Genomic DNA, 70944 nt, shown 5'->3' with positions numbered 1-70944 from the left:
CTCTAATTATATCTTACTCTCTACCCTTGCCTTAGGCTGTTTGAATATATGAGAAAGAGAAGCCTAAAATTGAGAGAGTAGCCTGAGAGTTCTCAACTATACTGCTCCCCCAAAAGGAACTGCATCAGTGGGTTTACCAGCATACACTCGTCTGTGTGTCTGTACACTCATCTCTGCATCTGTTCCCTCCTCGTCTTAGGAATGCATGCCTGCTGATGCATTTGGGGTTCTTTGAGGGGGCACAGAATTAAGTGAGCAGGAATCGGCTTTTCCTGCTGGCAAGAATGTTGACCTTTGATAGTTGTCTCCTTTCGTCACAGTGTCCAGCTTAGATGTCAAAGTTCCATGAAACCCTTTTTTTGGAACTCCAATATTAATGAAAAATTCATGAACTCACATATTGCATAAGTCCAGCGGAGAAGTGTTAGCAATGCCTTCTATTTATTCCCCCCATCTGCCTGCATGATTCATGATTCCCCTCTGCCCCTTCTTCCCTGGTGAAATCTATACCAAGACACACATGTGTTGATTATATAAGCCCTTCTCTACCTACTCATTGCAAAGTTAGATCCATAGATGTTGTGTGTAAGAAACCCTCCATCAATTAACCAGCAATGAAACTTAGTACCCATAGACCTCTAACCCAGGTTCTGTCCTGATAATTCTACCTGTGGAAGGGCTGAAGACAGTCTAGTGTCACAACTATGGATCTGTGCCGCCACCTACTGACTGGAGGTCAAAGTGCCTAAAAAAATCCAAACCAAAACAACATTCTAGAATACTCAGGACAGTCTTCCCAAAAGTTATTTAGGCACCACCAATAGTGATGAGATGGAGAAACTCTGGACTTAGCTCTCACATCATACCCTGCTCAGAAAGTCACTATGCTGAGTAAGGAATTAAACACTAATCTATCTAGGGATAGCGTTTAACTGTGGCGCAAACATAAGACCCTAAAAGTTGCACTTGAAACTGACAGCCAGGTCAGAGATTGTGGAATAAGTAGATATTGCCTATAACAAATGTGTGAGTGTAGTTTGAGTTACGCTTATACTCAAGAAGGAGTGAAGGGTCAGGAACTGTTCCTGGGTTCAGACTCCTAACTTAGCTATATTGAAGATGTTATGTTTCAATGTGTGAGTTTCTTCCTTTCTCAGGTGAGAGGAACAACAGGATATGTACATCTCCCGGTGTTGCTATGAGGACTATATCAGCTAATATTTGGAGAGTTACAGGCAGTGTGAGCCACCTAAACTAGGTGCTAGGAACTAAACTTTTTTTTTTTTTTTTTTTTTGGTGGTGGTGGGGGAGAGGGTAGTTTTGATTTGTTTTGGTTTTGTCTTGCTTTGCAAGAACAGCAAGCACTCTTAGCCACTGAGCCATCTCTCCAGTCACAGAGACTGTTCACCTTACATGACACTCTTCAAGATGATTCACTGGAAGGGGTGTGACAGGATTGAACTGCTGTGACCAGCTCCAGAGACTTGTCTGTCTTGCATTTGAATGAAATCGATTCCAGCCGTTAGCATATAATAGGTCCTTGGTAAATATTGTGTGTTGGGTTCCGTTCCTAGCCTGTGTCTCCCTGAAGTTCCGTTCCTAGCCTGTGTCTCCCTGAAGTTCCGTTCCTAGCCTGTGTCTCCCTGTTTCCTCTGATGTCTAGAATAGGGGAGTCTACCTTGGGAAACCAAGCCCGCTGGTTGGCTGGCATTCCCGAGACGGTGGAGGATGGTGTGTATCTTTCCAGAAGCTTCCTGAGCTGGTGTTTTCATTCCCAAGTCTCTTTGCTCAAACATTTGACTGTTCACATTCTCCCAGGAATAAAGTCAGGGCTGCTGTTTTCTGAATCCGGTGTTAACATTGCCAAGGGGATAATTCTCTTTGTGGCTATTGATAACTATTATGGTCCTGTTTACGCAACTGTAAATGAATGAGCTGCTGTGTAAGAAAACACGGCGAACTCCTCTAGCCCAGCATGGCCCTTACCTCTATCCCAGCACTGCCCTTACTGAGAGAGCTTGACATTTAAACTCTTGAGTGAGGGAAGAGCGCCACGGTGTGGTTCTAGAAAGTGATTCATAATCATAAATGTTGATTCACAGATAAAAGACCCTCCCAGGAAACATCCGGGTCCTCTGGCTCTTACCACCATCGCTCCTTCTCCTTTTCCATGATGAGGCCAGCAGCTCACACATACTAGGTAAATGCTCTACTACTGAGACACACCATCACCCCATGTCTGTGCAAGTAAGTGTGGAGGCCACCAGAGAGCAGCGGAAAGCATGAAGACGAAGACGATAGTTTCTTTTGGATGACTTGTGGGTCAAGCAATGTTATGGTCTGTTAGGTACTGGTTCTTACATGTATTTGAGCAAGCTTAATCTTTGCCTCCCTGTGACAGCCACGATGTCAGGTTGCAGGCCTACTTCCTGTGATCCACAAGTTTGGGAGGCAGACAAATGTAACCAGTCATTTGACAGTGTAACGGCACCCTCAGGAAATGCAGAGATCGTCGGAGGCAGCTGGGTCTGTTCTGAGAGCAAGGGACAATGAGTGAATGACCCAGTGGGTACCACTGAGAAAGGGGATCTCGGCAAAATTCAAGGTCCAGGCTAAGAAAGTTTTAGAAATTGGAAAGTGATTCTGTGTGATATGTTGGGCAGGCCACTCACTTCTTGGATCTGTTATATCTGTATTTAATTTCCATTTTTCTTCTATGTGTCTTCAAAATATCTCATTACTAGGAAAGAAACTGGCTCTTTTCAACCATGACATGTCATTTTTAGACAATAGCAATTTGACTTTCAAAAGCATACATCATATCATTGCAGTGTAAATAACATAATGTTATATTTTTATTCTCCAGCGTAAAATGTATTCTGAATTTTATTCCACTGGGAAAAGAGAGATGTGTTAAAAGGCAAACTCAAGAAGTAGGCACAGGTGCATAGAGAGGCAATAATTTGTCTGTTGATTTTGTGTCCTGCAACTTCATGGAAAGTCTTTATTAGATTTACATTTTTCTGATGGGATCTGTGTAGTCTTTAAATAAGCACTCATGATGTCAGCAAATAGTGGTATTGAGACTGCTTCCTTTCTAATTTTTATATTTTTCTTGCCTTATTTTCTTGAAGACGGAGTGCTAAATAGAGTACGAGCAGGGCAGGTGGTGTTGGGTCATCGTTCCAGATGTTATGTAAAATGCTTTCTGTTTTTCTCACATCATATAATCTTGGCTGTAGGTTTGTCATATTTAGCCTTTATTATGTGGAGGTAAATTCCATATAATCCCAGTTTATTTGAGTCTTCGATCATCGAGGTATGTTGAACTTTCTCAAATGCTTTTTCTACAACTATAGGCATGATCCTGTGATTTCTGATTTATTTACTGAATTGTATATATTGGACAACTTTGCTTTCCTAGGATGCATGTGCCCTCCCCCAGCACTGAGCAGACAGGCTCAGATCTTGTTTGCCACAGTTGCTAGCTCACCTAGAGTGGAGTCTTCCGACCTAGGTAAAGTCTATTGTCTGCCACATCTGCAGCTTCCTGCAAGAAGCCACCACCTGCTGAGCAGCCTGGGCTCATTTTCCTGAGGAGTTCCTGGCATAATGTGGGATGGATGGGTCTCCCCCCTTTAAATTCAGACCCTAGAATTAAAACATTGAGCCTTGATCAGAGAACTTTGTCTTGGCTCGTTATTTCTCTCGCCATCCTTCCCATCCATCCCCAGCTTTCCTTTCAGGAACCCAGGAAACCATGGCCCCTGGCAGCTACAAATGAAACCAACTTGTTCATAGCATTTGTCTTTCATGTGTTCTCCAATTTAGTTTGCAAGTATTTTATTGAGGATTTTTCTTTATTTGTTTGAGAATTTTTCTATATTTGTTAGAGAAGTCGGTCAAGTGTGTGTGTGTGTGTGTGTGTGTGTGTGTGTGTGTGTGTGTTTGTATGCCTTTGTATGACTTTATCTGATTTTGAAATCAGGGCAGTCCTGACTTTGTAAGAAGTTTGCTAATGTCCTGTGCCTTTCTCTTTTGTGGATCAGTTTACAAAATGCTGGCATTACATCTTCCTTTTCACTCTGGTAGAACTTACCCGTGAACAGCCATCCCTGAGCCTTTCTTTGTTAAGAAAAATTTAACTCCTATTTTGTTCTGTGGATTGTCTCAAGTCTTTTTAAATTGTTCATGTCTTATAACTTTACATTTGGTAGTCATAAGCATTTAAACCTTTATAACTTCTAGATTTTGTCCAGTATGTTGATTATATTCTGAAAGCATTACAAATGATGTTCTGGATCTCAATGAAATCTATATAACAGCTTCCCTCTGTGTACTATTTTATTTATATGGGTTCTTTTCTCTCTCTGGTCTGTCTGCTTAGTGTTCTGTTGCTCTGAAAAGATACCATGACCATGACAACTCTTCTAAAAGGAGGTTGTTTAGTCCATTTTCATCATGTCAGGAGCACAGCAGTGTGCAGACAGCGCAGTGCTGAAGCAGTAGTTGAGAGTTCTACTTCTAGATTCACGGGCATCAGGAAGAGAAGTAGCCACGAGGCTCAGAATGAGCTATTGGAAACCTCAGAGCCCACCACCAGCAACAGGCTTCCTCCAACAAAGTCACAGCCCCTAATCCTTTCAAATAGTACCACTCCCTGGTGACCAAGCCTTCAAGCCTATGAGCCTGTTGGGGCTCACTGTTATATGGACTATCACACCATCCATCCATCCATCCATCCATCCATCCATCCATCCATCCATTCATCTATCATATCTATCTGACTGTCTATCAATCAATCTATACCTATATCTATCTATCTATCTATCTATCTATCTATCTATCTATCTATCATCCATCTATCCATTTATCTTTCTATCAATCATCTATTCTCTATTTCTCTCTCTCTCTCTCTCTCTCTCTCTCTCTCTCTCTCTCTCTGCCTGCCCCCTCTCAGCTAGGGAGTTGGCAATCCGAAATTCTTTTAATCTTTCCAAAATCCAACTTCTCATTTGGTTGGTCTAGAAGCTCTACTTTCTCTTTCTGTTTTGTTTGGTCTAAATCATGATTGATGTCTACTGTTGGCTTGGGTTTGGCTTCATTTTTTTTTTCTGGAGCTTTGGGGTACTTATTTGAGCTCATTGGTTTATTTACATTTGAGCTCTCTAATATTTGAGAAAAGTGGTTATAGTTACAAACTTTGTTCTTGACTGCCTTGGCTGTGTCCCAGAGTTTCTGGTAGGCAGTGACCTCATTCCCACTTGATTCTAAGAATGTTTAATTGGTCTCTTTAATTTCTTCAATGACTCACCCAGTGTTCATTCAAAAATGCATTGACAATCTCCAAGTTCTTATGTATTTGTGCATGCGTATGTTGGGAGGGGGTGGTAATCCTTGCTAGTTTTATTCCATGAGGTTTGAAAAGTATATTCATGAGCCAACTTGGGCTCAGAGAGACAAAAACTGCATATTCTTTCTCGTATGTGGATCCTAGCATCTAAGCTAGAAAAAGGGAAAGGGACCCTTGTGATGAAATAGCAAAAGGGAGGGGCCTGGGATGGGTGGGGCACACATGGCACAGGCATGGGAGATGGTGCAGGGGTGAGGGAAGGAGTGAAAATGCCATCAAACTCTGCCCCTCTGTGGTAATTAAAAATCCAATATAATAAGTTAAAGGTAGATATAAAACAATTTTGAAAGAATGTTGCCATCTAGTGGCCAAGCTAAGGAATTCACTTAGACGATCATGTTTTCTAAAAATGTGGCTGTTTTATATTCACTAAGTAAATAGTGTCCTATTCACTAAAAGTTATACTTTCTTTTTGCGCTCAGTTTTCAGGCTTCCAAAAATTTATTCTCAGGTATGGCCTGCTTCCCAAAGAAGCAGTTTCTCCAGGTAAAAGCAAGATGTATATCTGTTAAGTATTTGGTATGTCTTAATCTCAGAGGACACTAATACTCTGGGCATGGCTCTCTTCCTTGCATGTGTACTTGTGTGCACCTGGATAGTTTGATGATGTCACAGGCCCATGAAGACTGAGCAGCCTGCATGAACAGTCGATCAGACTCTGGCATTGTCTTACGGTTGGGTGTGGTCTCTCCATCTGCCGCCTGGTTCCATGCTCTCACTTTTCCTCTCAGGGGGGCTTGGTCTGATTTTCCTCTCCCTCTCTGGGGGGTTTGGTCTAATTTTCCTCTCAGGGAATCGTTTTATTTCAGCTCTTTACCTTAAGGTTATATCTGAAGAACTCATGGGGCCAGATGTCCTCATAGCTCACCTCTTAGGTGCCATACCCTAGCCTTCCTCTGTTGACATCGAGTTTCTGTCCTCTGTTCTCATTGGCGATTCTTGCTTTCCCTCACTTTTGCTCTTTTAACCAACACTGGGCAACTTCCCATGGATCATCTCCCAATAATGTGTTGTTGCTGGTCATGCATGTAGCTTTGTTAGTGTCTGAAAATACCACCCTGTTCCTTGACCCTGTAACTTAGTCATCCTATTCTCTATCAGTGCCTTCTATTCACCCAAGGTAGGGACCCATGAGAGAACAAGGAAATTATTTATATAAGTCCAGCTTGGTGAACCCATGACATTTTTATTTTTGCTTACATACAGGAACATGTGTGAAAGGTTGCTTTCTAAAATGATTCTAAAACAGGTGCATCACCAAAGAGTCCCACCCAAGCAGGGGTCACAGTCTCCCAGTGTTGGGAGCCGCCCTCACATTCGCCGTTACAAGATGGCGCTGACATCCTGTGTTCTAAGTGGTAAACAAATAATCTGCGCATGTGCCAAGGGTAGTTCTCTACCCCATGTGCTCTGCCTTCCCCGTGACGACAACTCAGCCAATGGGCTGCAGCCAATCAGGGAGTGACACGTCCTAGGCGGAGGATAATTCTCCTTAAAAGGGACGGGGTTTTGCCATTCTCTCTCTTGCTCTCTTGCTCTCTTGCGCTCTGGCTCCTAAAGATGTAAGCAATAGAGCTCTTGCTCTCTCTCTTGCGCTCTTGCTCTCTTGCGCTCTGGCTCCTAAAGATGTAAGCAATAGAGCTCTTGCTCTTGCTCTCTTGCTCTCTGGCTCCTAAAGATGTAAGCAATAAAGCTTTTGCCGCAGAAGATTCCGGTTTGTTGCGTTCTTCCTGGCCGGTCTCGAGAACGCATGTAAGATCCCAGAAGCTGCATAAATGGATTCTTCCATTCAGTCAACACTTCCATACTCTAGCGCCTCCTGAGACTGCATGCAGCTGGGATGGATGCATGGAAGAACTTGTGTGACTGAGCAGTTGTGTCAAAAATTATAAGCTGCTGAGAGCACCTTATAATTATGGTTTTTTTTGCCATGGCTTTGCATGGCCTGGCTCCCAGAATCCTGACAATACGGCTACAAGAGAATGAAGAAATCACAGACATAGAGAAGTTGGGATCAAGTGGTTTGGGCTTTCTGATGGAGAAGCCACACTTCCTGCTTTATTGTATGCAATGGAACAGGAAGCTGGAGCTATTATAAATGCTAAACAAGGAGGCAGGCTTGTCTAATCTGGGTAGGAGCTGTCTCTATAGGGGAGCAGTCTTCAGGCTGTAACATCTGAGGTGAGAAAGCTGTGGTGGAGATTTTCTGCATACACTATCAACACTCATACTCACCCCTGAGGAAGGCTCTGCCACTCCATGAGTCTGAGGCACCCGTCCTTTGACATAGCCATGTTCACAGGTCTGAGGCACCTGTCCCTTGACATGTCCTTGCTCATGGGTCTGAGGCACCTGTCTTATGACATGTCCTTGCTCATGGGTCTTAGGTGCTTATCTCTTGAAATGGCCATGCTCACGGGTCCGAGGCACGTCCCCCTTGACATAGCAATACATTTGATCAGGGCTTCACCTACACCCTGTAGTTTTAAAATTACATTATACAATTGACATTTATTTTTCTGTAATTTGCTAATGGTTAGTTTTTTCTGTCTGCCTTCATCACCAAGTTGTACATTCACAGGCTCAAGACTTTATCTTTACCGTGACTTTGCCCAACACGGTCCACCTGGTCCATTCATGGTGCTTTGTAAACAGGTGTACACGCAAAGGACTAACAACCCAGGGACAGATGCTGAGGGACGCTTGCGCTTTCCCAGAGGGATAAGGATCACGGGAGTGCGGAATGTTTATGGCAGAGGTGTGTGCCCCTCGAGCATTTAACACACAAAGGAAGTGTGTGTGGCAAGTTCACAGTGGCGAGTCAGGAAAGTCTGGGAGGACACAGAGTGCAGAGAAAGACAGAGTCAGTCAGGTAAGAAGACCAGAAGAAAACAGAGACAGTGAATACTGGGTAGCTTTCAAATTTATTTAGATAGAATTTTATATATTGAAGATTAGCGTTGGTCTTGAAGGAAGGCTCGGCCTCAGGGATCAGCAGAGGTCAACCTCCAGGAGGCTCTGAGAGCTGAGGGATTGTGGATCTCACAACAATGGTCACGACATGCAGGGTTTGTATACCTTTCTTTTTTGTTTGTTTAATTTTTAATAGCTTTATTCTGATGCATTTTATGAGTTTTATGTGACATATTTGTTTCCCTCCTCTTCCTCAGCTCTTCCCATCATCAGCCTTTTCCTCCCATCCCACACCACTTTGATATTTCTTCTCCCCAAAACATCCAACAAGGCCAGTTTCTGTTGCTCAGCTAATCTCAGGAGTGAGACCAGCCGTGGTATGTGATTGGCCCACAAGAACTTACGTCATTAGAGAAAATTGACTCTTCTGATCCTACAAGCATCTTATCAGGCTCTGGTTAATCGTGGGGGGTTTGCTCATCTTTTCCATTCTACGCTGGGATTTTGTCTGACTGGGGCTTACACGGGTCTTGTGCATTCTGTCACGATTGCCGTGTTCAATTGTCCTATTGTGTTTGGAAAACCCTGTTTCTCTGATGCTATCCAACACCTCTTGTACTTACGATACTTCCATCCCCTCTTTCTGAAAGCTTTACTGGGAGGGATGTGTTTATATGTCCCATTTGGGACTAAACTCTCCACGGTTTCTTATTGTCTACACAATGGCCACTTGGGAGTCTTGCATCTCCTACCATCTCCTGTGAGCAGCTCCTCTGATGATGGTTAAGGGATGCTCTGACCTATGGGTGTAACAATAAATCAGGAGTTGTTTTCAATGAGATACACCCACTGGTCCAATAGTGGCAGAAATGCTTTAGGAATAACCACTCTGTCTCTGTTGGATCAGGAAAGGCCTGTTTAGACGGAACCCATATCTGGCACTGTAAAAGGGGGCAGTAACCTGTAGCTAGCTATGTCATAGGCCCTAGGGGAAAAGCCAACACTGCTAAGTGGATCCATAGATCACAAAGGAGTCCTGACCTAGAGTGGTAATAGGGAAATAGAAGAAGACGACCGAACTATAAACTTCATCATACCAGAACAAATAATACAAAAATACAACAACGTGGACTCCCGCACTTGTGTTTTACAACAGGCAATAGTGTTTGAATCTCCCACCCCACTCCTTGAATGATCCCGCAGAGGCTTCTAGGCACTTTTGGAATATTAATGAGGTAGCATAACCACGGTTGGATCTGTGGTTTAATAAAGGCAAAAACAAAAGAACTAGAGCAAATTTCGCTCAATAGATGTCATCACTTTCACGTAGCAAAAGCTACATTACAGCTCCTCAGGTGTGCAATGTCTCCAGCTGTTTCTTGTCATCTCTCTGTTTCTGAGGCGTTCCCAACCTCTCATTGTCATCTGTCTGTCCCCTGTCTGCCCAGTCCAACCTCTATCCCTCCCACTCTCTTTCGTCTGAATCCTTTTTACTTATGTGGTTCGAATCCCATGTTCTAGAGAGCAGTGACTGACTAGAACATTGAGATAACTGCCTTCAGGAGGCACAGAGATCCTGGGGCTCCCATCGAAGCACTCAGGGAACCAGGAATGTTAGACATGCAGAGTTGTCTCTTCAAAGGGAGAGATGTGTAACTGGTTTTCTACCCAGAAAACTTGGAGTAGAGGCAGCTAATAGCCTGGTGACCTTTGTGCTATCTGTGTGGCAGAGACCACATCAGATCCTATCTCACACCCTTATCATGCGTCTGTTTTTCTTAGCCAATCCATTGAACCCACCTTTGTGCAAAGATGTCACGTGTAGTTCACAAAAAAGTTTCCACGTAGTCATAGCTTAAGTTTCATTGTTCACACAGGGTTGAGTTAACTTTCACTGGGAAATTTTTTTTTTCACCAAGTAGTGCTGTGCTTAAATATTCCTAAAATAAAACTACTCAGCATCCAGACTCTTGAAGTTCGAACCAACAGCAGCTACTAAGCCATGCTGAACTGAACTTCCTTCTTGACTCTTGCAGATTGACATGCTGCTGGCTATGGTATTTCCAGAGATAGTCATAACTGCCCTTTTAATATATAACCCGAGCTTCAGGATAGCCTAAACTAATATTGAAGTCACCTCCCCAAACCCACACCTATAAAATTCTAGCAAATGAGTGGATGTTCACTGGAGGTTTCTTGGGAGATATGGTATTCATAAAGAAACTACTCCAGAATAAAGTGTGTCTACCAACTGTGTACATCTGAACACACACGTGTGTACACACGTGCACACGCATGCTCATACAAACACACATGTGCATGCACACTCTCTCGGGTGGTGTCTGCATTCCCCACAGAAAGAGCCAAGTTAAAATATTGATGATATATTTCTTCCAGGTTGATTCCCTTAGATTGTGCCCTCATCCTTTTTTTACCTCATGTAACTGCCTCCTAGTGAGACACTCCCCTTCCTTCCTCTTACCTGCCTTTGCTAAGCCCCAAGCTTCCCACCATATGAATAATAGTCTTGCCATTCCTACATTTACAGAGACACTGATAATTACCAGCACCTATATTAAGTCACAGTGTCAGATTGGCAGATAAGGCCCTATGCTCTATGCCTCCTGCCTTTCTGTTTCTCTCTGCTCTTTATTCTCAGCTCACTCTTCCAGCTAGAGTGATAGTCATCCTTGCTTCTCAGTTCCCCAACCACACCATGGCCTTTCCCAGGCATTTAATTTTATACCCCAAGCAACCTCTTTGGCAAAGCACGTCTTCCTTATTCATTCTTAAGAAGTTGAACTTAGAAATCCCCAGCCAACATCACAGGTCTTCTGTATTCCCATGTCACTCTGTCCATGCTAATTCACTTATATAACAGTAGCAATTTATGCACTAGCAAAGTGTGGATCCCTTGGGCAGAATGCCCTTCTGTTCCCTTGGCAGAGTATCCCTTCCTACCTTCAGACTTCTAAGCTCGGCTTCTGAAACTGAACTTCATGACCCTATCTGGGGCCATGAAATCGAAGCTAGAAGTCATGAACACTCTGGCAACATGAGGTTTCTGAATGTGTAGTACTTGAGATTCTATTCAAAGTAAAAATGCATAACATGCTGGGGTGACAGTGCTCATGTGTGTTGCTCTGTGTGACTTAACTATAGCCTGGGTTCTGAACACACAGACACATGCTTTGCACTGTGCATGCAATTGTGTGACACAGCAGTAAGGAATGCTGCCTGAAACGCATTGGCTCAGATTTGACACTCATATGTCGTGAATTGTGTTTTTCTGGTGCCTCCTGCAAAGTCTTCTCTCACAGAAACACAATGGTTTGACTTACAGAAAACATAGACTCGCTATTTCCCTATTGTTTCTCGGTCTGTATCAGACCAGTATGCCTCGGCTTTCGATTGCCCTGCAGTATTACATCTTAAACAGTAGTTTGCGTTGCTTTCTTGGGATTCATGAAAGACCATGAAAATGGATGTTGGCTTGAGGATACAGCACTGTTTCTCATGGTTTCTTAAATGGCCCTAGATATACTTGTATAGTGTATATATGCACAGCAGCCTACTCAGTATAGAGCGATGCAAAACCAAAACACAGAACAACTCTGAAAAATACCAGAGAAGCCCCATAGTATCAAACAGTCAACTAATATTTAGTTATTTATGTAGAAGTCAGCAAAGACATCCCTCTCATTTGCCTTTGCAAAAGGCAAAGTTATATTTACTAAGTAAATGCTTTATAATAAACTTCTAACAAGATCTTTGAAACTTTTACAGATTATTATTAATATTATTACTATTATTATAGTTGGGATATAACAATGTGGTGGACAGAGAGTAGTTGAAGGAACTGGTTCTCTTTCCACCTTTACCTGGGCTCTAGGGCTCAAACTCAGGCCACAAGGCTTATATAGCAAGCGCCTCAACCCATTGAGCCATGTCCCTCATCCTCCTTATGAATTATCATTGGTAAATACTTTTACTCGCATATTACTTCATATATGTATATGCCCTAGGTTTTGAATTTTTATCTTGGACTAAAAGATCAGGTCAAGAATGAAAGATGTTTAAGAAGCCCTGCCTCTGTGTGCTTGACGGATGGCATGTGTTTTGTCAGTCCAGGTTGGCAGGGACTTGGATTTGGCCTCTAGGGTAATGCGATGCATAAAGGAAAGACGTGCCTGCCTGTAGTAAGGATTTGCCTCAAGACTAAAGTTCTGGGTTGGAGCTCCAATCTGCTTCCTTTTGCCCTTCTGCTTTGGTTCTCTTGTTTCTGTGCTTCTCTCGGCTTTGGATTCTGGACTTTTAAACATTTCTTTCTCCTGGTTAGTTCTTCTGAATGTCCTTCCATTTGCTCATGTGCGAGGAGCAGGTGTGGCAGCAGTCCCAAGATGGTGCCCGGGACTGCAGCTAAGTCTTATGACTTGCACCTGACTTCCTCATACACCTGAAAATAAGCCATGGCCATTGTGAGAGCTGCGCAGGTGCACCATGATGCTGGCGGTGTAAACAAGTCCATATTTGGTGGAGACATGCCCCTGACGCCCTGATTGGCTGAAGCTGTGTGCCTGGTGAGGTAGCATGGCCTGCCATGAGTGGATGGGGGCTGAGAGTATATAAGCAGACCTCCCTGGGTGTCTGGGGTCTCCGTAGCAGCATAGAGCCGTTCCTGCAATAAAGGCTGTTGAGAAGAATCCGACCGTGTTGTGTCTTCCTTGCCGGCCGAGGTGGGCACGACACTCATGCTTCACTATTACTCTGCTGTCTGATTCCAGTGAGTGGCCGGCACCGTGTGGGACTTAGATGGCCAGGGTCAGTGCACTGGTCTCTGACCAGTGCAGATGGACTTCCTTCACCCCAGGACCCATGGACTGATGGGAGGAAATGGTTTCCTTCATCCATTCCAGTCACATAGAGTGACCTAGAGAAGTTACAAGAAAGAAGTAAATGAAGGAATGGGGGGGGAGGGGTCACACTTTTCCTGCTTCCTGATGTCATGGCCACCTCAGAAGCTTACTTACCTCAGTAGAAGAGAGGAAGTCTGCCTTTCTGTGCCCCCACTGAGAAAGAAAACAACTTGGCTGCAGTCATCTCTGTCAACCATGTGGCACAGAAAGGACACAGTGGGGAGAAAGACAGAGGAGATGAGAGAACCTGACCCTGTGTGACCTCCCTTTGGTCTAAAGCAGGAAAGGCTGCTTCCCAGTTCTGCCCTGATCTTTCAAAAAGAAACATCTCCGCTGCAGAACACAGGACAATGTGGACAGTGTGAGGGCAAGGGTGGCATTGTTTGTGTATCCAGTGGGACACAGAGAGACTTTGTTGAGTGTTCTGCCTCTCAGAACTCCTAATCAATGCTCACTGTCTCATCCCTATGACTAGTTTGGTCCATGGCAGGAGAGCGTTCTTCTCTTTGAATAGAAAATTCTCACATTGCCAACTTGCTATTTTTCCCCTGTAAAAGTGAAAACTTTAACTTGTTTCTAACCTAGTGTCTAACCTAGATTGTCCAAAGTGGGCTCCATCATCCACCACAGACCTGACACCCTGATGATGGTGAAAGATGCTAAAGATCAGAAAGATGCCCAGGAGATGCAGACTGTAACCGTGGGGGTTTTAACCCAAACATTTTAGCTCTGCTTTCACAGAAGACATAAGGGCCCTAAGATGATAATGCTTCCATCCTAATGGGGAAAAGGGAAAATAATTGTTACGCCCCAATTCCGCAGGAACCGAGGCGAGCTCAGGAAGAGCCGAGTCCGCTGCAAGTGGGCATGAAAGTCTTTTAATTGAGTCTTGACTCGGATCGCAAGCCCCCTACAGAGAGCACGACCCCCAGCTCGGGTATTTTGGCACTTATATACAGAGCAGTTAGAAATTCTTTGAATGCTTAGGATGAAGGGGAGGGAAGGCGGGTTAGGTAAGTCATAACTCAGACAGGATACCATTTGGTAGGGCAGAATTGTGAGGCTGGGTGGGGGATTAAAGATTGTCTTTTGTGGGTCTATAGGGAACTAGTTTTATGGCCAGTCATACCTGTCTGTGAGCTCTGATTACCTCTTTTCTATGATTTAATCGTGGAACCCTGATCTCCTTTCTTCAAGGCTAGGCACCAGCTGCACCTGGCTATCTGGGAGAGTGCTGGCCTCTGTACCACCGAAGCAGAGGAGTTTATGTCATTTGTCTTACTCGGGCTGGCACCCTAGGCTCCTTGAGTCCTCTCGGAGTGGCCAGGGAGGTGGAGCAGAGCTTCTGAGGGCAATGCAGAGGCGAGCCATGGAAGCAATTCTTACAGCGCTTGCTGTGGGAGAGAGCCTAAGAGGAAGGGGGACTTCTGCAGGAGAGTGCAGAAGCAAGCAGCTCATAGTTATCTCATTTTTGAAAGAAAATTTTAAATTATGCATATGTGTCTGAATCTGAGTATATGTGCTCATGGAAACCAGGAAAGGGCCTTGGATCTCCTGGCACTGGAGTTACAAGACCTTTTTTTCCAGCCCCTAACAGTTACCCATGAGTCCACAAGAGCCACGGCTACTGAGAAAACAGGAAAGCCAACTGCAGGAATGGTAGCTCCTCCGCAGGGAGGCTGACCCATGCAGGGTTTCACCTTTGGTAGCACAAAGGGTGGACCCTCAAAAAAGCAGCCATGAAGAAAGCAGTTGAGGTGCAAACCAAGGCTGAGCATGGGCAAAGAGGACAACTCATAATTATGGGGAACACAAGAGGTGAGAGTTCTCACCAGCCACAAGTCCTTTCCCCGTGAGCCTCTAAATGATAGTTCATCTTGGCTGTCAGCTTGACTGGACCTGGAATCAGCTAAAATTCGAGGCACCGTAAATGGATTTTAATAAGCTCTATTAGTTATTAATAAGACCTGCCAGCTCCCCAGTAATCGAGGCAGAGTCCTCCAGATTTTTAAAATCAGCTTCAGCACAATTACCGGGTGAAATACCCCTACTCTATTTTTCTATACACTAGACTGTTAATTCCCCAGCTGCATTTCTCAAGTACTTGCTGTATGAGCCTTGCACGGTTTAGTTTTGCTACATCAGCCTGTTCTCAGGGTCCACTTCTCCTGGCCACGTGGTCATGCCCCTCTCTCTTCCCCCTCCTCCATCCTCTCCTCTCTCCTGCCGCCTCCCCTCACCAATAAACCTGGTAACTGAAGCCCCACCTACCTCTATTCTCTCCAGTAACTGTCTGTAGCCTCTATTTAACCAATAGCTTTAATTTGGGAGCTCGGTTTACACAACAAAGACTCCACTGGACACCCCTGTAAAGAGCCTTCTGGAGCAAATCATTCACAGTAGGAAGGCCCATCTAGTTTGCGAACGGCGCCTTCTGGTGCCAGCCCAGGTAAAAAGGCACAGGCAGAGGAAAGAGTTTGTTTTCCTGCCTGTTCCTTGACACTGCTGGCGCGAGGTCAGAGATCCTGTTGCTGTTGCAACATTCCTGCACTGATGTGTTTGGGTTACTAACACAGACGGAGACTCCAGGAATCCTGTAGGACTCCAAGCCAAGGGTCTGATGAGACATTCAACCTTGTAGGCTAAGCACCTCCTGGATGCCGGACCTCTACAGTATAAGCAGCCACTGCTGGACTATCTAAATCATATTGTGTAAGCCAACATACGTCTTTTGCTAGCCAGCTGCTTTTGGTCGTGGTATTTTATCTCAGCAGTAGGAAAAAAAAATAATACGTGGAGCAAAATAGAAGACAGAGCAGCATCTTGACTGGAAAGGATCCAGAACCCGCCCTCCCCTTGCTTCCAGCCCCGCCCCCCGGGGTGTGGCAAAAGACTATAGATTCCAGGGGAGGCAAATAACTTTTGCCCTTCGGAGGGCAGAGACAGCTGGAGGGAAGGGCTCCGGAGGCTGGGCTGCCCTAAGTTTTTCATGGTGTGTTTGTTTTTATCTACACATTCCATTTTCCCTCTGCAAATCAGGCTCATAACTTGCTCCTGAAGGCAAGCCATCGGAAACAGCATTTCTCTTCCCCAAAGCAGATCACAGCCTTCCTGCCTGAAAGCTGTCTGTCTGTCAGGAGCTCCCTCACCTGCTTACCTAAGTAAGACCTTCCATGTTCCAGAAAGTTTCTGCTCCACACCCTGGAGGAAAGCATGTTCTATAAAGAAACTAAGAGGAATCTGAAACACCCCGCCTGTTAGCCTTGCATGACACCTTTTAATTCAATCTCACTCAAACATTGTTGGCCATGTTTGAGCAGTGTGTATGCAATAAAATCCTCATACAGCCCAGTGGACCATGTTCAGAGGACTTCCCGATAGTTGAGCACAGAGAGACGCTTGGGAGGCATTAGAAGCCCTCTTGGAGGACATGGGAATGCCACATCTCTTCCTCTGCTTGATGTACCATTTCCTTGGCATCCTTGGTAACCATATTACCCTAAACTGAGAGCCACTTGTGTCAATCAGCTTTCTGTTGCTATAACAAATACATGTGATAGTTGACTTGTAAAGAGAAAGGTTGATTTTCACTTAGAGTCTGCAGGGTTTCATTTCCTGTCTGAAACTATTCACCTCATAACCAGGAATCAAAGAAAAGGAGGGGGCTTAGGGTCCACCAGCCCTCAAGTATATTCTGCCAGTGACTTTAAATATCTACCATTGGACTCTACCTTTTAAATTTACACCACATATCTGTATTGTGAAGCTTGAAACCAAGCCTTTAATTTATGGGGCTAAAAGAGATATTCAAGAGCAAACCTACAGTACCATAGTCAGTACAGTCAAGTCCAAGGAAGCAGCATTTGTGGGGACCCCCTTCATAGCTCATTAGTCACTCTGTTGATTAGTTTTTGCATCATTGTAACCTAGATAGTTGACGGAAACAAGTGAAGGGAGACGAGGCTTGTTTGGGCTCATACTTTCAGGGGATTTTAGTCCATCACCGTGGAGAAAGCATGATGAAATGTTTCCATGGTGACAGGAGTATAGTGTGGAAGCTCTTCACATTATGGTCAGCCAAGAGGTAGAGAGCAAGAACCAAGGCCCGGTGTAATATTAAAAGCCCTATACCTAGTGACCTACTTTTGCTATTAGGCTGGAACTTCCCAGATAGCACCATCAGCTGGGGACAGAGCATCAGAAAAGGAGCTTATGAGAGACGTGTCACATTCGTGCATAATGACACCTGTGAGTTGATGTTTATCCGTCCTTTACCACTGAATGTGCAATGTGGTTCTGTCTGCAAGCCAGGAGTAACTCAGGAGGCACTGAACCATGGTGGCTTTTAGTTATCACTTGAGTGAGTAAGGTGCTTGATAGAAGAAAGGTCATCTTTACTGAGAAAGGATAGAATGTATGTGATTTTAACATGTCTGGTGCATCAATCATTGCCTTAATCTTTGTCACAACCAAGTGCTAAATGATGAGTTCTTACTGCACCAGGAAGAAAATACCATGCAGATTAAATCCATTGTATGTTTGGGGGGGTGGGATTTTTATTCTAAGTTATCTGTTAAGTGAATCTTCACTTTTAGAAATATCAAATGGAAAACAAGGGGTGTGTGTGTGTGTGGATGGTTAGAGAGATAATTTAGCATTCCAGAGCACTCATTGCTCTTGCAGAGGACCCAGATTCAATTCCAAGGTCCATATGGTGACTCGCAACAGATTGTAACTCTAGTTCTGCTGGCCTCTGTAGACACTAGCACTGTACACATATAGTGCACATATAACATGTAGCCAATTCACCCATACACATAAGATACAGCCCACAAATAGTGCAAATATATATGTAGGCAATACACCTATACACATAAGATAATGCACACATATGTGGACATATACACATGCAGGCAATGTGCTGACTTGTGCTGATTCGGCTGAGGTCTGGCTGTTCCTGCTAGGTTGTACCACCGCTGCTGCTATCATGGCATTACTGAACCAGATTGCTGATGTATCTGTGTTTGTGAGTAGATCAAGCTGCTGCTGCTGACCTGTGTGTGAACTGAACTGTTGATTTCCTAACAGCATAAATGGAATTTGCTCCAATGAACCATTTCTAAACAGGTCCACTTTCCTCATTTCCTAATAACCTTTCTTTCCCACTACCTCTGGTGGGTGGTGGGCCGGAAGGGAGGTTAAAACATTTAAGAACCATCGTTAAAAGTAGGCTTGGAAAATTAAAGCTTATAGACTGCTATTTATTTCCAGTAGGAGATTAACCCAAAATATGTCAATACCCTCATCTGATCCTTCCTTTCTGACAATTTCTGGCTCCGAGTAATGAAAGCTATCTCTCCATATGGATATTCCTTCCTATATTTCTTCAATTGAAGGCACTGTCCAGGCTGGTTTTATGTCAACTTGACACTAGTTACAGTGATCTGAGAGGAGGAACTCTCAACTGAAAAAACAAAACAAAACAAAACCAAACATGTCTCTATAAGGTCAGGCTTTAAGTAGTCCTACAGAGCATTTTCTTAATTAGTGATTGATGGGGTGAGGGGCAGCCCATTGTGGGTGGTACCACCCCTGGGCTGGTGGTCCTGAGTTCTGTGAGAAAGCAGGATGAGCAAGCCAGGAAGCAGAACTCCTCTGTGGCCTCTGCGTCAGCTCCTGCCTCCAGGTTCCTGTCCTGATTTCCTTCAGTGGTGAACTGTGCTATGGAAGTGTAACCCAAACAAGCCCTTTCCTCCCCAACTTGCTTTTGGTCATTGTGTTTCATCACAGCAAGAGAAACACAGACTACAAGAGGCAGCTTTCTTTTCCACGGGCTTTCTACCATGGGAAGGTGGATAAGCTACACACACACACACACACACACACACACACACACACACACATAAACACACATACACATATACACACACATACACACACACAAACACACATACACACACATACACACACACACACACACACACACACACATACACACACACACAAACACACATACACATATACACACACATATAAACACACAAACACACACACACACAAACACACACACACAAACACACACACATACACACACATACACACACACATATATACACACACACATATACACACACACAAACACACACACATATACACACACATACACACACACACACACTCGTATTCCTAGTAGCTTAGCCTGCCCTTCCATATCCACTCTAGAGCACTGTCCCTCTTCAGAAGCACAGCATTTATTTGGCTCGTTGTGAATTTCACACCTGGACACAGTGAAATCTGATCAGACCCATTCTCCCTTTTCTCTAGCCTGTGATGTAATTTTGACTAAGTTTTGGGGGTGATTATCACCCTCAACCTTCTATTTTTTGAAGAGAGTGGTAGAGTGTTCTTCATGGGTAAAGTTCTGGGTTCAATCCCCAGTACCTATCTCCAGTAAAGCATTAAAAAGCTCACAATGAACCAGAGTTGAGCTGTTTTCCATCTTATTACCATTAGCTAGGGGAAATAATCTCTCCCTCCCTCTCTCTCTCAAGATTTATTTATTTATTTTATGTATATGAGTACACTGTAGCTGTATAAATACTTGTGAGCCTTCATGTGGTTGCTGGGGATTAGATTTTTTAGGACCTCTGCTCGCTCCTGTCAGCCTAAAGATTTATTTATTATTATACCTAAGTACACTGCTGCAGTCTTCAGACCTGCCAGAAGAGGGTGTCAGATCTCATTATGGGTGGTTGTGAGCCACCATGTGATTACTGGGATTTGAACTCAGGACCTTCGTAAGAGTAGTCAGTGCTCTTACCCACTGAGCCATCTCACCAGCCCCAGAAATAATCTCTCTGTCTGTCTCTGTCTCTCTCTCCCCTCCTTCCCTCTCTTACCCTCACACTCTCCCTCTCTCCCTCCCTCCCTCCCTCCCACCTTCTTTTCCTCCCCTTTCTCTTTTTGAGACAGGGTCTCTGTATCTCAGGCTGACCTCAAATTCTATGTAGTTGAGGAGGCCTCTAGTCCCTTCCTTATTCTTTTTCCTTGGTTCCCCCTACCCCCACAGTGCTGAGGTTACAGGATAGCACATCTGGTGTGGCTGTCCTTTATAAAAATCAATTCTGGAGCCAGGCGGAGGCAGAGGTAGGCAGATTTCTGAGTTCGAGGCCAGCCTGGTCTACAAAGTGAGTTCCAGGACAGCCAGGGCTATACAGAGAAACCCTGTCTCAAAAAAAAAAAAAAAAAAAAAAATCATCAATTCTGGAGAAAGTGTATCATCTCAGTGGCATATTTGGCAGCAAAATTAAGCAATGTTTAATGAGGATAAGATGTTTTCTATCCTCTTATAGTTCATCAGTTTTAAATTTTATGAGAAAACTATTAGACATTTAATGCTTACAGTTTAGCTTGTTGAATTAGATATCTTTGAAATATAGTGTGCTGTCTCCATTAGCTGACCTACATCCCATTGCCATAGTACTCTTTAAAAGTATGATTTAGAGGTTGGACATTTAGGTCAGTGATGCCTAGCAAGCACAAGGCCTCATCATATTCCATCCCCAGGAGGACACACTCACACACACACACACACACACACACACACACACACACACACACACGAAATCGCTAAGGTTTGGTGCTCCAATGCATAATGCTGAGAGAGAGAGAAACAAAAATCAATCAGTAAAGAAAATAAAAGTGCGTGTATGTACAATCTAGAAACATGTTGCTGGATACCGCTCACTCCAGCAGGGTTTTTGCTTTCTCCTGCCCTGAGGAGTGGTGGCATGGAAACTATGCAGTTTGCAGGTAATGCGCTGTATGGTGTTCAATATCTTTTCATCGAGTGTACTTAGATCAGTCTGAATAACTGCGAAAGTTTCTTTTTTACCTAAATCTTGTGCTGGTGAAGAGGCAAGGGGCAAATCTTTCCTAGGCCATCGGTGGCAGAAGACCCTTCGTCCAGCCCCGCCCATCGCCAGGAGCTCCTCCCTCTCACCAGCCCCGCCCACTCCTTCTTCGTAAGCGTGAAGCGCCGGCGCTACAGCTTTTTGTCCCTCGCGGCGACCCGTCCTCCAGATGGTTGTGGCGGCCGCCATGGAGGCGAGTGGGCTCTGAGGAGAGGCCGGGCTGGGCCGGCGGCCTCCAGCCACGAGCGGCGGAGGCCACGAACACGTAGTGGGGGAGGCTGGAGCGAGCCGGGCCGCTGCGGGAGGCTCGGCGTTCCGAGTGTGCTCCGGCCGCCGAGCCGCCGCTCCTGGCTCCGGCTCCGGCTCCGGCCCTGGCTCCGGCTCCCGCCGCAGACATGGCGGGCGGGCATTGCGGCAGCTTCGCCGCGTCGGCGGCCAGCAGCGGGGAGATCGTGCAGCTGAATGTGGGGGGGACCAGGTGAGCCCGCGACCGCGCGGGAACAGTGGGTGGGACGCCCGCTGCTGTAGGAGTGGCATGTGCCAGCCTAGGTGGGATAGGTGTTACAGCCGGGGCGGCGTCTGCACGGCCAGGTGGGGTACCCTCGGCAGGGCAGGGTGGCATCTACCTGGTCAGGTCGGGTACCCACTGCAGGGCAGGGCGGCGTCTACCTGGTCAGGTCGGGTACCCTCCGCAGGGCAGGGTGGCATCTACCTGGTCAGGTCGGGTACCCACTGCAGGGTAGGGCGGCGTCTGCACGGCCAGGTGGGGGACCCGGAGACAGGTAGGTACAATTTTGCATGATCCAAGCAGCCCTATGCACTCTTCAGAGTCTGGTTCCAGGTCGAGTGTATAGACTGTTAAAACTCAGTCTTTATTCCCCCGGGTTCCTATGGTGTAAGTAAGGCCACAGGAACACAGTTGGCATGGTGGGCCTGCCTGACCAAGTGACTTGGGGCCTCTGGAGGGTTGAGGCATGCTGACACCGAGCTGTCAGCGTTGCAGCTGGTTGTCGTCTCCCGTGCTAGGGCTTGAGTTGTTGCATAGGAGCAACCGGTTGGACTGTTGAGTCTTTAGTCTCTATTAGACCTTCCACTCCCATTTTGTTGGAGTGGAAGTTTGTTGGCAAAACAAACAAACAAACCAAACAAGCAACAAAACCAAAAACCCATTTTTGTATTTGCCGTGACTTACACATGACTCTTCTCAGAAAAGGATATTGCCCCTACTAGTTGAGGGAAGCTTGGGTTTAAGGCATAGTAAGAATAGAGGGAGAGGGGGGTTCTAATGCGCAGGCTATTCTGTTGTCCTGGGAAGGCTAGTTTTCAATGTCTTAAGATTTTAAACGTGTAACACTTTTGTTATTTAAAAATACAAATTAACAGTTGTGAAACAATGGGCTCTCTGAGTGCTGGAGAACTTGGGGTGGTCTTCCTGCTTTGTCACCTTTTACCTCCAAAGCAAAGTTTTAACAGTTGGAGACCTTGCACCTCTAGTGCATTCCTTAAGTAGCAGGTCATATGCAAATGACTTCCGCTGCATTTTATACTTACTAGGTCCTGTGCAAATGACCTCATCTAGTGTAAATAGTGTGTCTTCCCTGCCCACCTACGATTACAGGAACCTATTGCAAGTGACCTGGTATGTGAAAGTGAAATAGTCCACAAAAGGCGTGGGCAGTGTTACTACAGAGAAGCAGAATGGTGCTCGTGGCAAACCTTAACCCTGGTTTCTCTGTGGATGGCTCACATATTTCCTTCCAGGCATTCAAGAGAATATAGCTTTATGACAAACAACTAAGTTATATTGTCACTTTAGAAAAGATTGGTCTGTCTTACTTGTATGTGTGAGTGCAGGTGGAGGCCAAAGAAAGGGTCCCTTAGAGCGGGGATTACAGGTGTGGTAAGTTTTGTTGAGAGCCACCTGACATGGATGCTGGGAACTGAATTCTGGTCCTTAGCAAGATCGGCAAGTGTTCTTAATCACGGAGCCATTTCTTCAGCCCTTACATTGTTGTTTATTGTGTATTGGAGATGGATGTGGCTGGCAAGATGGCTAGGCTGAAAACGGCACTTACCAACAGCAAGACTGGCCACCTGAGGCTCCTCCTTGGAAGCCACTTAAGACGAAAGGAGGACACTGACTCCACATGTGCACTTCGTTGTGCATCAAGAGTGAATAAGAAAGTAATAAGAAGAAAGAAAGTGGATGCCTTAAAGGCTGAGCTGTCAAGGATTTCACTTCATCTGTGGAATGTGACTCTTACTGGGTGCTAGTTAGCAGTTAATACCAAATATGACAATAAATGTACTCCTGGCTTGAGCGTTTTAGAAGACAACCTGTGGCACAGCTTGGAGCTCCGAGTCACTGAATAAGTGCCGAAAGCTCTTACTTAGAACCAGAAGAAAGTCAGAGGACATGCTGCCCAAGGGTGAGACAGTGAGCAGCATGCTGCTGGCTCGGGTATGTCTGGCTTAGCACGTAAGGGATTTCTGTACACACTGGGAGTGAATATGATCGACAGCATCAGTGACCAGTCCATGCTTACTCAGGTAGGGATGGAGGAAGGAGAGGGACTGGCTGAGGGAAAGGTTTGGAAACAAACTGGTTCCTTCTGCACATAGCAGGCCTTCCCTCTAGTTAGCAAAGTTGGACAAGTTACTTTGTATTGATGAGTTTCCTGAAATGAAAGGTTGCTATAGTACTAGTCTCATGCACTAATAGACCTGAGGAAATGATCATGAACTTGAGGCTTAGAGGCATTATCATCTTAGTATTTCATAGCAAATCACTTTACTTCATAGTTTCATGTTTAGCTTCATAGTTCAGATTTTGTAGCAAGCCACTAGAGTGGGTATGCTACATCACCAGATATGCTAATTTCTTTAGTCATCTTTTCTTTGGCACACTTGAGATAGGAGATTAAAAATAAAAAATATGTTAATCATATATATGTTTTCCAGTCTCTTTGCCCAGAGATTGCAGATTGTTTTGTGGGTAGACTTGATACTGATTGGCTGTGCAGCGAAGGTTTCCTTCCTACTGTCTGTGTAGGCCTGACCCACCTCCTGTGTGCTGTGACTATAGCTGTGTCCTCCATGCTAGTGATTGTAAGCAGGCTTGTGTGCTTTAATATGGTTTCCTGAAAGTGATGAACATGTAGTGTCAGAAGTTATTGTCTGTCTGCTTTGTTGCTGTGACTAAGTACCTGACAAAGCCATTGAAAGTTAAGGTACAGAGTTCTTTGGGCTCAGCCCACTGTGTGGAACCTCTCTTGGGCAGGTGATTGTAGATTGTATAAGAGAGAAAGCTGATCAAGCCACAGGGGTCATTTCTTCCTTGCTAATTGAGACAGGAGGACCCAGTATGCTGTGGGTGGTACCATCCGGAGGTAGACAGGCCTGGGCTCTCTCAAAAAGGAAAGGGGAGCCAGTGAGCAGCATTGTTCCATGCTCCCTGCCTTAGTTCCTGTCTCTACTTGGTCTTGGCCTCCATCAGTGATGGACTGAGCCTGTAAGCCTAACAAGCCCTTTCTCCCCAGGCTGGTTTTGTCAGTGTTTATCATAGCAACAGAAAACAAGCTAGGATTAAATTAAGGTAGATCTTCCCTCTTGGTTTAATTGTAGGGACTCCTTCATACAAATGCCAAAGGCTTGTTTCCATGGTAACACTAGACAATCAAAATGAACTCTTCTACCATTATTACTTGACGTTATCTGTGAGTGCTTCCATTTACCATGGACTGATTTTCTTTTAATTGACTCAAGTTTTCTGTGTCCAGTGGTAACCTATAGAACTATTTAAGAGTTTGCTGAGAAATGCCTTTAGGGAAAATTGCCATGTTTTCTCGAGTACATGTTTGTTGAAATCTTTTCTACTTATGTCTTCATATATGTGTGTATAGATGTATATTGAGACAAAGTCTCACTGGCCTCAAATTTGCTGTGTATCCCAGGCTAGCATGGAGCTCACTCTCCTGCCTCAGCCTCTGGAGTAGTGGAATTAGAGAAATATACTACCTAATTTGGTTTTAGCTCCTTTCTTAGATTAATGAGCATAGGAATGCTTGACAACACTTAGATTATTTATAAACTGTGAAATTAGTTATGAGTTAGCATCCTTGTATCTCTATTGGAAAGATCTCTTAATGGAAAATATCTCTTTCTATAGAGATCATCTATAAGCAATAAATTATTTGGGGCTGGAGAGTTGGTTCAGTAGTTAAGAGCACTTGTTGCTCTGGCAAAAGACCCGATCTTTAAATCCAAGCACCTATATGGTAGCTCACAACTGTCTGTAACTCCAGTTGCAATCTGATGACCTCTGTTACCCTCTGGGCACCAGGTGCACACATGGTACACATACATATATGTAGGCAAGACATTCATATACATAAGACCATAACATAGCAAAACCCGGCGGTCTCCCTCTCCCTCAGTGGGTCAGTCGTCCTTGCAGAGTAGATCGTAGAGTTGTGGATGGGGAGACGGAGCTCGCGTTTCCCTCACTGCTTCTCTTGTGTCACCCACCCGCCAGGAACACTTTGTCATCTTAGCCTTGCGCTGCCTCCTGCGAGGTGAGGCGCTCACACAAGCTTCCCACCGAGGATGCCAGCACCAAGCTGCCCTTCGACTGGTGCCCGGCACTGCCGATGCTTCCTTAACTGAGGCCATGGCTGCCCCAGAGTCCTCATGTGCCTGCTGCCATCTCACCCTGGCCTGTGGCTCCTTAGTCTCAGGATCTCACTCCTACCTTTCTGCTCATGGTGGCTGCGGGCATGTAGTGGGGCAGGGTCCTGCCTTCACCCCTCCTGCCTACCCAGCCATTGCCTCCTTCCTCCTTCCCTGGGGACCGAGGATGTAGTTACTGTACAAAGGGTTCTAAACCCCTTCTTTTCTATGCATTTTTTTATTTAAGAGGGCAGGGTCCCAGTGGGAATCCCTCCACAATAACAATAAAGTCTCAACGTTTGGAGAAAAGAAACCAAGCATACTTTGATACCTACAGAGGGTGTGAGATATCAGGCTGCAGCAGACGTTATGTAGAAGGGAGCTTGTACTTTTTTCTGCTGTCACCAACATTAGGTGACATAAGGCCCGTCATGCCAATGGCCACGTGGACAGCCTGGTGATACGTTTACCAATACTTTCTTTATATGGAAATGTTCTATTGTAACCATGCAAAGCTCCAGGATTGTGCAAAGCAACCTGTGTCTCAGAACACTGAGCTGGGTAGAGTGCATCTGACTTGTCACTCTCTGTTTCAAAGTAGCTGTTGGGTTTGTGCTAGTGCTAGGCCATGGGATTACAGGTCACACTCCAAACACTGCTACCTACCTTTAAAAAACAAACAAACAAACCCAAATCATAGTTGGTTGTGTATGTGTATGTGTAAAACACTCCTGAAATGTAAGTTTGAAAGCTGAACAGTTTAAGGAGTTACCATTCATCAGGAGATGAAATGTCTTAAGCCCTTGCTGTCTTAGTGCTTAGGTGTGGATTTGACCTCTGCAGCTCTCAGCTTGGTCGGCCATCCACTATGTTTGGGTGATAGACTGGGATGAGCAGGGAGCAGACAGTACCCATTTTCCTCACACATTGGAAATAGCCCAGGACTAGAGTATAGAGATTGTATATGAGTTTGTAGTTGCTCAGAAGGAGGTCATTTAGGGCAGAATGTCTGGAAAGGCCATCGTGGATCTGGTAACTTGGTTGTGTCAGAAGAGACGGGTGTGACTTGGAATATTGGTGATGGAGCCAGGACAAAGACACAGGCGGGACAGAAAGTTGAGAGAGGGCAGTGGCGACATGCTGCTCTCATGAAGCCAAGAAGTGAGATCTGCTGTGAGGACTGAGGGTTGGGCTTTAGAAAGTGCTGCATTTGATTTTGCTGAGCGCGTTATGAAAATCTTAACTCTGACTGCACACTAGTAAAGCTCTAACAGTAGAAAGCACGGCAGACATAATCGGTGTGGTAGGGTCGTTCTCACCTGCGACCCCTGCCGGCTCGCGGTGCGTTCTCACTTATGATGCCTGGTGGTCTTCATTGCAGATTCAGTACCTCTAGACAGACGCTCATGTGGATTCCAGATTCTTTTTTCTCCAGGTAATTATGTAATTCTTTGTGTTATTACACATGTGATTACTTGCCAAGATAGGAAAAGTTTCCTTATTAGTTAAATTAGGATTTTTAAAAAATATTTTGAATTAAAAATGTTGACTTTTAGCCGGGCCTGGTGGCGCACGCCTTTAATCCCAGCACTTGGGAGGCAGAGGCAGGTGGATTTCTGAGTTCAAGGCCAGCCTGGTCTACAGAGTGAGTTCCAGGACAGCCAGGGCTACACAGAGAAGCCCTGTCTCGAAAAAACAAAACAAAACAAAACAAAAAAAGTTGACTTTTAAATTAGAAATGTTATTGTTTTTGTACCACTGAGAAGGCCTTGAACTCTTCCTCCTGCCTCAGCCTTCTAAGGGCTTAAAGGCAAACACTCCACACCTGATTAAAGCAGTGATCTTTTTAAGTTGGAGACAGAAAATGTGCTTGTATTGGCTTTGACATTTGGTAAGGAATTTATGTTCAGATTTTTATAACTAACTCATAGCTTATTTTAATGATTCCTAGTTTGCTGAGTGGAAGAATTTCAACACTTCGAGATGAAACTGGTGCTGTGAGTATAATGTTATGTTTCTAAATTCAGTCAACAAACACTTAAGACTTTTAGTGGGTAGTGATAGGGAAGCTCACATTTTAGTAAGTGCAGTGTGGCATTTTTAAAAACTGTCACCTACGGGGTTTCTAAACTGGAAAGAGACCCCTAGCAGTAACTATTGCATATAGCAATCTGAGATGTTTGTGATTAGAGAGAGGGTAGAGTGTATCTTGTAGTGCATTATTAGTCAGTATTGAAACAGTAATAGTCCATAAGTGTGAGTAAGAAAATAGTAGAGTATTACAGGGAGTAGAGAGGCCTGCAGGTTCCTGTGAACTGGTGAAACAGTACATTGTGGAAACAGACTGTAAGGTATAGACCAAGAGGTTGCTTTCTGCACTTACAGTGTCATAGACGCAATTGTGTTCAGATAATTCGTGTTCAAGGAGAGTGACAACTCACAGAAGCAGTCTGAAGTTAGGTTATTTGATGAGATTTTTGTAGGTAATGGAAGGCAGCAAAACAGATGTGTCTGCATCGAATTAGTTAAACATTAAATCAAAAAGCCAGTTCATGTCCGTTGTAAGCATCTTTGTCCTGTGTATTCTGTGGTCCTCTGCTGTAATCTCAAGTCCTTGAAATAGAGATGGTGAGATTGTTAAGCCCCTGAATGTCCTGCCCTGGTCCTCGTGACAGCTGTGTTCACACTGACTATGTCTGCACTGGAATTCACAGTATTGCCTTCATTTTTCACAGGAGTTATGGTGGCTGCCACGATGGGGACTGCGACAGCAGCATGAGGGACATTTATGCTATTTTCAAAGTGTTGGTTGATCTGGAATGTCCTAGATAGAAATGTTTCCCAGGTTATCAGTAATTAGAAATAAAAACACTTTCAGGACCATTGAGCACAGCTGTACCATTTCAGAGTTAAAAACATCAAAATAAGGAAGTCGTCGTTCTCTTTTAGTGTTTCAGATATGGAAGGAGACGTTGATTTTTGACTTGATAATAACCCAGTTCTTCACTTGCAGATATTTATTGATAGGGACCCGGCAGCATTCGCCCCCATTTTAAATTTTCTTCGGACAAAAGAACTCGACTTAAGGTAAGCCATTCATCCTTTCTGAGGCCGTGCTGGCAGCCAGTGTGTGGGCCTGCTCAGGAAGCACTGCGATTTAGTTGGTGTATTTGTGCTCACCCTGCGTGGCACAGGGTGTTACAGTTACTGAGATACAAGCTCACAGTGGGCCACAGTCACCGCACAGCCAGGGCAGGGTAGTTACTTGTACAGCTCCCCAGATGAGACAGTTTCTTGTGTTGGGGGTCTTAGGTGCTTCTTGAATTACGTGTGTGTATAGCTAATGGTTGGCTACAGTGCAGTAGGGAGCTGGCTTCTGCCTGTGTTTTGTCCCTCCCTCCCTTCTTCCCCCCCCCCTTCCTTTCTTTTCTTTTCTTTTCTTTTCTTTTCTTTTCTTTTCTTCTTTCTTTCTCTGTTGCCCCCAGTTCACCCTCCTAGGACCACTAATCTGCCCCTACAGGCCACTGGGCCTCCAGGATGCTCCGCAGCTCTCTGGGCAGTCCCCTGCTTTGCATCCCTGTATTTCATTCCAGTCCTGCCGCCAGCAGTGCAAGTCTGATCCGACTGCTGCTCTGCAGAAAACAGGCGATTGTGGACGAACGGCTGGTAGTTCTGGGATTGCTCTTGCTTGTCCATCTCTTGCTCATGCTTATTTCTCTTATAATCCTCTCCCCTCTCTGGTGCATGTTTTTGCTCTGTCTGCCTAAGGCACTGTTTGAACTTGCTGCCTGTCAGTTTGCCAGCTCTTGCTGTATACACTAACACACTTTAGTAATCCTCAAGCAGGCCTCAACTGTCAACCCGGTGCTCTTCACCACACACCCAGCCTGTGATGGACCTGGAGTGTATAGATGATTGAATGATCATCTAAGCCATAGCTTTGAGTTTGCCATCTTCAATTACAGTTTGCATTCCTGTCAGAAAGCTTTCATTAGCTTTTCTTTTTTTTTTTTTTTATTTTCATTATTTCTGTCAAACCTTCACTAAGGCTCTGATTTTTTTTTTTTTGTAGTCCAATTTTTAGGAACCCTGGGGTTACCTTTAGCTGCATCTTCACTTAACTTAGGCTCATAGTCCCTGAAGCTTTGTCCTCTGCAGATGAAGTTGTGTATTCATTCTTTTTGGTCTGTTGTTCCCTGCTGCATCCTCAGTGCTGAAACTGAGTATGCAAGCAGCGTTGTTGAAGTTAGTGGGAGGACCCTCAGCTTCCCCCAGGAGGGATTTCATGTGCCCATCGGCCCACACAAACTCACAGTCTGCTGTGACTGACCCACACTTAAACATGCCCAGGAGAGGCCTGCTTTCTGCCTTAGCAGCAGCCAGCACCTTTTGTCATTTAAAGAAGCCCAGCAAATATAAACTTTGAGTGGTTACTTTTCAAAAGAAGGAATTTGTTTTTCAAAACAATGTTTTAACCTTGTTTTTGCATAACATTTTGTGTTGCTAATTTTTTTGCTGGTCTGTGCTGACCCTAAATGCAGCTCCTTGAGCTCCTGAGACCATGTTTGTCCTTCGCCCTTCCACGGCTTGGGCCTTTGCTCTCCCCCCCCCCCCCCCCATGTGTGTATGTGCATGTGTGTGTATGTGTGTGTGTGTGTTTACGTGTGCACGTGTATCAAGGCTGCTGCCAGCATCTTGGATCTCTGTCTTTTATATTGAGGCAGGGTCTCTCAGTGATCTGCCCATCACTTGGGTAGTGTAGCTAGGCAGCTTGCTCTGGGGTCCTCTGTGTCCTTCTTTACAAGTGGCTGGCGGGTTGTTTGTTTTTGGTGATGTGGATGGATCTGAGTCCCTTACCCCTGGTCCTCATCTTGGCTGTAGTTGCTTTACTCCAACCCTCCCTCTGTTAACTCACAGTTCTATATGCTAAGGCCTGGCCTTGTTCTCAAAGGAAATGCAGGTTGCAGGGGAGCCTCAAGTGAGTCCTTAGTGCTGGACTCTGGCGCTCTCTCTCCACTTGTTAATTATGTATCACCCAGCTCTACTACTTACTGTGAAGTACCTAGCAGCTTCCTCTACACACTAAGGTCTTGCTGGCCTTTTAAAATCCAAGTTTCAGTTTATTTTACCAACAAGTGTCCTGCAAGGTGTGTAGATGAGCACTGTACTGGGCACTGTAGAAGAAGTACAGAGCCAGTCAGAAGCAGGTGAAGCTTGCAGTGCGCACAGTGTAATGGGGGAAGGGTAACGCTTGAGAGAGAGACTTGTGCTTAGGAAGTCCCATAAGAGAACCGGTTCTGCTATTTTTTTTTCTTGTCTAATTTTTCTTGATAATTCCTTTGTATTATTCTTCAGATCTCTCTTACTCATACAAATCATCAAAATATGTGTGGTTTTAAGTAGATAACAGTGTTTTATTTTAAATATTCATTTTTGTTCTGTGTGTAGAGTGTTGTGTCACCCATGTATCTGTGTACCATGTGCATACATGTACCTGCATGTGTCCTTGGAGGTCGGAAAAGGAAGTTGGATCCCCTGGGACTGCAGTTTCAGTTGGGTATGAGTTGCCCTTTGGGTGCTGGGAACTGCATCTGTGCCTGTAGAAGAGAGCACACACTCTTTTTTTTTTTTTTTTTTTTTTAAAGATTTATTTATTATATGTAAGTACACTGTAGCTGTCTTCAGACACTCCAGAAGAGGGCGTCAGATCTTGTTACAGATGGTTGTGAGCCACCATGTGGTTGCTGGGATTTGAACTCCTGACCTTTGGAAGAGCAGTCGGGTGCTCTTACCCACTGAGCCATCTCACCAGCCCCGCGAGAGAGCACACACTCTTAACCACTTCCAGGTGATGGATGGTGTCGGAAAGACAATGTGAGAAAAAACAAAATTTAGGCTTGGTGGCCTCATCCCCTTGAGGGGTCTGCTGCTTCCTCCGTGGTCTCCATGGTAGCCCAGGTCCCTGCTATTAGAGAGCTCACAGCCTTTGTTCCTTTCTTTACAGGGGAGTCAGCATTAATGTTCTCAGGCACGAGGCAGAATTTTATGGGATCACTCCACTAGGTATGTGCTGACCTCCTGGGACTGACCATGTGCACTAAGCTTGCCCAGAGGCAGAATGAGTCTTCTCTCAGGTCCTCTGGAGAGGATTTCAGTGCTCAGTGCTTCACGCTGAGAAAGTCTCAGCCGTGAGCTGTTTAAACCTTCTCCTTTCTTTTCCCACCGCCCTTGGCTAGAGAAAGTAGGTGTGGGCAGCTGTGTGTGCCTGTCCCTGACCGCTTGCATTGGCTCTTGCAGTGCGGAGGCTGCTGCTGTGTGAGGAGCTGGAGAGGTCATCCTGCGGCAGCGTCCTGTTCCACGGCTACTTGCCCCCGCCAGGTACTGCAGTCTTCAGAAAATTCCTCTTGGCACTGAGCATAAGCATAAAAATAAGAAAACTGTTGGTTATTTGAGTTTGGATAAATCTGGACCTCATCAGACCGTGCCCTTGCATGAGAGTGAAGCTGCACGGTCTGTAGAGCAGGGCTGGCGGCTTCTCTGTCAGGGCAGGGAGGAGCTCCGTGGCCTCACTCAGCTGCCATGTATACCACTGGTCCTTGTGTGTGTGGGGGTGGGTGGGTGGGGGATGGCACGGGACCTGAGCCTGGGGCTCTGCTTAGGTCACCGTCCCCTCAGTTACTTACTAGAGTTGGGCCTTTGTGCACCATTGTGAGAGAGAGGTGTGGTTTTTGAAAAGATCCTGTTTGAAAGTATGAGGAAATTCAAGCATAACAGATAATATGTGTATTCTCCTTTGTAGGCATTCCCAGTCGTAAAGTAACTAACACAGCTAGGTCCTCTGTGGATGCTAGGAATGGACTGAACTCTATGGAAGGAGAAGCCCGGGGAAACGGGACACAGCCTGTGCTTGCAGGAAATGGAGAAGACACTATTCGGCTGGGTGAGTGACAGGACACAGAGAAGGAGAGCACACGCATGCTCAGCTGGCAGGGACACAGAGTTTTGAATGTTACTCTTTTGCACCCCCCCTTCTCTCTTTCCCTCCCTCCCTCTCACAGTCTTACGGTTTGTGTGTTGAGCCTATGGCAAAGGGGCTGAGTGCTGATGTACTGAGCTACGTTCTAGCCCTTTATATTCGTGTTAAATCCAGATTCATTATTTATATATTGGAAAATCTCATTTAACACATTTTTTTTTTGATGTGTAATAATATGATCCTCTGTTTTTGTTTTCTTTCTGTTGTTTTTGTCCTCAGAACAGTTGACAAACTTTCTGTTGAGAGCTAGCTAGTGAGCTCCCAGCTTAGGCTCCTGGGCCATGTGGTGTCTATTGGGACTACTTAACTTTACCTCTGCCTGGCGAAGGCATGATCCATAGCTGATAAGCTGTGAGCATCATGCTCTGTCCGACCACCTTAACCCAAACAGGTAGAAGCATCAACCGGCCTCTGAGCCAGAGACTTCCAACTCAGTCTGAGATGTAAATGCCTCTCTTTAAAAACCTACAGGAGTTCCAGTGGATCCAAGAAAGGTGCTAATAGTTGCTGGCCACCACAATTGGATTGTAGCTGCCTATGCGCATTTCGCTGTGTGTTACAGGTACCGAGTCCTCAGTCATCATTTGTTTTATTTTAAATAATTATATTGTATATTTAGGTTGAAAATCTGTTCCTTTTAGCCTTCGGTTTTCCCCTGCATGTGTCATCCACTGCACTTGGTTATAATTTAGTTTGTTTTTTACTTGATATCTACTTTATACTGTTGGTAGCCTTGATGTTTTGTGTTTCCCAGACGGTAGAAATGTGATGCAACTGAGCTATGTCACTCTTTCTGGCTCATGTGGCTGTGTGTGGAAGCCTTAGGCAGGATGTTAATTGTGTCTGTTGTCCTGTGCAGCCGAGGTGGGGAGAGCTCTCTACTGTTAGAATTGCCATTGTGTTGGGCATAACTAGTAAGGTAGGATGTGTGTACAGCTCGGTGTCTGCAGTGCACCCAGCTTTATAGTATTGGGTTAGAGCAAAAGACAGGGAGAGTGCAGAGTCCAGGGTGAGTTTGATTGTTTTTAACACGGTAAAGTTGGACTCCGCAAAGCCTCTTGGGCTGTGGGCCTCGGGCAGTGCTGTTGCTCCAGAGAAGCAGGGAGGTGGCCAGAATTTACTCCCTCAGCGTGGTTCCATTGAAAGTCAAAGAAAGAACAGTTACTGGGAAGTCAAAGAAGGTAGAATATTCTGTCTTTGTTTTGTATCTTGGTTAAGGAAAAAAAAAAAAGCTGAAGTTGGTTATAGGTTTAAAAATGCCTCAGGAGTTTACTGTCCCCTTGCAAGTACTAAAAGTGTATGCTGTGGGTTTGCCTCTGGAGAGGGCTGTGTGCCACTCACTTGGACTGGCCTTGGGTCTAGTGGTGAACGGGTGGGACTGTTGTGAGTGCTGTGCACGCTTGTAACTGAACTACTAGGTAGTATGGAAATGGCGTCAGGTGATTACCTTGTAGATGCTCTTCTGCATCATCTATGCAAGCGTCCCAGACGGTTAGTGTAAACTGAAAGGCCCTTAGAGGCCAGGCATGGTTGTTTAGCATGGGGTACACAGTTGATTATTGACAAGGATTCCAGGAGCTTGAAGTGACTGTTATGCGATGTGGCAGCTCTGCCTCTGTCACAGCGCTGCAGATTGTCACTTGCCAGAGTGTTGAAGAGATCTCCCAGGAGGAGGGATGGGGAAGGCAGAGTGAGTGCCCATGGCATTTCGTAGGCTGGCACAGTTAGCTTGCGACTGCGGCTGGGGGCTCGGGTGGAAGTGAAAAGGGTGAGCATGCTGGCTCTCCTTACACACTCAGATTGTGAAGCGGACTGATGAGCAAACGGTGTGAAAAGAAACTGCATAGTACTTTTGGAAAATCATAGTCTTTTCTACAAAACATTTTTCTTTATAGTTTTATATCAGTTCAAAGGCTTAACGCAGAGTGGTGTGGTAACCACATGTGCTTTCGCATAGGCCACTGGCTTGTGTAAGGTTTGTGTCCAGTTCTTCCTGCGTTTGACAGTGGTCACTGAATTAATGGAGAACTTGTATGAGTTGCTGTCCTCTTGCATCTGTCTCCATTTTAGCTTATTTATCTCGGAGGAATTGCCTTTGTTGTAGGTGATAATGAAATTTAAGAAAGAATGTGTTTTGCTTTTTTCCAAGTGAGTAACTAGTTATGTTTACATTATTTATCATGTAAGTTGGCTTGCTGCTGGGTGTGAAGTCCCCTCTCCCCATGTGTGTATGTGTATCCGTGTGTACTTGTGCATATGTCTCTGTGTATTCAGGTATCTTGAACTCTTACATGCTTTTCATGGTTAAATACACTCATTTAATTTGAGGAAGAACTTGTTTACAGTATGCATTATATTTAATAGATCTTGAGACTTTAACTGTGGAAAATACAGCAATCCTACCCGGCTGTGCTAACTCCAGAGTCAGCAGTGAAGAGCTGGAATGCAGTCTTAGTGCTCTTTGTCTCTCTGTGTGCTTTGAGCTTCATGTTGCGTCCATGGAGAATTCCACAGCTATAGATTTCTTTGCACGTGCTTCAATTTGAAAGCACAAGTTCATCTGCCTTACTGAGTTAAGTTCTGTAAGAGTGCAGTCATGCTTTCCAGATTGTAAATATAATATAATATAATCTATAGTCCCGATGGCTGTAGACTTGAAACTAAGAAGTGTGATCTCTGGGAAAGGGTGTTGTCTGTGTTCCATCTTTGCTTACAGGATCAATATCCTTTCAAATTTCAGGCCACTAAGATGTTTGTTGCTCGGTTGGGAGCCACCCTGTGTCCACATCCCACACAGCATGTGTCATTAGTCTTGAAGTGTGGACAATCCCCGCTTTGTGTTCAGTCTGAGAGAGCCTAAAGGTCCACATTTTATCCTCAGTAGTTGTCAGTTTTAGTTTATTGATGAGTAGTTTCATGTTTATCTTAGTACATCACTCCCACCTGGTGGCCGAAAAAGGTAATTACAGACTTTAGGTGCTTAGATTTGCACGCTCTGGCTTACAAATGATTGAGACTCAGATTATGGTTATTTTATTTGGCTTTGACAATTACTGGGTGTGGGGGTAATTTATCTAATTTACCTTTCTAATTGCTGGCCTGGCTCCTTCCCCAGTGATATACCCCAGATACTTGCTGTTTCTCTTGGCCACATGCTTATGGTCCATCTCCTCTCATGGTGGTTTTTCCACTCCCCGTGTCCTTTCTTGTCTCTGTCTCTGTCTCTCTCTCTCTCTCTCCCCTCTGCAACCCCCAGCCAGGTAACAGGTTACTCAAAACCCACCCACCTCTAATCCCCTCAGTAATTGGCTACCATTTCTAACTTTTTGGAGAAATACAGTAGTCTAGTTCTTTTTTTTGTGTTCACATGTCCTATATATGTGAACGTAAGATCAGGAATAATGTCTTTGCAGATGGTATATCAAAAATTACATTCGGTATATCTAGGTAGGTGGAAGATGTGGGTCTTTTTGTTGTTTGTTTGTTATGGTGATTTCTGGTCTTTTTCTCACCCACCACTAAGTTTACTCTACAAATCTATTCTTAACAGAATCAAAGAGTCCTCAGGGTGGCAGCAGGTGTTTACAAGCCCTTACCTGGACTGGACCATCGAACGGGTGGCTTTAAATGCAAAGGTGGTTGGAGGTCCTCATGGAGACAAGGACAAAATGGTGGCTGTCGCCTCAGAGAGCAGCATCATCTTGTGGAGTGTTCAGGATGGAGGAAGTGGAAGTGAAATTGGTAGGAAGACTCCCTTGTGCTTGTCTGTTGTTGCCTGTGGAAGTTTGGAGTTTAGGAGAGACTGGCCATAAGTGTGATGACTGGCTGGTGTTGTTACAACTCTGGGACTAGGTGGTCAGAGCACTCCTCTGTGAGATGTGCTGTGTTAGAGGGAAGCACTGAGGTAGACAGCCTGGTGTGCTTCCATCCAGCGGCAGCTGGCTCCTCCACTCGCACTCTCTGAAAGTGGGTGGGTAAGTAGCTTGTGCTGTCTGGCTTCTGCAGCCACATTTCTCAGACTTTTTTGGTCTCAGAATCAAACCTCTCTTAAGTTAGTTCAGACCAAAAAGTATGTGTAGAGGTTGTTATCTATTGCCATTCATTCATATTATTAAAATTTAAACTTGGAATGTTTAGTACTTACTGATGTAAAAATAGCAATAATAAACTCATTCCATGGTGATTCAAATCACATGTTAATGAAAAGAGATGTTTTCCAAAAAGAAAAATTTTGAGGCAAGTAATATGGGTTTCAATTTGTAGTCTTTTTAAACTTTTATTTTTGTGTATTTCAGTACACGTGCCTGGTGCATGCATGCATGTGTATCTGTGTGTGAGTGCACAAGCCCACTGCTGTCTGCCGAGTCACAGAAAGATGTGGGGGTCCTACTCCTTCATCTTTTGCCTTGTTCCCGTAAGGTAGAGTCTCTCATTGACTTGGAGCTTCCTGGGTTTGCCTGGGCTGACAGACAAGCACAGTGACCCCTGTCTCTGCTAGCACCTTACCCTAAACATGCTAGGACACAGGCATGCACTTGCACCCTACCCTAGACATGCTAGGACACAGGCATGCACTTGCACCCTACCTTAGACATGCTAGGACACAGGCATGCACTCACACCCTACCTTAGACATGCTAGGACACAGGCATGCACTTGCACCCTACCCAACACAGGCTAGGACTCAGGCATGCAGGACACAGGCATGCAGGTCTTTCTCTCTTCTCAGGTGTGTGCTGGGATCTGAACTCACGCATGTGCAGCAAGCGCTGTTGCTAAGCTGACCCTCTCCACAGCCCTGTGGTGATATATTTTGTAATTCCTAAATCTATTTTTGTATTTAGTTTGCTGTGATACATTGTTTTTATTGATCTATGTAAAGACAGGATGGCCTGAAATGATAAACAGTTGTTAATACCTTTTTGTAAATAATGTTTTCAAAAAAACTGTGGCTCTTTCTATTGAATCCTGCACCTGAATCGTGAAACTTCTTCTAGGTCTGCTAAATTGAGATCCTCAGTCTGATTTGCTCTTTGAGTAGTTTGTAACACTGTGTTGATCAGTTGGGAAATGTTGGCTTGCTGAGTTAGGCAGATTTTGTAAATGCTGGTCCCCTTCCCTCCCCAGCTGTAATGTATCCTGACCTTGGAATTGGTGTGGTCACACATCTGACAGTGTTAGGTACTCACGCCTCTGTCAGCGGACATCTTCAGAATATTCATTTCACTTGAAACTGAATTTCTGTAGCTGGCAACAAATAACAACTGACACCCTCCGTGAATTAGGCTTGTTCTGTTTGTCTTGGGGAGCAGTATGCCAGATACCAAATCTGTCTTTCTCCACCTTCTCCCTCCCTCCCTTCCTTGTTTCTTCTCTGAGTGTCTGAGGTCTTCAGCCAGGCACCCCACTCTGAGGTAGAAGCAGAGTGTGGCCGCTGGGGCTTCCCACCAGTCCACGGCACCCCTTTTCACCTTGGTGTCTGTGGTAAGATCCCCGTGCCACCTCCCCATCCTGCTCGGCAGTCTTCATCTCTGTACAGTGATGGGAGTGCCCAGAGCACGAAGACACAGCTGTCCGGAGCTGGACAGATCTGCTGCTTCCTTTTGTGCATTACCTAAAAGTTTCAGCTTGTATTTTGTCCAATTTTGCTGTTTTAAACTGTGAAATAAGTGAATACCATGTATTATGTTTAACAGGATAACTTTCCCCCTTTGGTTGGTTAGAAAACAAATTTTTTTTTTTTTTTAAAGATTTATTTATTTTATTAATGTAAGTACACTGTAGCTGTCTTCAGACACTCCAGAAGAGGGAGTCAGATCTTGTTACAGATGGTTGTGAGCCACCATGTGGTTGCTGGGATTTGAACTCCTGACCTTCGGAAGAGCAGTCGGGTGCTCTTACCCACTGAGCCATCTCACCAGCCCCTAGAAAACAAATTTTAACACTAAAGAAGACCTACTACTGTGCTGGCTAGTTTTATGTCATCTTGACACAAGCTGGAGTCATTTGGGAAGTGAGAATCTCAATTGTGAAATGCTCCCACCTGGTTGGTCTACGGGCACGCCTGTGGCACATTTTCTTCATTGTTAATTGATATGAAGGATTCTGGTAGTGCCCCGCGTGGACAGGGGCTCTGGGATAGTTAAGAAGCAGCTGAGCAAGCCGTGAGGAACAAGCCAGGAAGCAATGCTCCCCTGTGGCCTCTGTATCAGCTCTGTGCCCAGGTTCCTGCCTCAGTTTCTCAGGATGCTGGCTGCAAGCTGGAAGGTGACGTAGAGCCTTCCCTCCCCAAGGCGCTTTTGGTCGTGGTGTTTGTTTCAGCAATAGAGACCTGGCTGGGAAACAGACAGCAAGTCACTCTTTCCTTTCAAGTGCTATTGAGTGGGGATTTTATTCCTCCATTTGCAGAGGGTGGCATGGAGGGAGCCGCTGGAGAATTTGCTCACGCCCGTAGAGAGTACAGCAGGGCTGTTCTTCAGAATTTCACCATCCTGAGAGTGGTGGTTGGGTGGCTGGTGGATGGGTGAGAGTCTTTCCCAAGGTTGGACCCCTGCCCTGTGGCTCAGACAAGGCAGCAGGACGGCTTCAGCAGAGGAGCCAGGGCAGAGCTCCTCACGCTCATGCCATCGCCTTGTCTGCCCACAGCCATCAGGATCCTTGAGCCTAAGCTGGAGTGGCACTTTCAGTTTTGGAGTCTATTCATGATGTCATCCTAGAATTCCCCAAACCTCACCCTTCTCAGGAGGAAAATCAGCTTGTTTTCATTTCTGCAGCAGGACTGAATGAAGTTGGCTTCAGTTGTTTTTAAAAGTTGTCCTGCCTCAAAACCATAGTACTGCTATGTAAATAATTGTGTATGATGTAGAATTAATACCTTCTGCTTTGAAGAACAGTTTATTCCTTTACCTGTTTTTGTTAAGGCCGGGTAAATACATGTCATATAGCTTACTCTGCTCTGTCTTGGTTGGCAGGTGATGTACTCATGTGTCTGTTATATAAATATGTATTTATATACAGACACGTGGTGTGTAAGAGGAGATGTTTCCAGCAGGACTACTGATGTTTTCTTCTGAGTTTCGGCTTTGTCCATTTCTGTTATCTTTCTTACTGCTTTGTTTCTGACATTAAAAACGAGATATGAGGTCAGGATGTGAGTGTGAGTGAGTGCAGGTGTGAGCATGTGTGTGGGCATCTGAGGTCAGGATGTGAGTGCAGGTGTGAGCATGTGTGTGGGCATCTGAGGTCAGGATGTGAGTACAGGTGTGAGCATGTGTGTGGGCATCTGAGGTCAGGATGTGAGTACAGGTGTGAGCATGTGTGTGGGCATCTGAGGTCAGGATGTGAGTGCAGGTGTGAGCATGTGTGTGGGCATCTGAGATCAGGATGTGAGTGTGAGTGAGTGCAGGTGTGAGCATGTGTGTGGGCATCTGAGGTCAGGATGTGAGTGTGAGTGAGTGCTGGTGTGAACATGTGTGGGGCATCTGAGGTCAGGATGTGAGTGTGAGTGAGTGCAGGTGAGAGCATGTGTGGGCATCTGAGGTCAGGATGTGAGTGTGAGTGAGTGCAGGTGTGAGCATGTGTGTGGGCATCTGAGGTTATGATGTGAGTGTGAGTGAGTGCAGGTGTGAGCATGTGTGGGGCATCTGAGGTCAGGATGTGAGTGAGTGCTGGTGTGAGCATGTGTGGGGCATCTGAGGTTATGATGTGAGTGTGAGTGAGTGCTGGTGTGAGCATGTGTGGGGCATCTGAGGTCAGGAGGGATAGATGATGTCTGAAGAACAGGTAAGTACAAGTGGTGATGTCTCTGAGAGCCTGTCTGAGAGACATGGCTGGAGACAGGCTGTGCCACCTGAGAGGAGCCAGAAGTGTAACTCTCATCTTAGTGTGGATGTCCCTTAGACCACACTCTCCTTTCTTACCGTCCTCGGATTCTCCAGCGTGACAGTGCCTGTGGACCTTTGGAAAACCCAGCCCCATGATTTTCTTCCCTTATCCCTTCCGCGGCTCCTTTACCCTCGGATCACTGTCTTGACTGATCTCCCTTCTGTTGTCTGTGCATTGTAGAGATGAGTGTACTTTCCTCTACTAAACTGTGACTCTTGCTAAAATGAGTCTTCTTGTGTTCTTTCAGAGAGCTTCTTGCTTTATACAGTTTCTTTTCAAATAGTTTGATTGCAATGTAAATACTGGGAACAGGGTTAAAGACGTAAATGCTTGTTTTAGATACAGTGTGATGTTGTGGTCTTCTTTTACTTTATTTCTGCGTTCTTTAAGAGACCTTTTTCAGATAGTTGGGTTTCCAAGTGTATGCCTTTAGTCAGTGGTTCCCCAAGATCCAGTCCATGAGCAGGCTGCCTCTGAATTCCCAGCAGGTTTTCCTGGGTCTGGCATAGTCCCTGAGTCCTTTCCTGTCCTGCCTGTCAGGTGGTGGTTATGGTGAGCTAGGGCGAGAACCACAGCCTGAGAGCACACTGGATAGAGATGTGAGATTGCCCAGTGACTCTGCTCTCGGCTTCCCTAATGGAGGCTTAGGAATGTGCAGGTGCTGCCTGAGTTCCGGCCCCATGGATCACAGCACAGGCAGTAGGCTGTGGTAACTGGGGATGGTTAGCCTAGGCTGTGAGTGCTTATAAGGCTGCTGGACTGACATCTGTGTTTGTTTTGCTGGTTAAGGTGTGTTCAGCCTCGGCGTTCCTGTAGATGCTCTCTTCTTCATTGGAAACCAGCTGGTGGCCACGAGTCACACGGGGAAGGTGGGCGTGTGGAACGCTGTCACGCAGCACTGGCAGGTTAGTCTCAGGCAGTGCTTCTTCCACAACTGAGAACACTTTCCTGCTGTCGTTGCCCCTTCCCGTAAAGTCCCTGCCAACCGTGAGTACGTAGACATCTCGCTGTTTGAAGGGAGTTTCTTTTACTTATATAATGATAGTTTTCAACTCAGATTTGGCTTTTTCTTTTTCCATTTCTCTGAGATTTTTAAGAGCCACACTGTGTGCATAGTAATCGAGGCAGACTTCATTTATTGAGTGGAAGCACAGATGCGTCTGGACATAGATAGGCTGTGTAGAGACAGAAAGTAGTCAACTAAACACCTCCAGGGCCTAAGGAGAATGAGACAGGACTGAAGAAAATAATAATAATGATAATTGAAGATAGTGTTTTGCTTTGCTTGTCGCCTGTGCCAACTACACTTAAGGACTGCGTGTTCCCCTAGAGTAGGAGAGGCTCGAGCATGCGGTGGGCAGAGGGAGCATTGCAGACAAAGCTCTGCAGGCTGGGAGGATGGAGTGGGGAGGGTGTGGAGTGTAGGGCACAGAGGAGACGGTGTCGGACAGATGGAGGGGAAAGACAAAAGTGTGTGGACGTGTGCTCCCAAGGGTCTCGGGCGCTGTGAATCGTGCTTTTCATGCCCTGGTGATCCATTAGGACTGAGAACTGGGAGAGGAGCAGAGTGGACAGGAACTCGGGAAAGAAAGCATGGTGTTGGCCTGATGGAGGGCGGGTTTCATGTAGGTGAGTGCAGTGTACCAGTGCTTGAGAAAATACAGTGCTTGGTTCAAGGTTAGTGAGACCCAGGTAACACTGGAGCGCTGAGAAGGCAGGGAGAGATGCAGGGATGTCAGGGCTGGTAGGGCCTTGAACAGATTGACAATTTAAAAGGAACTGGAAGAAAGTGGCGGCAGGGAGGGTTGAGGCCTTGGCACTGGAGCAGTTCTCACCCAGTGGCCTGTTTAATTTAATCCCTTGTGCTGACTCAAAAGTGCAGCCAGCTTTCCGTAGCTTTTCCAAAGTTTTGCATCCATAGATTCAGCCAGTTGGATGAAGAATGTTCCAGAGCAGAATTGACGTCTTTATCGCTGTTCCTGAGCAATACAGATCCCATCTAATCTCGTGTTCACGTTAGATAGTGCTGGGTAGTCTAGAGATGATGATGTACACAGAGGTGATCTGCAAACACTACGTACGCTTTGTTATTTTTGTGCATCCAAGGTTCTGGTATGGTGAGGTCTTGGAATGAACCCAGCAGATATACTGATGAATGGGCATCTGTGGGCATATAGACATCTGGACTAGAAAATAGGAAACAAGTCAGCTGAGCCAGATGACAAGATGAGGTGAAGGGGTGATTTAAAGGTGACAGGCGGTGGGGGGAGGGGATGTGACACGATTGACACATGTGAGGTTCTGGAGGAGAAACAGTCCTGGGACCTTAGACTGAGGTAGAGGAGCTGATGACCCTCAGCTGAGGGGTTGTAGTGGGGAAGTGTGTGCGTTTCAGTGAAGACGCAGAAGTCTGCATAGTCGGTATTGTGAGAAACAGCGCAGTGGTGGACAGTGGAGAGGCTCCGACATAGCCAGAAGGGCATCTTTGTCAGAGTTGTTATGCTGCGGTGCCCCTGCAGGGAGGACTGAGTAATGGGAGTTCTGCTCTGTGCCTTGCTGTCCACACATGGATGTGTTGTGCTGTGCTGTAACCCTGGAAGGAACGGCTCCTTTATAGTTCTTTCACTGTTGGTAGAGCTAAGCGTAAAGGTTTGAATAGCTTTGAGAGCCAGAGACTCATTTTAGTGACCTTGTGGCTCTTAGCCTTGGGTGTGTTGTTTGTGAATCACCTGACTCTTCGTGCCCAGGTGTGTGTGGATGAGACCACAGCTGATGTGGGTTGGTTGCACAGTTCAGAAAGACCTGGGAAAGAAAGCTGTGCGTCCATGCAGCAAACTGGCCTCGTAACCCAGCTGGATCCCTCCCTAGAGCACTGAGGGGATGGGTCTACTGTGCAGCCTCAGCCTTGTCTGTAGATCTGTAGATCTCGACAGACAGCTCTGACTGGAGGCTGGCTCCCGGGCTGGGCAGCACTGCTTGACTAGTCTGACTTGGCCTTCAGCAGCATTCTAGCCACAAATAGCAGAGGAAGTGCACAGGGCAGCCCCTGAGTTCTTCACTTTAGATGTATAGTCAGGATGTATTTGAGTATTAGAGTTAAATGAACCATTAAGCATAGCATCTGCATTTAACCTTATAAACATTGAAAAATTTAGATCTTTCTATCAGCTTCTCAACTCTGCCTTAGTTATAAAAACCAATCTAGTAGAGATTTTTTAAAAAGTAGGGCTTTATTTCTTATTCCTTTGTAATCACTCCCTTCTCATACAACATAGCACACACATACACCATGATATCACAGAGTTAGTCAGAAAGCATCTTCAGTGCTGCTAAGTAAGGTAGCTCAGCCTGAGTAACGTGGCAGCCATAGCTCCGTGTGTGCATCCGTTCCCAGGGTGATGAAGATAGAGTTAAACAAAGAGCAATTACAAGTTTTATTCTCCCATCAGAATATGGAGGCTACTGTGGACGTTAGTCCTGAAAGCCACAGTGCGACACGCATGCGCTGCCTCTCAAAGGGTCAGAGAGTGCTCCATGCTTCTCTGAGGGCGTGGAGGCTTCGCAGTGAAGTGGTTTAATGGCCACCTGTCCTGTGACTGTAACCGTGGGGGCTGAGTTTGAGGAGGAGCTACTGACCCTGCCCAAGGAGCAGAGTAAACCCTGTGGCCTTCGAGGAGGCTGGACTGAGCAGGGAGGGTCACTTGACTTAGCTTACCACAGAATCCATCCTCCTGCAGAGCAGGTGGCAGCGCTTTCCTGAGATGAGCCTCAGAATCCAGGCTTCTGCTTCCTGCTGTGGAGACCCTTGTGTAAGAGTGGAAGTTGTCTTGTAATGCTGGAGCTAGGGACCTGCCCAGCCTGGGCCAGAGCATGGGTGAGTGGCAGGCAAGATGCCTTCACTCTCAGACAGTTTTACTTCCAGTCTGGAAGCATGGCCGTGGCATGCCACATGAGATGCTGTCTGTTCTCTGAGCCCTGACCCAGGGTCCTGCAGAGATGCCCTAGTGCAGCTCATGACTGTGAAGCTGTGATGTGCACACAGTAGAGCATCCTGTGTGAGAGCAGCATAGAGGGATCTTTAATCCCAGGTGCCTGTGGTGTAGCTGGAGTGGACTCAGGCTCTGCCTTGCTCTTCTCTTCTTGGTGTCAAGTCCCAGAGCCCTCTTACTCTCTAGTTCCTCCCCAGCCTCTGCTGAGATGACAACCCCATCTGACCCCTGGGTCACCCTACTTCTGGGCCTGACACACCAGAATTGCCTTTTGGTTTTACTTCTCTGTGGGAGGTGGACAGGCTCCAAGAGAGTTCAACAAATGCTTTGTTCGGTTGTAGCACAGAAAGCAAACACACATGAAGCCGATTGCATGTAGATCTTATCCTCGCTGGAAAACAAGCCTGAGAAGTGCTAGCTCTTTGAAGCAGTGCTAATTGCTGAAGTGTCTGTCTTGGCCTTCATACGAGCGGCTTCACAACATTAACGCTGGCATGATGGTAGAGAGTTGTTCACTCTTGTTTCCGGCTGCTGCCACTTAGTGTTGTTTCTTGGCTTCATCCATTCATTCATTGTGGTGACCTAAGTCCTTTGGCTTTACATGGTTACCTGTTTACAAACCAGAAGATGGATTTGAAAAGATGCTATTTAATTCCAGTACCTAGAAAACAAGACACAGAGGAGTTTTGCCTCTGCTGTTTCCTAGAAGAATCTGTACTAAGGATAGTAAGACAGGACACTGTACACTTGAAGAAGTTGAAGCAGGTTGTGAGCAGCTGCGCTGTGTCTGAAATCACTTGTGCTGGTCCCTGACTCTTAATTATTCACTGTGTGGCCTTGGCACTTTATTTTATGAGTGACATAGGGGGGAAGGGGAAGTGGGAGTCCTGCCTTGGCCTTTAAGTTCCAGAGGCTGTGGCGTGGTTACCACATGCAGACTTCAGAGAGCACAGGTTGCTGTGGGATGCAGCTAGAACATGTGTCTTCAAAGCTGCATGGGGCACAAAGACAGCTTGTTGTCTAAGCTCCCTACAGTTGGGTATTGAGATACCCGAAAGAATCAAAGCCCCGAGGAAGTTGGAGCGGAAAGTAGAAATGATGCTCTCTTCCTAACACGTAACAATCTCACTGCGTCAGGTGCAGGACGTTGTCCCAATAACCAGCTACGACACTGCAGGCTCCTTCCTCCTCCTGGGATGCAACAACGGATCAATATATTACATAGGTGAGCATGGAGCATGCTTCATCCACCAGCATGGAGACCTGGCCCTCTGCAGCTCTGACTAGATGTGTCCTTGTCCGTAGACATGCAGAAGTTCCCGTTGCGGATGAAGGACAACGACCTTCTCGTCACTGAGCTCTATCACGACCCCTCCAATGACGCCGTCACCGCGCTGAGCGTTTACCTCACTCCCAAGACAAGTCAGTACACGGTCAGCCTTGTTCACATGCGCCTGGGGCCAGACCATGTGCTCGGATGTGCTGCTTGCTCATGGCGTCACTTGACTGGGTTCATTAGACAAGAGAAGTGTAGTGCTCACTGAAATGACTGAAGAAGACTCCCGGGGACTACTCATGCTAGCCCTGTCTGTCTGCCTGCTTGCCTGCTCGCTCGCTCGCTCCCTCGCTCTCTCTCCCTCCCTCCCTTTCTCTCCCCCTCTCCCCTCTCCCTCCCTCTCTCTCTCTCCCTCCCTCTCTCTCCCCCTTTTCCCCCTCCGTGTCTCTCTCTCTCTCTCTCTCTCTCTCTCTCTCTCTCTCTCTCTCTCCCTCTCTCCCTCCCTCTCTCTCGTTTTGTGCATTTTCCTTGGCTGCTTTCAGTGATAGAGCTAAGAGGTTGTGACACAATGTGGAGAGCAGAATTTAAACTAATTACTACTTGTTTCTTTAGAGAAAGCTTCCTGAGCTCTGCTCTAGAATGAGTAATGAAGTATGGATTTCCCCCAATTGAATTTATAGTTAGAGGGAAAACTGGGCAAGTTTTAGAATTTAAACTACCCAAAGGAAAAATCCCTTCCTCATGTAGGCAAGCCTTAGGAAGCATGAGAATGGGGTCTCTGGTTGGTTGGACTGTCCCATCCCAGGCCTCTGCTCTTCCCTTTGACTCGGGAGGTGAGGAAGTAAAGCCCACAGTTTTCTCTCTGTGAAGCTAGAAATGCAGTGTCCGCTGTCCGTCTTTTGATTTGTGATGGGATATGGCACCAGTCTAAGAAAAGCCACCAGGGCTGGGATGATGGCTTAGCTTCAGCACTGGCTGCTCTTCCAGAGGACTCAGGTTCTGTCCCTAGAACTGCACGGCAGATCTCAACTGTTAATCCAGGGTCCAGATCCAGGAGTTATACTCTGTTCTGGCTCCAAGGATATCAGGCATGTAGCTGGTGCACAGACATGCATGCAAGTGACAGTCATACACATAAAATAAAAATAAGCCTTTGGAAAGAGGAAGGAAAGGAAAAGAAATGTGAAGCCACCGCCGAGCCGGGGCAGATTGGAAGAGCCAGAACAGCCATCAGCGTGGCGTGAGCATTGGGAGAAGTGTGCTTGTCCCACTGTGTGCGGCTTGACACTCTTAGTTTAGTGATTCTTGGTAAGTGTCGGCTAATGTACCTAGCAGAAGTAAAAGCTGAGGCCACCCCCAACACACTTCAGCGGGATGCTGCTCTGGGATGGCGTTCTCCTGGTGGGTGTGGCACAACAGGGTTATTCTCTAAATTGATACTGGGTTGGTACCAGGCATTCTGAAAGGTGCTTCAGTTTCTATCAGTAAGGAGCAGGGCATGAGGGGTAGGCATGAGAATTCACAGAATTAGTGTGTAATTACCACAGCAAAACCTAAGACAGTGCAGGATGGCCAGAAGCAGTTTCACTGTAGAGTGAAGGGTCAAGAAACACGTGTAAAGGAATTACAGACTTTCTGCTGTGAGCAGCCTTGAGCTGTGTTTGCTGAGGGTTTTGGTCACAAGCTCTGGTCTCTGCTGGGCCAGGCATTCTTTCAATCATTATTTATATAACGCACTTCTTTTGACCCGTGGCTCCTAGGTGTCAGCGGAAACTGGATTGAGATCGCCTATGGTACGAGCTCTGGAGCCGTGCGAGTGATTGTGCAGCATCCGGAGACTGTCGGCTCAGGGCCTCAGCTCTTCCAGACATTCACCGTTCACCGGAGCCCCGTGACCAAGATCATGCTGTCAGAGAAGCACCTGGTGTCAGGTACAAGGCGGCTCCCTGTCTGCGGTGACTCCGTGCTGAGAGAGGAAGTGGGGTAGCTTATGCTGCATGGAAAACTGAAGGGGTGTGGCTTTGACGTGGTCGGGGTGTGCTGTACATAAGCCTAGGAAATGTCTATGTCCTGTTAATTCTCTTATAGTTCCTTCTCACGGCAAATTCATACCAAGATGCGTATCAGGTCACTGCTGAGAAGATTTTTCTGTTTCAAATTTTCTAAGTTTGAACTTTACTATAAATGTATTTTGTTATCTTCAGTTAAGCTAAAGTTGTAGACCAAATGTATACTTTGATAGTTGATCACCTTATGTTTAAAATGCATAACAGTATAAAATTATGTAAAGAAAGTAACATTTTGTTGTTTTATAGTTCCCTATAATCACAAAATTTTAAAAATTTAGATAATGAACTAAATATGACGTGTTAATTTTGCCTAGCGCCAACCAACATACTTTCTTTGAATCATGAGACTTTTTTTGGGGGGGTAGGGGGGTTCGAGACAGGATTTCTCTGTGTACTAGCCAGGCTGGCCTTGAACTCAGAAATCCGCCTGCCTCTGCCTCCCAAGTGCTGGGATTAAAGGCGTGCGCCACCACTGCCCGGCAGCTATTAGCTTTTCTAGTTTATAAAAATGCCTTGGACTTCTGTGCTCTTGTTTGTTTGCCATATTTGTTTGGTTGCTCTGCCCCTCCGTCTCTCTCACTCTCCTCAGTAAGGTCTGAGTAAGTCTGTGAAGAGGTGACCTTGGCTGCTAGAGTCTCCTGTGTGTTCTGCACAGGCTTCCCGTGTGCTTGTTGTTTATTTGCTGTCTGCCTCCTCCTAGAAGCTGAGTTCCACAGCAGTAGCTGTGTGTTCTCCCAACAGTGCTAGGAAATGCTGTATGCTGTGGGTCTGGATTTAAAGGCCCAGGTTAAAGCACCCGTCAACAGTGTTCTGTGTTCTCGGCCCTTCTGCCCCCTGGTGGCTCTTGGCATAAGTGCAGCCATGTGCTTTTTCTGTGGTATGCATCCTAGGGTCTGAAATGGGGCTTTGCAGGAGTTGTTTGAACAGGGTTCTGTCATCACCACTTGAATCATTCATGATGGCTTTAGTTCTTTGTCTTCTCCATCCTGCTAAGCTTAGTGAAACCAGAGGGCCATTTCCCACAAGACTGGCTAAATGCCTTACCTGTATCTCCTGTACTTCACTACTGGCCTGAGATCTGAGGATTTCATTATATACTGCTAAAAAGTGCACAGGAACTATTTCTTGGTAATTTCCAAGTTTTTTTCTAAAGTTTGCTTTAAAATACAAAACTGGTATTGTATGACATAGGAACTATGATATTTATATAAAAGTTCTACATTCCTAGCATTCACAGACATTTCGAAAATTATCACAAATGGCAAGTTAATTTTTCCCCTTGTTAAAGCAAGCAAAAAAGTGTACTTGCCTGGATGACTTGATATTTAGGGTATATCTTTTTAATAAGCATGCCCATTTAGAACAAAGATGCGTTTTGGGAGTGCTCCCCTGTGTGGTCAGTCACTAGTGTTCCTACTCAGGATTAGCAACAGTAAAGCCAAGGCGAGCCCTGAAACACAGATGTGTAGAAAAGTGTTTTAAGCTGGAGAGAGGGGTGTTTTATATTACTCAGACCTTAAATAGCCTAAACCAGGAGTAACTGTAAACTAGTGACTAGCACTTTCCATACATCTTATAGAATAATTATTTATTACTCATTTGTAGTCACGTTAGAGTCTTTATTAGGTTTTTAAAAGTCTTTTAATTAAACATTTTAATTATTATTATTCACTTTTGTGGGAGCTTATTAGACAGGGTCTTTTTTTATGTAGTCCTGGCTATCCTGGAACTCACCATGTAGACCAGTCTGGCCTAGAACTCATAGAGATCTGATTGGCTCTGTCTCCCAAGTTCTGGGATTAAAGATGTGTGCCATGACATCTGGCTAAATGTTTTAAATATGAATGTCTTGTGCCATATCATGTTTGGCTACTCTCAGAGAACAGGTGTCATCAGATTCCCTGGAGTTGGAATTGCAGGCAGTTGTGAGTCCTCTGAGGTGGGTGCTGGGACCACCCTTGAGTCCTGTGAAGAGAAACAAGCGTTGCTGACCACGGAGGTCTGTCCACTTTGTAGGAGTCAGTTCCCACCTTTTACCATGTGTGTCAGAGGCTCAAGACTCGGGTTTTGAGGCTTGGCAGCAAACATCTTCACTCAGTCACCTTCCCAGACCCCCTTCTCTCATGTTGGCTTACTATATGTAAATTGAGTACAGTTTTAAGATAAATCTTCAGCCTGGCAGTGGTAGCGCACGCCTTTAATCCCAGCACTTGGAGGCAGAGACAGGCGGATTTCTGAGTTCGAGGCCAGCCTGGTCTACAGAGTGAGTTCCAGGACAGCCAGGGCTACACAGAGAAACCCTGTCTCGAAAAACAAACAAACAAAAAAAAAGATCTGTGATCTGCTTTTCCAAATGTACAATGATCTGCTTGATGTAAAAGAAGAAATGTGTTTCAGAGTGGGGAGGTGATGTATTGTGTTCTTTCTTTCCTAGTGTGTGCTGACAACAACCACGTCCGCACCTGGACAGTGACACGATTCAGAGGGATGATCTCTACGCAGCCAGGCTCCACTCCTTTAGCATCCTTCAAGATCCTGTCCTTGGAGGAGACAGAGAGCCATGGCAGCTATTCCTCTGGAAATGACATCGGTAGGCATCTTCAAAGATGGGAATCTAGGACCAGAGCTGACTGGTGCTTTTAATTTTGAAAGTCATTTTTGTAACACAAGCAACAGCCTCAATAATTATTCTCCTAGCCATTGTATTTAACTATAAACAATTAGGAACATGAATATTTCAACAACAAACATTTGAACAAATATGTGTGTCTGTGTACACACACATATGAAAATGCTGTGTGTGCGTGCACTCTTGCCTGAGCACACACGTTGGAGGTCAGAGGGTAACTTAGTGGAGTCAGTTCTCTTCTGCTGAGGATCAAACTCAGGTCACCAGGCTTGGTGACAAGTGTCTTGAGCTGCTGCGGCATCTCAGCAGCCCGATGTACTAGCTATAGTACATCTTCAGAAGATGTTACAGTTCTGCATGCAGGCTTTCAAAGCAGCAATAGGAATATGCAAAGTGACTTCATATCTGCTCTCACCCCTTTTGTTGCTAGGGATCGATCAGCTCCATACTCCCAAGCCTTCTTCTACGTCCCCAGAGTCTAAGCATATCCTTCTAGTGCTAATGATAGTGCAGATCCTCAAGGACCCTTTATAAGCCTTTAATGCCTAAAATTCAGGTTTGACGTATCTGTGGGAGTGAAGAGATGGAAGACCTAAGTGCCATTCTGGAGTGCACATATATAAGATCTCTACCAATGTAATATTATAGCTGTAACATGCTTTTAATAGTAGATTTAATAATCCATCCATATTTATCTAATTTTTTTAAAGATTTATTTATTTATTATATGTAAGTACACTGTAGCTGTCTTCAGACGCACCAGGAGAGGGCATCAGATCTCATTAGGGATGGTTGTGAGCCACCATGTGGTTGCTGGGATTTTGAACTCAGGACCTTTGGAAGAGCAGTTAGTGCTCTTAACCACTGAGCCATCTCTCCAGCCCTATCTAATTTTTAATATCACTATATCCCCCCCTTTTTTTTTTTCAACCCCCTTCCCTTTATCTAGGAAAGAAGGAAAGATAGAGAAGAGAGGAAAGACAGAAATCCCTGAGTCTAGGCTCTCTATTTAGTTTCCCCCATCTAAAACTATAATTATTTGTAAATTATCCCTTAAAATGACAACATATATATATATATAATTTATAAAATAACCAAAACCATCCACCCTGTCTTAAGAAATTGGGACAATGGTCTTATAATTGCTTCCTGCTGAACTGGGGTGAAGAGCTCCTGTTTGGGGCCCAAAACAAAATTGGAAAATGGTTAAGTCAAAGCTGGTTGGCGTTGTTATCCCGTCTTTATGTGTTGAGAAAGTTTAGGACGTAAGTGAAGTCCTGACTGGAACCATCTGAAAGGCTGGATGAACCGAGGTCACCGGGGATTAGCAGCCCTTTCTGAAGCTGCTCTGGAAGCAGCCGCAGGTGAGGCAGGGTCAGGCAGGGAACCGGAACAGCAGGTCATCTCAGCATCCCCGAGGGGGAGTCTTGTCAGGCCCACCCTCTTGGTGTTTCATTCTGTAGTATATAAACCTTACAACCAATTGTGGGCACAGTGAGACACACACACAGAGACACTCACACACACTAACAGAGACACATACATAAATATTTTAAAAAGAAACATTGTGCATTGCTCCTGTGAAATCGAGTGCAGATTGACCTGCTTCGGCCTTGAGCTTGTGTGTGACGCTGGCATAGGTCTGGTGCACAGCAGGCATGAGAGCTGCTGGGAAGAGGAGTGTCAGTATCAGTGTGCTTTTATAGAATGAAACCATTCCTCACTCTTGTCCCTTTCTTCTCTGACCCAGGGCCTTTTGGGGAACGAGATGATCAACAAGTATTTATCCAGAAAGTTGTTCCCATCACCAACAAACTGTTTGTCAGGCTGTCGTCGACAGGAAAAAGGTGACACTTCACAGAAGACAAGTATATTCAGAAATGGCCTTTGTCTCCTAGAATGCAGGTGCAGTTTGTTAGCGGTGGAAGGCACCAGACACATTACAGCAGGCTTCCCTATGCTGGTTACCTGTAGAGAGGGAGACTCAGCAGTGACTGCCACTTAATGAGCCATAATGACCCTGGATGGGACAGACTGAGAGCACCATAGAGAAACAAAGCTGTCACACACAAGCGTGTCTCCATTAGGTGTGTCTCTCAGGTGGGGCATTCCAGATTGCCTGACTCTGTGTACAACAAAAGGAAGGAAGCTGGTCACCCTTGGCTGATGATAACGTAACCTGCCTAACGTGGCCACAGCTCCCAATTAGCCGCTGTCTCCATTCACCTTGTCCTCATTCTCCCAGGGGTCCACGCTGGTCCCGAGTGCTCTTGGGACCTTCTTTTCTGCTTTTGTCTTCAGGGCTTTTTGGTTTTTGTTTCTCCTAATTTTAACACATTCACAGTAGATTTCCTGGCAGACAGATGCACTAAATTCTGATAGTGTCCTTTATTAGCTATGTAAATTCACCTGGAATGACCTTATCGGTTGTCTGACAGAATAGGGTTCCACTGTCTGGAACATATGTCACATGGTAAAGTGAAGAAAACAGGGATCCTGTTGTCCCTGACCACAGTGGACGTTTGTAAATATGAGCTTTTCTGCCATTTTTTTTAAATTTTGAAAACGATTGTCTAGTTTAGCTGGGGGGGTGTTGTTGTTGTTGTTGTTGGTGGTTTTTTTTCTGCATGCCAGATAAATGAACAAATAAAATTCCTAGTAGTGGTCATCAAACAGACAGATTTTCTTTTAAATGTTGCTAGTGCTTTTGATGTTTTTAAAGTTACCCATTTAACTTTATTTGGCATGTCTCTGGTTACATGGTGTTTTAATGAATAAACTCTGAGTGATGATAGGTGTTATTTCCATCAGAGATAGCATATAGTCATTAGTAATTCATGAATGAATTCTAGAAAATGGCTAATGTGTCCACAGATGTAGAGTTTGTGCTATGATTAGTGCACTGAGTGCAGAAGCTGCCAGGTGTGTATTAAGCTGGACTCTATCTCTGTCTAACGTGACATGTCTCATAAGCGTACCTCATTAATATCCCCTTTGTGTTATTTCAGAAAGTGTTTTGTATGAGGTGGATTTTATGATCTAGAGGGAAACTACTGTAACAAAAAAGAACAGGCAGAAGTTGCTTTGTAGAGTTGGTTTATTTTAAAAATAAGCCAGAAATATAGATCTTTAAAAAAAATTAAGTCACTTTACAAATACAAATAAATGTTAATTTTATTATGAAAAATAATGAAAAAGATTAATGCCCTGACAAAGAAAAACAATTGTCGATTCAGATGGTGCTGGCGAGGTGGGTGCTGCTTTTGTAGAAAGCTGGGGTTCAGTTTCCAGCGGCTCACAACCGCCTGCAACGCTAGTGGCAAGGAATCCAGTGCTCTTTTCTGGCTTCTGAGGCACCAGGCATGCACACAGGCATTCACATATACATATAAAATACATCTTTTCTTAAAGCTATCCTAACTGAAATAAAGGAGAAATGACTTAGACCTCTCACGTGGTGAAATAGGAAGTTTACTCCAGATAATATGACTCCAATGTGTGCGGTCTGTGTGCCTAACAGGACTGCTTTATTGGCCTGGCCCCCCCACCCCCTCCCCCTCCCCCCTCTTGCTCCCCTCCCTCCTCCCTCCCTCAGCTGCTTGGCCTCTCACTCTGGTCACACCTCTCATCCCTTTATTTCTGACTCAGGGATCCGAGCCTTTGTGGGTTTACATTGTAAAATATTGTACATAAACTGTATAGGGTTTTGTTTTTAAACATTGCAGTATTATACATTGCAGTATTATATTTTTATTCCTTCCCTCTTTCTTTTTTCTTTCTCTTTTCTCATGTCTTCGTTTTGAAGACTTGTTTATTCCCAAGATAACTTTTGTAACTAACTCCTATCTGTATTTCAGTTGAGCACACACTTAGGTGTGAGAAGTTTTTCTTATTCAGAGAAACAAGACTTGATTTGACCATTTTAAAGCTATTTTAGATACAGGTATGTAATTTATTCCTTGGATCTGTACCACCTCTTCTTTCAGAATATGTGAGATCCAGGCTGTAGACTGCACTACAATCTCCTCCTTCACCGTGAGGGAGTGTGAGGGCTCCAGCAGGATGGGCTCCCGGCCAAGGCGATACCTGTTCACTGGCCACACCAACGGCAGCATCCAGATGTGGGACCTGACCACAGCCATGGATATGGTCAACAAGACTGAGGACAAGGGTAGGTGACAGCACAGCGGAGGGAGGGTTGGCAGGCAGAGCTGACCTTTGACCTGCCATTTGAATGAGTGTTTATTTCTAAGATGCAGGCGGGCCCACTGAGGAGGAGCTGCTCAAGCTGCTGGACCAGTGTGATCTGAGCACGTCCCGCTGTGCCACTCCCAACATCAGCCCCGCCACCTCCGTGCTGCAGCACAGCCGCCTTCGAGAGTCCAGCTCCAGGTGCGTCCTGAGGGGCTGACTTCACTGGGGACGCTGGGGACATGCCTGCCATGTGAAAGCTCTTGTTTCAAAATACAGTTTGAGCCAGGCGTGGTGGCGCACGCCTTTAGTCCCAGCGCTCGGGAGGCAGAGGCAGGCGGATTTCTGAGTTCGAGGCCAGCCTGGTCTACAGAGTGAGTTCCAGGACAGCCAGGGCTACACAGAGAAACCCTGTCTCGAAAAAAACCAAAAAAAATAAATAAATAAAAAAATACAGTTTGAATCATATATGTTGATATTGAATTACTCAAATGTAAATTTGTATCTGTATGCATAGCACATCTTTTCAGAGGAAAACATTTTAAACTTTTATTGAGTTCTTTGACAGTTTCATACATATGTAATGTGCAAGGGGGAAAAATGTTGTGGTCTTGTGTGTGTCTGGCATGTGCTGTCATTGACACCTAGACTTCATGCATGCAAACACGCTTTTTACCACTGAGTCTGACCCCCGCCCCAGCTTGGCTTTTAACTTAGTTGATTAAGCACAATAACCACGGTAGCTTACAGAGTTTACTGAGCTTAAGTTTCCCGAGGGCTAAAAGTCCTTCACAGCTGGGAAGCGGCAGCAGGCAGCAGGTATCAGCAGGCAGCAGGTATCAGCAGGCAGCAGGTATCAGCAGGCAGCAGGTATCAGCAGGCAGCAGCAGGCAGCAGGTATCAGCAGGCAGCAGGTATCAGCAGGCAGCAGGCATCGCAGCTGGAGCCCGATGCTGAGGGCTCTTATCCTGAACCACAAGCTCAAAGCAGAGAATGAACTAGAAATGGTACAAAGCCTTAAACTCCTCCCCAAAGCCTGCGCCCAGGGACATCGTTCCCTCACATAGCACCCTCACACACAGCTTCACCAACAGGGACCAAGAGTTCAGATGCCTGAGACTGTGGGGACACTGTCATTCCAGGCACTGCAGGAAAGGACTGGCCGCTGCAGAGCTGTTAGGTGGTGGTGACTCGCTCGCCCTGTATTAGGAGTGGTGCTAACCAAAAGTTATTTAATGTCATATACAAAGAAATACTCTGCCTTTTCCAACCACGTTGACTAAAATGTGAAATTCTGAGAATCCAAGGACCAAATATTGAAGTACATTGATTTCTTATTGGCTTTTTTAAACACTTATTTTCCTTTCCCCCTACTATTCAAAAGTTTTGCTTGATTATGAATGTATGTGTGTTATTACGTTAGTTGGTAATTGTATATGATATGATCTACTTAACAAATATATTTGTATACAGAAAGTAGCTAGTAACTTGCCTTATGTTTTAGTTGGCAGCTTAACTGCCGAGCTATGCTCCTGAGACCTTGCAGTGAAATCATAGCTGTCATTTTTAAATCTGTCTCTCAGCCTTCAGCTCCAGCACCACGAAACCATCCACGAAGCGGCAACCTATGGTGCCACGCGGCCTTACCGAGAGAGCCCTTTGTTAGCCAGAGCACGGAGGACTGAGAGTTTCCACAGCTACAGGGACTTCCAGACTCTTAATCTCAACAGAAGCATAGAGAGACCTGTCCCTGAGAATGGTCACATGGGCCCAGCCCAGACTGAGGTGAAAGGGGCAGCAGGGGAGTGCGCTATGTCTGAGAGGAGGTCCCCTGGCACAGAGGTAAGATGTGGGCGAGAGTCAGATGGGGGACTGGAGGTGCATAGAACAGCAGAGGGTTTGTCAGAGCCCAAGAAAAGGTCAGCAGAGGATGAAAATGAGCATAAAGTGGAGTTCCGAAAGAAAGGGTTTGAAGCAGGAGGATTTCTTGGAAGAAAGAAAGTTCCCTATCTGGCATCCTCACCAAGTACCTCTGATGGAGGGACCGACTCCCCTGGTACAGCATCCCCGTCTCCAACCAAGACCACTCCGTCACCTCGGCACAAAAAGAGCGATTCCTCTGGCCAAGAGTACAGCTTGTGAACTCACCCAAGTGCATGAGAGTTTTTCTAAATCTACATGAAAAACAAATTTTCCTGGGTTTCAGTACATTGGCTTTTACATCAAAAACTAACAGGGCACAGTTTGACCTGTTTAGTGTATTCTGGGCCGAGTCTCTGAAGCAGGAGCAGAGCACACTCCCGGGATTCAGGGACATGGTCCTCACAGCTCGGAAGTAGCTCTAGTCCTGCGAGCAGGCACTTGGAACAGCAGTCTGTAAGCAGGAGTCATTGCCATGTTGCCCTCCCTGCTGGTGTTACTGTGTTCCCTTAGAGCATGTGGGCCAGTGGGCCACATTCATAATGCAGTTGCCCAAGGCCTGTCTTGCAGTGGTACCTTAAAGTTAACCTCATAATCTTGGAACTTGGGCTCCAACCCTTATGATTGTGGAGTGTTTACTAGATACATAATGAGGTGCTAAGTTGTGGGGAAGTCTCATGTAACTCAGAACACTATCCTGGTCCCAGGCTACACTGTGCACTACGTCTTTAGGGTTGTTTATTTCACTGCGGGTCATTTTCTGATTCTTGTTGTTGGGAGTCAATATAGCATGCGTCACCAGTGTTTGGTACCCAAGTCGTTCCAGTGGGAACAATGTCTGTTTGAGTAAACTAAGACTGACAGGGGAATCGGGGTGCTCACAAGCGAGTCCCTCCAGCTGCTTTAGGAGCCGCTGTGTTCCTGCTGTGTCTTACAGGACTGGAGTGCTGGATTCGGAGTTAAACGCATCAATATGTAAAATTGTTGTTTTGGCTTTATTTTGAACTCTGGGAGCAAAAGAAAAATTTTTGTACATTTTCTTCATTTAATCAGAATGGTTTACATATTTCTGCAAATGGAGAAAATGTAAATATAAACCCATGACCATTTACTAAGTGAATGATGTATATTTCCCATTATCAGAAGTATAATGAAGTTGGAATAAATTCTTTAAAGTTTACTATGTTGCCAGTGGTTTCACACAAATTCCCTTGTATTTATTTGTTGATTAAATCAAGTGAGAAAGGTTAAAGCAGTGTGTCTTCAGTTATTTAAGGAACCTTATGCTGTGTAAGTTCCACCCACATGAGTGTGTAAAAAAGAAACACTGTACTTACCATGTCAGAAGACCACTAGAGATGAGAGGAGAAGTTGGGACTAAAATTTAATAAAAAGGTAGAGTGAACCTTAATCTCAACCTGGTAGATGGAGGCCAACCTGGGCTATATCATGAGCCAGTGTCTCAAAGACACATGGAAGAGTGGCTTCCCAAAAGCACGGACTGCAGCATTCTACTGGCCTAGCCTCGTCTTCCATCTACAGCAGAGCTGGATCCCACTTGTCTGCCTCTATTTGCTGTGCCTACATTGCCAGAGCAGTGACTCAAAGAACAATAATGAAACAGATCTGTGTACTCTGACTGCTGCAGACAGGGAAGATGGCGTTCCACATGACTAGTCGGAGCACTTGGTTGTCAGTGTCCTGGTGCACTGAGTGGAGAAGCATCTATCTCTTCTCAGTGCAGTCAGAGCAGGGGGGACTTAGCCAGGGCTCGGCCAGCTTTTGCACTGACATCTTTTGGTTGCAAAACCTATCATTTCCTTCTCGGCTTTCTCATCATGATTGCTTGGCATTAAGTCTCGTTGTCCCAGCACCATTCCAGCCTTGCCTTATTTGAGTGACTCGTTTGGGAAGGGTGTGGCAGTGTATCGTAGTGTGCACTGGAGCAGACCACACTCGTTACTTTGTGGTTCCATAAGTCACTCTTATGTATGACTGAGTTCATATGTACGTACGCACACCATCTTTGCATGTATGTTCACTGCATCATTTCCCCTGCCTCCGCCTTTTTCACCAGTTAGTGTTTTTTCCAGATGCCAGCATGCGTGCCAGAGTAGCATAGCACATGCCACCAGACTTGTAAACGTCTAGGTTCTTTATGTAGCTCGTGTTGAGGAAGAGTTAGAGGAACATAGCCAGTCACAAAGGTCAAGGAGTCTTCCTGAGATCGGTAGTGGCTTCTTGTTCCTGGAAGACACTAGCAGGAAAAAAATGACAGGAAGTTCTAGGATGGTTGTCTCTACAGCACAGATGGGAGAGGAGAGGACCAAACGTCCTGTCAGCAGACTCCCCAGACCACAAGGGATAAAGCTGCTCCTTGCTTTTTTGGCAGCTGGCTCTTCTGCCATTGCCAGATGTTGAATTCTTGGTCTAATCCTGTGAGTCCCTACACAGGAACCAGCATCCTGTTAAATTTCCTGGGCTCATCCAGGCTTGAGATGACATCTATGCAAATATACCTGACTGAAAATCAGGAGGACGGAGAAGGTCCCCTTCCCTGCCGTGGGATTCTGCGAACGAACCACTCCTTCAAGGTCAGAATCCCTGTTAGCTCTCACCTCCACCCAGGAAGGGCAGTAAAGGGCTGCTAGAGTGTGCACTTTTATCCTGGGACTGAGTGGGGAGCTGCTGCCGTGCCTTAGCCCAGAAGCACAGCATGCTGGACCCCGAGAGACACTGGACACATTCCTCCTGCAGAAGGTAGAGTCCTCGCTGGGTATGCAAGGAGAGAGAGTCACTCTCGGGTCATCCTCAGATTTTAAGCTGAGTGCAGACACCTGGAGATGAGCTAGCAGGGCAAGATGACACTTCTGCAACTTCTTGTTTCTTGAGCCATTTCTAGTACTCAGTCTTGAGTTTTCTGACATAGAGCTGAGAAAATGGTGCCATGCCTGCTTTGAGTTTGAGGTAGAAATTGCCTGAAATTTAAATTGAGGTTACTAGGAGGGGAAGGAAGGCCTATGTCTGTGTAAGAGAGCTTCATTACACGCTGGAACCCCAGATAGGCTTTAGCTGTTTGTCCTAGACACTGGCTACTTACTGCAGGCTTGTCCTAGCTCTTCCTTGGAGCTTTAAGCTCTTTACTCTGTGGGAGAGATCTGGGGTGGCAGGAACAGGATCTGCCATGGCTGCACCATCTAGCCAGTAACAGCTTACTTGTGGTCCCAACCTTACAAATGTTCCCTGCACACATACACCTTTTCCAGACCAGAAGAGACAGTGGGCTCTTAAGGTTCCCCCAAATGGAAGAGCACTGGCTATGGGGCTGCCGGTGGGACGTGCCAGTAGCAGCATTGCATACCCTTGTAGAAGGCTGCCAGCCCTGCAACAGTCAGTCTGTGGAAGAAACAGAGAGAGCGCTATCTCAGCAGCATAGCTTTATAAACTTACTGAAGGAGGCTTTGGAGCCTTCCCAGTTATCGGCTCCTGGACTACGATGGCAAGAAATTCCTGTGAATTTACAGTGGTGCAGGACCAGGTGCAGGACAAGCTGCTGCTAGCAATAGAGCAGACAGGGCCATCCTGCTTGGGTGGGAGGCTGGGGGTGAAAGCTCCATTGGTCTTCCTGCCTGTCCAGTAGCTGTAGCTTGTACCTCCTTCCCCCATCTGGTTCCACCTCAGCTCTGCTCTCGGGTAAACTCCTGGTCACTGCAAATGCCTTAACCTTGGACTTCAGGATCACACGACACAGGAGCAGAGCAGTACACAGGGTGTGCAGTCTCTGAACACGCGTAAGTGTCTCATTGAGCCATGGAGAGTAACTCTTAAGGCAAGAGTTCTGAGGGATGGTGGCATCACGCATCAGTTATCTTGGAAGCAAAGGAAACGGAGTACCTGGGCTGAAGTCCATGCAGGGACAGACAAGAGGACATGATGGCTCTGAGAAAGAGGAACCGGGAACTGCGGGGGACGGGTGTAGGTGCTGAGATCCCACTCTTAGTCCAGTCTATGCCTGGTGACTCCCACCTATCCACGGACTGGGAGATCCTGGCAGAGAAAAGGCCACCCTGACCCAAGACTCCTCTGCCTCAGTGCAGACAGGACAAAGGAGTGTTTCCCACTGTCGGCACTCAGCTGCTTTCTAACACTGAGCACAACTGGACTCAAACTCCTTTGATTGTCTTTTCTGGGCGTATGTATCCCCAGTTTACCCTGGGATGTTTCCCTTGCCTGAGATGACAGGAGAATTCACACCCACCTTTATTCATGGAGCCTTCTCAGTAGAGGAACCAAAGGAAAAACAGGATATTGAGTTTCTCAGCTTGTCTGCCTCCATTTGCAAATACCCAGAATTGATTGTTGGGTACAGGCTTACAAGCAGTTGGCTCCCAAGGCTAATCAGGAAGGGTCTCAGGCTAGACCACTGGGAAAGACAGATAATTCTATCAGCGTGACTCTCCCTGATTATGTGTACTCCAGCACTTACTGGGACTGTATAAAATTTAAAGGCTCCAAAAGGAAGAAACCTATTTTTTGCCTGTCTATCCCTGTCTCTATTGCATGACCCAGTAGCTGACGAGACTCATCAGGACAAGCCTTTACTGGTTATAAGGACAGGTATTTTGGGTCAAGCCAGTCGTCAGTGGACTCAACAACAGGTCTGCTTATTGTAAACTACTGTTTTCAGTTTTATAGAAGAGCAACAAATGCCTTGTGTGCATCAAATTGTCCTGTCCTGTTTGAGTTCTCTGAGGAGCAGGCTTTGGAATTTCAGATGCAATCGCTTTTGTCTCCAAATGCTCTCCACAGTCCTGATTCCTGAGTCAGACTAGCCCTCTGGCTGCTTCTCCCTGCCACAGAATCAAAGAGTAGAGACATCATGACTTACTTATGATGAAAATAAAGCAGCCAATGAAGAGCAGACCCCGTAGAGGAAACTCAGCACCAGTTTTCGTTATGTGCTGATTATACTCAGCCAAGAGCACCCCTGTGTGGCAGACCGTCTGTGAGCTGAATGAAGACTGTTTTCTGTAAGGTTTGCCTGGGAACCCACCTAGCCCCACAGTGTAGCAGTGTGTATACAGGTGGTATTAAGTTACTATGAATGTAGTTTGGATTCAACTTTCTTTTATTACGGTGCTATTACAAAAAAACTATCTTTGAAGCCAAACGACTGCCATGACATCAGCCATGCTGACTTGGAAAAGCCACAGGTAGGTTTGTTCAGACTGTCAGCCTATTACTGTTATTAAGTCTCATAATTTCTTAGAATGGGAAAGAAAGTTACAGGAGCAAGTTATAAAAGGTTAAAGTTCAATACATTTTAACAAACTGCTTAAATCAGAGTTATTGATCTAGTCTGTAGCAATTACAAGGACTGGATTAAAGAACAAAAACACATGTCTAAACAAAGTTTTAAGTGTTTGATCTCCCCACCCCAAGTTTCATCTAAAAATTACTCAGTAGTTAGAAGGCCAGTTATATCACTCTGATACTTTTAAGTGTTCGGGAGCCATACCTGGGAGACCGATATGCTCAGAGGGATCAAAAGGGAAAATATTTCCTCCCTTTTCCTTCAAGATTAACTAGGTCCCAAGGTTGACCTGTTCTCTTGTTCAGAGAGGGTATCCAATCATCTCTAACCAGTGTTCGGTCTACAAAAGAGTGTCAACAGAGAAATGTCCTCCATACTTCCAAGTGAAGCTATGGTCAAGCAAGGGTGGAGATAAAGGAAAGGCCTGAAGGAGCCATAGGCTCCTGTTGTGACCCCGAGGATCAGGTCCTCAACTTGCTGTGACAATTAGAAAAGTGATTAATGTTGGCCACCTGCATGGCTTTAAACACGGAACAGGGAACTATCACTAAAGAGTAAGGATGTTAGAATGTCTCCTTCACACTCCTGGGGTCACAGTTCCTAGACAGACATTAGGCTTAAGTTTTTAAGAGATGGTTAGACAACTGTTTCTCAGTAATGATTTTGTTCTTGATCAGAAAAATGCTGCCCAGGTATAGGGCCTTATGACTTCGGTTTAATTCAAAGCTGTAGCCATGAGAGGCAGGCCCACTGTTGTTATAACCTAAAGATTGTGTGAGATAGAATCCAGTAGACTGGTCATCTTTTGGCAAGACAGGAAAACGCACATTATGATTTGTACAGGCACTGTGGATGCCCCTCTACTTTAGATGTTGTCTTAGTCAGGGTTTCTATTCCTGCACAAACATCATGACTAAGAAGCAAGTTGGGGAGGAAAGGGTTTATTCGGCTTACACTTCCATACTGCTGTTCATCACCAAAGGAAGTCAGGACTGGAACTCAAGCAGGTCAGGGAGCAGGAGCTGATGCAGAGCCATGGAGGGATGCTCTTTACTGGCTTGCTCAGCCTGCTCTCTTATAGAACCCAAGACTACCAGCCCAGAGATGGTCCCACCCACAAGGGGCCTTTCCCCCTTGATCACTAATTGAGAAAATGCCTTACAGTTGGATCTCAGGGAGGCATTTCCTCAACTGAAGCTCCTTTCTCTGTGATAACTCCAGCTGTGACAAGTTGACACAAAACTAGCCAGTACAGATGTGCTTGTAGCAGAAGTGTTTAATCCAGATCTATGTTTTGACATTTAAGACTGGCAAGTATCTGGGAGCTGCTCTTGTCACAGATTTAGGTGACAGTCCAGCACTCCCAAAGTCCAGCCTTAGACAGTTGGATCATGGCAGTAAATAGTGGGTCTCCAGTCAGCTAAGCGAGTTAGTCCCCCTAAAGCTTTTTCACCTGCCTTACAAGATACTGTCACATAGATTGGGAATAATTTTCTAGAACCGTAAGACTGAAGGAAAGGAGGGTTTTTCTTAAGTTTTTTTCCAAGGACAGATCGATCAACAATTTCACAAGTTTTAGCTTTGAAACAGTACCTCAGTTCAAGCAAAGATATTCCAGTAGTACCAACCGACCGACTTCAGTGAGTGAGCGAGCTGTGCACAGCTGAGGGCGCCTGCACTGTTGGAAGCCACAGCTCTAGAACCTTAACCTGTGCGTGTGCAGAGCTGTGATGGCTAGTGCAGCTGTTGCTTGTAAGGTTTCTTCCTCTCTGGTAGAAATAGCAGGTTGGAAAGGGCAAGACTAGCCTCTTAGAAGACTTGCCTGGGTTTAAACAGGTTCCTTTAACAGACAGAGTCACGGGCAGAGCCCAGCAGATTGCCTGCTTCGCTTCCCACAGAATGGGCAATGGAAGCATGTGAGTGCATACAATCTCCTTATTCAAGACAAGCAGAAAGATAATTTTTAGGTCTCTTTTAGGAAGAATGAAACATTTTGTTTCAGCTTTTTTCAGCTTTTATCACATGTGGTGGCAACTGGAAAAAAAAAAAAAACAGTGTGCAGAGCATGCATCCCAGGGTTCCACGCTCTAACTTGATTGTTTATTCAGAGGTGGGTGTCGGTAAAGGCGGTGTGCTCCTTGGTCACGGAGCTGAAACCCTTGATGGCGTTCATGAGCTCTTCTTCGTCCACATACTGAAAAGCAAGCCAGTCATTGCATAAGACACTGAATTGCCATTAGCGTTTGCTCCTCATTCAGTCCATCGCTGTGATAGAAAACATGTTCAACACTAGGCTGTGCTTTAAGGCCGACCTTCCTTTAAATTCCCTTCATTAAAGGGGTCAGGTGCTAATCCAGCTCAGCTAATGATAGCCTCTGAGCGGCTCAGTTTATCTGCAGAGTGGGGAAAACGTGAATCTATATATAGGTATTTTCATTTAAAAGAGTTAAGAAAGAATAGAAGACAGTACAAACTATTGTACCCTGTTGCTTCCTATGCTGTACTGTATTTATCAACATGGTTAGTGTGATGATTTCATAATGAGCCAATAACTTGCCAGGTGGTGGCACCTTTACAGGATTCCACCGACCCCTTCTGTACACTGCCCTCTACTAGAACTGCATACCAGGCAAACACATGGCCACTGTCTACACCCCTTACAGGTAAAGCCAATGATCTCAATTTATAGAAAGATGAATGACGAATGGGTTCTTGGGTAGTCCCAGGCACATCTGACCCTAGGCTTGTTCCACAAGGATGCTAACAAACCTTCCTAAACTGCATGAAGATTATGGCACATGTGTTACATCAAATACATGTCTCTTTTGGATGAAAAAGATAATTTAGCAATTGTTTATTTCAGCTTAATTAACCCTGCCATTTAAGAAGTAGATCTGGGATGAAATTATGTAGTTGAGTGAGCTGTATTAAGATGAAGCAGGATTTGCAAAAAGGGTTTTGTGTGTGTGTGTGTGTGTGTGTGTGTGTGTGTGTGTGTGTGTGTGTGTTAAGGGCAAGGTCTCATGTCTCCCAAATGGCTTCAAACTTCCATGTAGTTAAGTATGACCCTGAACTTTTGATTTTCCTGTTTCCACCTCCTGGTGCTGGCATTATAGGTGTGCACTACAGTGTTCCACTTGAGTGTGGTTTTAGGGACTGGACAAAGCTTCATGCATGCTAGGTGGGCACTCTACCAATTGAGCTGCAATCCCAGCCCCTGGAAGGTAATTTCTTACTTCGTTATGTGTATTTAATCTTCAGAGCAAGTGCAAAAGGCTCAGGTGATGGCAGAAAAGTGAATCTGGAGCCAAGCTATTGATCCCTTTACTTTTACCATTTGCCATTAGTTGAAAAGACAATCATGGAAGTTGCCCACTTTGCAGTGAAGGGAAAGTGCAGAAACCATGGGAAAGGTGGTCAGAACTCCCGTGCATATGCAGCCGGATGGAAGGAAAGGACACTGGAAGAGCTAAGCTCTCTGCCCTCACTGCCTTCTCTTACCAGCTAAATCGAAAAGCATTCTGTCCAGAGGATTTTATCTAGTATGAAAAGCAGCGTAGTTGGTAAAAATCCTACCAGGTCCATCCTCTCAGACACTGGAGAGCTTGTAGCTGACTCCTCCAAGCCAGAGTCTGAACCACTGGACTAAATCCTTGAAAGATGAACCTCATGAATGGGGACAGGACTGGTGGTACAGTGTGTGTCTAGCACACAGAGCCCTGGGTTCAGTCCCCAGTGCTGCACTGTTTGTTTTTAAAGCAGGCACATGCTACTACCTGTCTGTAATTCTAGCATTGAGGAGGTCGAGACAGGAGAAACTTATCACTGAGACTCACAACAGTGTCTCAATGGATGAATGGATAGTGGTAACTTGTATCATAGCTTTCTAGAGGTTTAAAGTAAACCAAGGGTGTTTTATGCTGCCTTCAGGTTTGTTTCTGGGTTTTTTTCCTGTATTTGCTGAATGCTTTATCATACAGCAGGTCAACAGCTGTTCCTACCTGCTAACCACACAGCAACACTGTTAAGCCAGTTTACAACATAATTGTGTGCACACTGTAACGGTGTGTGTACAAGACGCAGATGCACTCACCAGTCCACTGCTGTGGCCCATAATAGTTTCCCACAGTGAGTCTTCCGTAACAACCTTCTTGTCTGCCATGTCCATGAGCTGGCTGACACTGCGGTGGAGAGAGCTCTGGGAGTAGGCGTGGCTCAGTTGGCTTTGACTTGGGATCCGCAGTACAGACACACTTTGGCTGCTCCGAATACTCATAGGTGTCCCAGACCTAGGGAGTCTGGTGTCGGCTAATCCCTGCAAAGGAAGCTGCTGTTGGAGATGGGCAGATGGTGGTGTGTGGTTGGGAACTGGAATTCACACAGGTGATAGAATGAGATGGCTTCCTCAAGCCTCCTACAACTGAACTTCAACTCCACAACTGAATATCTGGAATAATTGTGTCCTTGTTTCCCCGAGACAATGTGCTGATGCTGGTGTTAGTGGCAATGCTGTATTCTCTAGGGCATTCGTGACCTGCCTTGGTAGCTGTTTCTTCCTATGCGACCAGGCCTGCCAAGCAGTGAAAGCAGAGGCTTGGATCTGGATTAAGGTGCTCTTTACCTGCACATTGACATGGAGCCTGTCCTTTGAGGAGCTTCTCTTCCATCTCATTAAAGGTGAACTGTATTGTTTCATGCCTGTCCACTATGAACAATACACATTTATTTTCAGAGTTCTGGTTATGTGTGAGAAGTGAGCCCTTCTTTCCTCTTATTTGCGTATTTACCTTCTTATAGGAATCTCGAGTCTGTAACTCGTCAGCTCAGTCACTATCACCAGCAAGGCACGATGTCTCCATAATTATAGTCTAAGATGTGCTCTTACAGTAAATTCTAACTGACTGAAGCATCCAGAGTTTTCTAATTTAATGGTCCAGACAGTCAGCACAACATGCAAAAGAGCAGATGGCATTCATGCAGCACACAGAGGTACCTCAAAATGCATGGTGTAACTTTTTAGGGTGACATTGCTGGACACGTCAGATATATCAGCCACAGAATCAAACTGAGAAGAAAAGACGAATGGGTGCATCAGTCTTTGCTCAACATTGCTTCAGGGGTTCAGAGCCAAGGTGGCTGAGGAATACCCTTCACATCACTCTATGACAGAAGAGGGTTTGAGCCAAGAGGATGAACTCTGAGAATCAGAAGTGATAGACACCCTAAAGAGCAGGAACAATCAGCAGAAGGTGGCCTACAGAATCAAGGGAAGCAATGTACATCCTTGTCAACGGGGTCCAGTCTGAAATGGACCCAGATGCTGCACATTATCAACGGGGTCCTGTCCAGGATAGAACCAGATGTTGCTGGAACCATACAAGCAAGTACCAGTAGTATGGAACATAGCATCAAAAGCAGGCAACCTGAGTGAGACAGCCACTGGACTTATAAATGAAAACTGTAGTTTGGGGAGATGATTGTTATAAAAGCAACTCCTAGCTAGCTAGGGCTGTGGCTTACTGGAAGAACACTTCCCTAGCATGTTCAAGGTCCTGCTTTCAGTCTCAGCACAAATTAAAACAGAGTAGTGATTCCCATGAGCTAAGGAAGGCACTCACTTTGAACCTCCCCCAGACCATACCCAGCCTATAACACTCCCCTTTTGATAACATCTTGGCATGGGAAATAGAAGCCAAATACTAGGTCTTGCCCAAGGGGGTAGTACATACTTGGGTCAGTATGCATCTTTACCTTTCTGGGCAGAAGGTTGTTCTCACAGGATCCTGCAGCTTAAAGTCCAGCAGCTGCTATGGCCACAAGCTCACAAATTGGGGAGGATCTTTTTACACTGCAGTTGAACTGTAGCCACTGCTGAAAAGCCCTGATTTTATCCACGTCGCCACACCTACTGCTGACAGAAGTACCAGGGAAACCCAGTAGGTCCAGAAGCACAAGTGGTCCAGGCCCCACCAACACTTACCCTCCACTGCGTGTGATCTAGGGAGTTCCTTCCCCATCTAGCAACTTTGAGACTGCAGCCATTGCAGGATCATGCCAATTTCACCCATGCTTTGGGAGCCAAGCCATTTGGCTTCAGAACACAGTAACCAGTGGCTGTAACCTTGGCAACACACTGCATAAGAGGATCTATAGGAGCTCTCCCTCCTAGCTGGTAATTTTAAGACTGGAGCTACAGGTAGAAAAGGATGATCACGCAAGCTTGACCCTGGGGCTCAGGGAAAGCATCTGTGTATATTGAATCCAGGATGGTAACTATTGGCATCACAAGTATTACCCCACAATAGCTGTTCCTTTAGGGACATCCCCATCCAGTCTCTGAAGCAGTAGGACTATTAGAGAACAGAGCCACAAGCCTCAGAAGCACCTATGACTTGTGAGACCAAGTGAAAGTTGTCTGCAGGTCATCCCTAGGAGTAGGTAGGACAGAGCACAAGCCTAAATGAAAACTGTGTTTTAGATAACTGAGGGAGGGAAGGCGCATCGCAGACCATGGACTAGGGGCCATAACTGCTGGTGCCTTGCCTATAGGACCTAGAGAAAGTCCCCAGTTCATTGGCCCATAGATGCTATCACTGTTTTTGAACATCCCCGGTACCTGAAAAAAGGCCCATCCTAATGTGGGCTCAAGAACTATCACTGCTGTGTCACAAGGGAATATGTTCCTCTCCATACCAGTGCCACCTAGACTGGCAGCTGCTCATCGCCCTAGTGCTCCTGGAGCTGACTCTGTTGGGCCTAAAGACACAGACCCTTCTAAGCCTATGTCTACCTTAAAACAAATCAGTACCACCATGAATGCTGCAATCTTGTCTGTTAAAGACTTCAGTCACACCTGATCATAAGCCAAAGATGAAGGGACTATGTTCTTGGGCTCCGTTATAACCAATTTTTAAAAAACTGTCATTCAGTTATATAGACAACAACCACCACAACAGCCTCTTCCTATAAAAACGACTGTATAAAAATGGAAGAAAAATGTTACAGTAGACATAATAAGAATTTCTCAAGAACAAATCCAAATTTGAAGGAAATCTACAGCATTTCTAAAACAGTAAACATGACCCTAAGGAAACTGAGACACGACTACAGATGAATAGTGCAAAGAATGATGGGATAATGTAGGTGAGCGAGGCATTCACCAAGAAGTCAGTAAAAGAATCAGGAATCTTTCATGGGTGAAATGAAAAAAAAAATTGAAGGAAAATTTCCACAATACCATAGGACAAACTAAAGAAGGAATTCAGAACTTGGGAGACAGCTTACTGATACTAGCACATTAAGATGAAAATGGACCAAGGAAACTTACAAGGCTTATAGTGACCTAATATTTGCATCTTAAGAATTATAGAAAGTGAAGAAAAGGTGCTGACAAAACTCATAAAATAATGGCTGAAAATTCCCCAAGAGCTGGTGGGTGGGAAGGAGAGCTGTATGTAATTTCTGGATAGGACAGGGCTGCTGCACAGATCAGCCCACAACAACTATGGTTATATGCACAAGAGTAAGCCAGTCAAAATTCCAGCATGTGTCACTCCTATCAGAAGAGCTATTGGCAGTTGGTGGCTGCTGAGAGAGGAAAACATGGTCTTCTTTGGGGGATGCCGCCACTGATAGTTTTCTCATGCTCCAGGGGATGGTCCCGTACACTCATGAACATATAGGCAACATTAATTGTACTGGGATATTGGTAATAATAACAAATTATTAAAAAGGAAAGCATTGAGCTGGAAGAAGGAGGGTAATGGTGGATGGATATGGTCAATATACATTGCATAACTATATGAACATAATAATACATTAATAAAAACAATCTTAAGAGATATGGATATCAATGAAAGAACCCAAACTACCTTCATCCAAAAGAGATCTCAACCATGGTATATTTTAGTAAATATTGTGTGTATGACAAAGAATTCTCAAAACATTAAGGGGCTCCTCAGATTTGTAGCAGAGTTTTCACAGAAAATTTATAACGAGAAGAGAATGGTATTGCATATTTAAAATAAAGAATAGGAAACATGCTAAAATAATACACCCCAAGTAAAGTCTTTCCTATTTTGTCTAAAGAGGAGCTTAGGAATTTGCCCACAGAAAGAAACACAGGGGCATCCTAACTAGAAATGAGGGGGTTGTAACTGCTGTCATGAAAACACAAATGTGTAAGACTTATTGGAACAACACCCCAAAGATTTAAAATCAAAAACATAAATGCAAGGAAAGCAAAATACAGTTTTCAAAATGATAGAAAATGTTTTAACATCCTTGCCTATAAATAGATTAAATTCACCAATCAAGGGATAATAGATTGATAGAATTAAGAATTATTTTAAAGCCATATATAGTGGTGTACAACTCTAAGTAGATGGGAGGCAGATTATGAGTTGCAAGCCATTCTGACTTCCCCAGGCACATAAAACAAGAGAACAACAAAAATCCTAAGGCACAACTATATGCTGCATACAAGAAACTCCTCTTCATTGCTTTACTATAAAGATACACCATGTATGCTAAAAAAAAAAAGTTTGGAGACATATTTATCACACAAATGGGAATAGAAAATGATCTGAGCTTGGTAGTTCAGGTCTGTAATCCCTGTAAGTTGGGAGCATATATAATATGCCCCAGAGTGAATCAAGATGAACAGAAAATCTGACTAATAATCAGCAGCAAGTGATGTTGAAACAATTAAGATTCTTTCACTCAGGGCTAGGAAGATGACTTGGCTGGTGAGAGTGTTCATGGCTCTTGAAGAGGACCCATGTTTTGTTCGTAGCACTCACGTAGAGCATTTCT

At 45.4% G+C, this 70944-nt stretch overlaps 2 protein-coding genes across 16 annotated transcripts in view; one reads left to right on the top strand and one right to left on the bottom strand.

The window, feature by feature from the left end:
• The first annotated feature begins 21264 nt into the window (after window positions 1–21264).
• Window positions 21265–58068, top strand: Kctd3 (potassium channel tetramerisation domain containing 3). 14 transcript variants are annotated; one of them, XR_001784133.2, is made up of 18 exons: window positions 21265–21633; window positions 27205–27258; window positions 27775–27820; window positions 28837–28910; window positions 31828–31886; window positions 32121–32201; window positions 32623–32763; window positions 33331–33421; window positions 36410–36600; window positions 41532–41647; window positions 45869–45956; window positions 46037–46153; window positions 47768–47938; window positions 50511–50666; window positions 52604–52792; window positions 54692–54876; window positions 54965–55097; window positions 56480–58068. XR_001784133.2 is itself a non-coding variant. In NM_001359576.1 (18 exons), the coding sequence occupies exons 1-18, from the start codon at window positions 21551–21553 to the stop codon at window positions 57036–57038; spliced, it is 2442 nt and encodes an 813-aa protein (NP_001346505.1). In that variant the 5' UTR covers window positions 21323–21550; the 3' UTR covers window positions 57039–58068. The 14 variants fall into 14 exon arrangements, 8 of the variants coding, with proteins under 8 accessions (XP_030109423.1, NP_001346505.1, NP_766238.1 ...); XR_001784131.2 differs by having other exon boundaries at window positions 54959–55097; XR_003954946.1 differs by having other exon boundaries at window positions 52456–52792; window positions 54959–55097.
• Window positions 58069–63665: 5597 nt separating this feature from the next.
• Window positions 63666–70944, bottom strand: part of Ush2a (usherin) — a 702660-nt gene continuing 695381 nt past the window's right edge. The window contains exons 43-45 of one of the 2 annotated variants that reach the window (XM_017319869.1): window positions 67124–67195; window positions 66224–66445; window positions 63666–64324 (exon numbers count right to left, since the gene is read on the bottom strand). In XM_017319869.1, the coding sequence (XP_017175358.1) occupies window positions 64235–64324; window positions 66224–66445; window positions 67124–67195 (384 nt within the window). In that variant the 3' untranslated portion in view covers window positions 63666–64234. The remainder of the gene's footprint in view (window positions 64325–66223; window positions 66446–67123; window positions 67196–70944) is intronic. The other variant, NM_021408.3, reaches the window with a different exon arrangement.

Source organism: Mus musculus, chromosome 1 (genome assembly GCF_000001635.26).
Source record: "Mus musculus strain C57BL/6J chromosome 1, GRCm38.p6 C57BL/6J".
NCBI lineage: Eukaryota > Metazoa > Chordata > Mammalia > Rodentia > Muridae > Mus > Mus musculus.
Note: the sequence above shows the minus strand (reverse complement) of the source record. Positions and strands in the feature narration are given on the sequence as shown.

Coding starts and splice junctions, on each gene's coding strand:
- Kctd3 (NM_172650.2), top strand. CDS start 21,551: ATGGCGGGCGGGCATTGCGGCAGCTTCGCCGCGTCGGCGGCCAGCAGC. Junction 32,764..33,330: donor AGAAGACACTATTCGGCTGG/GTGAGTGACAGG, acceptor AAAAACCTACAG/GAGTTCCAGTGGATCCAAGA. Junction 52,553..54,691: donor CTGTCGTCGACAGGAAAAAG/GTGACACTTCAC, acceptor CTCTTCTTTCAG/AATATGTGAGATCCAGGCTG.